The sequence below is a fragment of the Myotis daubentonii genome, chromosome X (assembly GCF_963259705.1).
Source record: "Myotis daubentonii chromosome X, mMyoDau2.1, whole genome shotgun sequence".
NCBI lineage: Eukaryota > Metazoa > Chordata > Mammalia > Chiroptera > Vespertilionidae > Myotis > Myotis daubentonii.
In genome coordinates, this window is record NC_081861.1 from 113,733,035 (window position 1) to 113,805,123 (window position 72,089).

At 41.3% G+C, this 72,089-nt stretch overlaps 1 protein-coding gene and 2 pseudogenes across 1 annotated transcript; 1 reads left to right on the top strand and 2 right to left on the bottom strand.

Moving 5' to 3' along the window:
* Window positions 1-26,931: 26,931 nt before the first annotated feature.
* LOC132225047 (non-histone chromosomal protein HMG-14-like) lies at window positions 26,932-27,228 on the bottom strand (annotated as a pseudogene).
* Window positions 27,229-28,225: 997 nt separating this feature from the next.
* Window positions 28,226-29,916, bottom strand: LOC132223648 (N-acylneuraminate cytidylyltransferase-like; annotated as a pseudogene).
* Window positions 29,917-52,064: 22,148 nt separating this feature from the next.
* Window positions 52,065-60,344, top strand: LOC132223649 (uncharacterized). The gene is given in 2 exon segments (XM_059678718.1): window positions 52,065-52,080; window positions 55,548-60,344. Coding segments are annotated over 2 exon segments (4,626 nt in total). The 3' UTR covers window positions 60,158-60,344.
* Window positions 60,345-72,089: the final 11,745 nt, after the last annotated feature.

Genomic DNA, 72,089 nt, shown 5'->3' on the forward strand with positions numbered 1-72,089 from the left:
ATCACCAGAATTACTCTTGGAATGCATGGGAAAGTGTTATGTGAAATTATACTGCAATGCTTAGGTACTATAACCTCGCAGAAACTCCACTTTTTAACATTCTCACTGAACAAGTGGATTTGACTGCTTGCTTCAACAAAAGGCAAACCTGTGAAACAGCTGCTGGTACAAAAGGACAGAGGTTTATTCAGGTGCCATGACCTGGGAGAATGTTGGATCCCCATCTCAAAGACCATTTCCCCTTCCTGTTCAAGCCAGCGGTTCTTATAGGGATATGGAGGTGAGGACATTTTTTCCATCCAATTATCTTGCTAGCTTTTGGCGTCTTGTACCCTGTCTATTCATCTTTCTAACTTTTGGCACACTCAATGTAAGAACCTCCCCCTGTGCCATCATGGCCAATGGGGAGACTCCCCTGCGCTCCCCAACTGTCTTCCTATCAGGGTCAGTGGGGAGGAGGAGGATGTAGGATCTGCCACTGTCAGGAAGTCCAAAGATACCATAGCCCCCAGCTCACCTCTCAGTGCTGGACACAGGCTACACATCTGGGGGAGACTGTAGGGCACGCCTGGATCCAGGTGTGCCTGCATCCTCTGTGCAGCCCCCCACTCAGCCTGGCCCTGTGACTCACTGTTTATGGTAAGAACCTGACCTTTTATCCTTTCTGTCTACCAACTCCCTTCCTTAAACATTCAGCCCTTAGGACAACAGGTTCAGGTCTGTATCAAACTGCCTTAAGAACAAAGCCTCAGGTCTGTTGACCACAGAAATAGAGTTTTGGTCAAGCTAAAGGTAACATCTTGACTTTAGTTGTGTTCAGCTCCAGGCCTATAAAAACTGAGTGACATATGGACCACACCCTCATGAAACCAGACAGAAAAAATGCCCTGGCTGATATCAGGACCTGATACAAGGATCAACTACATCCTATCCTGGCCCCAACCAATCAGTAAAGAGCACAACCAATCCCAACTCCTTTAGCCACTGTGATTAATGTCCCTCCCACCCACCCCTCCCCATATAACCCTTCCCCTGGATTCCATCAGAGCTCCAGGTCTTTGACTAGCTTACATGAGTCTCTGGGCTGAGTGCCATCTCCTCAATTAATAAGCTCCTGCTTGTCTTTGATTGGGCTGTGATGCTTTGATGAGTACAGACAAATGCACCAATTTAGTCCTGTGGCAGTACTTCATTGAATTTTGTCCTCAGAAGCCATTAGTTTTTACAACTCATCTGAATAATTTCTTATACTATCAAGTACTCTCTCTTATCAACAAATATGTATTAGACTCAGAATTTCTCTGTTGTATACGGTGCAAAATAAACAGAAGCTATATAGTTTTTTTACTTTTAGAACACTTAGTTCTTATTTGGGGAGATACACTGAATAGAAATAATTCTATTAGAAAACTATTAAGTATAAATCTGCACCACTCTAAGTTTAATAGTTTATAAAAGAGAATGATCATTAAAGGCTGACATTTATGGAAAAGTCTCCAGGGGAAGTTACGGCTCAGTTGGATTTGAAAAATGCCTAGAATTTAAGCATAAAAGAAGAGACTATTACCATACTCTTTAAGTTTTCATTTAAAAGAAAATGTCCTTTTCATCTTTAGAGAAAAATATTAAAATGTTAGTGAAGGGGAGCAGATTTTGCTACCCCCAAATATGCCTTTCATAACAAGGATTATCTTGAGCTGATATTTTTAAAAAATAGCAGACACAGAAGAAGCTCTGAAAACCTGGCAGAAGTTACCCTTTTGTAAATGTATAAAGGATATCTCCATTTGTCAGGGTGTCTCCCCATCTGTACCAGGAAGAGGAGGATGACTAAATCTTTAGAAACTCTTATCAATAGAGAAGACAATGACCTAAATTTGCATAGCAACCTTACCCTTGTTTACTGTACTTTGCTCTAACCCCCTAATCTCCCATAACAGGTCTCCCTTCATCCCCTCCTACCCACTCAACACCTTCTTTAGTCTTTAGCTGTATTTAAGGTGATGGCTTGGGCCATTTCTAAGATTTACCATCCTCAGTTTTCCTGGGTATTGGCCATATATACAGGAGGTATACATGTTATTGAACTTCTGATTTGTTTGTGTTTTTTTTTCTTGTTAATTTGTCTTTTAACAGGGTCTTCAACCAAGAACCTAGAATAGTAAAGGGAAAATTATATTTCTTCCTCTATGATAAAAACATGTTGATTGAAAGAATGTTTATATTGCACTTTCATGCTACAAAGCATCCATTATAATTGCAATTAAATAATAATTGTGGAGTTAATGCTGTATACTTTTTAAGTTTTTTTAGTTTCAGAGAGAATCATTGATCAGTTGCCTCTTGCACATCCCCTACTGAGTATTAAACTGGCAACCTGGGCATGTGCCCTGACTGGGAATCAAATCCTGACCTCCTGGTTCATAGGTCCATGCTCAATCACTGAGGCATGCTGGCCAGGCAATTCTGTATACTTTTATGCACTATCCCACTAGAATATAGAATCCATAGAATATGAATTGTATCTTTCTTCTTAACTGCATTTAGGTTAAATGCTTTTGAATACCACAAAAGTTCTATCACTTACTCTCAAGTAATGTACTACAATGCCTTTTATTATTACACTAGGGGCCCAGTGCAGGAAGATTCCTGCACTGGGGGTGGGTCCCTCAGCCCGACCTGCACCCTCTCCAATCTGGGAGCCCTCAGGGGAGCTCTCTCCAATCTAGGAGCTTCTGTCTGTCTTTGCAATCATATGAGCAAATTGTCTGAGACCCCCAATCCAGTTTGGTTTGTTGCTCACAGAATAATAGAGGCTTTTTTTCTTTCTTTTCTTCATTGGTGGAGATTTCCTGGAAGTTTTAGGATATCTTCCCTTTAATTTTTCCTAGACACTCTGATTTTACTTATGTCTCTCACCTTTGCTTTCCCTCCACCCCCCACCGCAACAGTAACTTGCTCCAGGTTCACTTTGCTCTAGTGCAGCTGTGGGCAAACTATGGCCCACGGACCAGATCCGGCCCGTTTGAAATGAATAAAACTAAAAAAAAAAAAAAAAAAAAAAAAAAAAAAAAAAAAAAGACCGTGCCCTTTTATGTAATGATGTTTACTTTGAATTTATATTAGTTCACACAAACACTCCATCCATGCTTTTGTTCCGGCTCTCCGGTGCAGTTTAAGAACCCATTGTGGCCCTCGAGTCAAAAAGTTTGCCCACCCCTGTCCTAGACACTAGAGCATAAATTTTCCAGGCCAGCCTATTTCAATTATGTTTTCCAATTTTGAGCCATTTCTTCTGCCTTTATGGATAAGACACTAGAGCAGGGGTGGGCAAACCTTTTGACTCGAGGGCCACAATGGGTTCTTAAACTGGACTGGAGGGCCAGAACAAAAGCATGGATGGAGTGTTTATGTGAACTAATATAAATTAAAAGTAAACATCTACACTAATAAAAGAGAAAAATGGTAATTGGCATACAGCGATACCCTTTTCATTGGCTAATCAGGGCTATATGCAAATTAACTACCAACTAAGATGGGCAGTTAACTGCCAACAAGATGGCGGTTAATTTGCATATGTAGGCATAATGCAGGGAGGCAAAAGGGAAAGCAGGAAGAAGCCCCCTGCCACTGACAGTGATCGGAAACCCAGGGGGGAGCTAAGAGCTGGGCAGCAGGGCAAAGGCGGCCCTGCGGCTGCCTTTGCCCTGCCCCCCAGCCATGATCAGAGAATCAGGTGCCTTTTCCGCCCTGCCCAGTGATAGCAGGAAGTAGGGGTGGAGCCAGTGATGGGAGCTGGGCACGGTCGAAGCTGGTAGTCCCGGGAGCTAGGGGTCCCTTGCCTGGGCCTAAAGCAGAGCCCGCGATCTCGGGGTCGCTGCAGCTGCGGGTCCCCGCTGCCTGGGCCGGACGCCTAGGCCAGAGGAGTTAGGCCTGGGCAGGGGCGGAGCCTGCAACCGCGGGGAGCTGGGGGTCCCCTGCCCAGGCCTGACACCTCTGCCGGAGGCCTCAGGCCTGGTCAAGGGGCCGATCCGGTGATTGGTGATTGGAGGGTGATGAGGGTCAACTCCTCTGGCCGAGGCATCAGGCCTGGGTGGGGGCCAGAGCCAGTGATTGGGGAGAGATGGGGGTCCCCTGTCCAAGCCTGACACCTCTGGCGGAGGTGTCAGGCCTGGGCAAGGGGCTGATCAGGCGATCGGAGGGTGATGGGGGTCTACGCCTCTGGCGGAGGCGTTAGGCCTGGGCAAGGGGCTGATCAGGCGATCGGAGGGTGATGGGGGTCTACGCCTCTGGCGGAGGCGTTAGGCCTGGGCAAGGGGCAGAGCCAGCAATCGGAGGGGTCTGGGGGTCCCCTGCCCAGGCCTGACGCCTGGGCCAGAGGCATCAGGCCTGGGCTGGGGGCAGAACCAGTGATGGGGGGAAATGAGGGTCCCCTGCACAGGCCTGACGCCTCTGGCCCAGGCGTCAGGCTGGGCAAGGGGCTGATCCTGCGATTGGAGTGTGATGGGGGTCAACGCCTGAGGGCTCCCAGTATGTGAGAGAGGGCAGGCTGGGCTGAGGGACACTCCCCCACACACACCCAGTGCACGAATTTCATGCACCGGGCCCCTAGTCATTACATCAAAGGGTACGGTCTTTTTTTCAATAGTTTTATTCATTTCAAATGGGCCGGTAGTTTGTCCATGGCTGGTCTAGGAGATCCATCTGCCACGAGAACTACAATTCCCAGATTTCTTGGTGCTCCCTGAGCTCTAGGTTTTCCCTTCCTGCTCTGTCTCCATCCCACGGCCTCCCACTCTGCCAAGTCGTCCAAGCCACCAGCTCTCCCTCTCTGCTCTCCGTCTGGCGGCTTGAGGGGGTGTGGTGAGTGACTGTGGAAGCCATGTCCCCCCAAGCCTCTGGCTCTCTTGCTCTGCTCTCCACTCGGCAGCTTGGGGGAGTGACCAAGGGAGCCACATTTCCCTAAGCTGCCAGCTCTCCCACTCTGCTCTCCACCCAGCATCTGTGTATGCAAATTAACCTGTCATCTTTGCTGGGTTAATTTGCATACTCACTCCTCATTGGCTGGTGAGTGTAGTGGAGGGATGGTCAATTTACATGTTTCTCTTTTATTATATAGGATGGTTGTATCTCTGCTCATCATAAATTTTGCTCAAAGGTAAATCCCAATGATGGCTATTATTTTGAGCATCTTTGTTAAAATACTCTTTGGAAAGAAAATTTTCACACTGACCATAAATATTACTATATTAAAAGCAATGGCTTTTTACTAGCTGTAAAATTGAAAGTTAATTTTATTTGCTTTTATTATTAAAATTATAATAACAATTTCATTTTAAAATAATATTATAATTGTTATTTATTATTTTGGGAGCATGCTTTATGAATTTATTACAAATTAATTGAACTTCAGTTCAAGGGTCATAGACTAGCAAAATTATCTTAGGGAAGAAGAAAATACTAAAAGAAATATAATTTCCTCCTGTTTTTCACCTGCTTCTTCCTACCCCATCCCACAATATTTGCTAATGGGCAACCAGTTCCTTGCTACTCTGAACATTGTTTAAAACTAGTTAAGTGGCTTAGCTTAAAACTTAAATTGATTTTATTATCTCAACTCTTAAGAGAGTTTGACATCATTTTTTCTTGGTGCCAGGTTAGTACTACTTTGAGGATTGTGTTTTTACTGCTGACAAACACACATAAACCTTCACATTTATTCCAAGAGATCATACTTTTTTAGAGCTCTATAAATTTTCCAGGCCAGCCTATTTCAATTATGTTTTCCAATTTTGAACCATTTCTTCTGCCTTTATGGATAAGTAATTTGACAGAGGACAAAACATATCTGATTGCTTAACAACATTTTCTCTTCCTTATTGTGTTACAAATGATAAGGAAGATTTCATGAGTGTGTTACATGATCTATATTATCACAGGAAATTGCAGGAAGCCTTACACAGTTGTTCATGGGCCCCATGATTCAAGAAGGTATTGCTCTCAGAAAGGACAAAGGAATTTTTTGTGGAATGTTCAGTACATTCCACAATAGCTAGATGAATCATTTCCTGTTTGCTCCCAAGACAACCATGACCCTTTATTTCTTGCAACATAATTACACCATGGTTTTAGAGTGTGCTTAAAAATGGACAAGAAATAATATTAAGCAATGATACCGAATTTTTGGACTGCAACCCGGATACTTTGTCCACCAGTATCGAAGAATGAATCCACGAGCAGAAAGTGGTATAGTAAAGATGGAGATTTATTGAAGAACAAGTACAGACTCCCAGTGGGGACCCCCACCATGATCCAAGACACCCTTCAGGGCAAACCAGCTGACCCCACCCATGCACCAGGCCTCTACCCTATATAGTAAAAGGGTAATATGCCTCCCGGCACCGGGATCAGCGTGACAGGGGGCAGCACCCAAACCCCCTGATCACCCTACGGCTCTGTGTGTGACAGGGGGCTGGGCCCCAACCTCCCTATCCACCCTGCTCTGTTCGTGACAGGGGAATGCGCCCCAACCCCCTGAGCAGCCCTGCTCTGTGCCTGATAGGGGGGAGCTCCCCAACACCCCCCCCCCCGCCACGGGCCCTGCTCTGTGTGTGACGGGGTAGAGGCATAACCTCCCCATCGGCCCTGCCCTGAGTGTGAGAGTGGCAGCGCCCCAACCCCCTGATTGGCCCTGCTCTGTGGGTGATAGAGGGTGGTGCCCCAACTCCCCTATCGCCCCTACTCTGTGCATGACAGGGGGCAGCACCCCAACCCCCTGATTGTCCCTGCACTGCGCATGACAGGGTATAGAGCCCCAATCCCCCTGATGGGCCCTGCTCTGTGAGTGACAGGGAGCAGTGCCCCAACCCCCTGATTGGCCCTGCTCTGTGCATGACAGGGGGCGGCGCCGCAACCTCCCCATCCACCCTGCCTTGAGTGTGACAGGGGATGGTACCCCAACCCCCCAATCGGCCCTACCCTGAGCGTGACTGAGGGTGGCATCACAACCTCCCAATCTCCCCAGTCTGTGCATGATGGGGCGGTGCCCCAACTCCCCAATCGGTCCTGCTCTGAGCCCGACCAGGGGCTGCACCTAGGGATTGGGCCTGCCCTCTGTCACCCGGGAGCAGGCCTAAGCCAGCAGGTCGTTATCTCCCAAGGGGTCCCACACTTCGAGAGGGCACAGGCCGGGCTGAGGGACCCCCCTCACCCCCCCGAGTGCACGAATTTTTGTGCACCGGGCATCATATATATATATATATATATATATATATATATATATATATATATATATATTTTAGAGGCCTGGTGCACGAAATTCATGCACTCGGAGGGGGAGCCCCCAGCCCAGCCTGTGCCCTCTTGGGGAGCAGCCTAAGCCATCAGTTGGACATCCTTAGCACTGCTGCTGCACTAGACAGTCATGAGACCAGCTCAGAGCTCCTGGCTGAGTGGCTCTCCCCCTGTGGGAGCACACTGACCACCAGGGGGCAGCTCCTGTGTCAAGTGCCTGTCCCTTGGTGGTCAGTGCACGTCATAGAGACCGGTAGTTCTGCAGTTCAGTCTATTTGAATATTAGCATTTTATTATATAGGATTAGCTTTAATGTGCACTCCTTTTCTCAAGGCTCCAGCTTTCACCAGGTTAGTACATTTTTTTTTTCTTCTTGCCTCTTCTGGTTCAGGGGCCATAATGGCTTTCTGTTGTCACTAGTTCCTTGTTAGATCACATAACTCTGCCCACATCTCTGTAAATAGACCCTTTAAAAATTGATTTTCCAGTTAAACACTTTTGCGTATACATCCTGTTTACTGCCATACCTTAATGATACAATAATATCTATCTTGATATTGATATATCTATGTTGATAACTGTATACATATTATATCTCTATCTCTGTATTGGTGTATCTATATCTCTGTTGTTTCTACCTCTATCTCTTTCTAAAATTTCAGTCTTCATGCTTTAAAAAGTACATGGAATTTTGTAGCACCTTTTCCTTAGTAATAGTTCAATAATATCAAATTATGTACGTAATAATTTCTCAACAATGCAAATCCAGATATAATATTCCTAGTTAATTAGGAAACTTTGTGAATCTGGAAAAAAAAAGCATGAAATAATTTTGTGTTTGCATGCTAGTGTGGGAGATAGCCTCTAAATTGGTCCCAAATAATCCCTGCCTCCCGGTATTTTCCCTCTGTGTAATCCTCTCCTCTGGAGACTGTGCTAGACTTTTTGAATCACTTCTAGTAAATGGAATATAGCAGAGTAATGAAGTGAGACTTAGGTACACAAATATGGTGAATTTTGTCTTGAGTGTATGCTCTTTCTCCTGAAATTTTTACCCTGGAGGAAGCCAGCTACCATTCTGTGAGGAAACACTAATTAGAAAGAATATATGCACCCCTATGTTCATAGGCAATTTACAACACCTAAGATTTGGAAATAGCCTAAGTGCCCATCAGCAGATGAGTGGATTGAAAAACTGTGGAACATTTGCACATGGAATACTACATAGTTATAAAAAAATAACTCGTACCATTTGCAACAGCAGAGATGGACCTGGAGAGCATTATGCTAAATGAAAGAAGCCAGTCAGAGAAAGGTAAGTATCACATGATCTCACTCATATGTGGAATCTTATAAACAACATAAGCTGATGAACAAAAATATATCCAGAGACATAGAAGCATTGAACAAACTGTCTAATCTCAGAGGGAAGTCAGGGAGGGTGGGTGGGTGGGAAGAGATCAACCAATGAACTTGTATGCATATATACATAACCCATGGACACAGAAAACAGGGTGGTGAAGGCCTGGGGTGGAGGTGGGAGTGGGCTGGAAGAGGTCAATGGGGCAAAAGGGGGGACAAATGTAATACTTTTAACAATAAAGATTAAATAAATAAATTAGTCGCCAATAAACTCTGCCTCCTGGTATTTACCCTTCTGTATAATCCTCTCCACTGGAGACTGTGCTAGACTTTTTGACGCACTTCTAATAAACTAAGGGCCCAGTGCATGAATTTGTGCAACTTGAAAGGAACTGTGGGCCACGAGGCTGTGGTGGGCACAAGGGTGGGTCTCGATCCATCCACTGCACCCTTCTCAGGCCCTCACACTGCCGTCCTGGTCCCCTGTCTGCCAGCAGCCCCACTCCCACCACTGCTGCTCCCACCCACTGATCCACTGATGGTGCAGAACAATTGGGGCTGGGGCTGGTGCTGGCAGCAGGTGTGAGCACCTGGTAGAACCATGGCAAATGGGAGCAAAGAATTTTTAGTAACCACTAGAGGCTCACTCCAATGACAGCGACCGGTGCCCTGCCTTGGTCTGGAGTCCCTACTCACCTGCTCCACCATCCTGCCATGGTCGATGCCTGCCATGTTCCGTGCTCTACTGCCTGCTGCTGTTGCCCACCATGCTCTGTGCTCACCTCCTAGTGGTCAACACACATCATAGCAACCGGTTGTTCGGTTGTTCCGCCATTCAGTCTATTTGCATGTTAGGGTTTTATATATATAGACAAGACGCCTGATGCATGAAATTCATGCAAGGGGCTCAGCCCCCGTAGCTGCAGCTTCATCCGGAAGGTCGTCTGGTCTAATTAACATATTACACTTTTATTATTATAGATGGTATTATAGCAGAGTGATGAAGTGAGCCTATCAGGTTACAAAAATGTGGTGACTTTTGTTTTAAGTGTATACTCTTTCTCTTACATTTTTCACCCTGGAGGAAACCAGGTACTATTCTGTGAGAAAATCCAATGGAGAGGCCTACCTAGTGTTGGGAGCCATTAGAGATATTGGCTTAGACAAAGCCATCTTAAGAATTATAAGTTTCTGGTTCCTCCAGAAACTCCTAATTACCAGAAACTACGTATGTCCTGAGGTTTGGTCAACAGCTAAAGATAACCATCCTATACCCTGAAGCAACTACCGCCACAACCTGAGCCTGCTACAACCCTGCTGATAAGCTAATAGGCTTCTCCACCCACCCCCCATCCCCAAAACAGTATATATCCTGCCATTGTGAGAATAAAGTTAGAGGCTTGATCAGGACTTGTCTTGCCTCCATTCTTTCGTGTCCCTTGTTTGTCTCATTCTCCTAGGGTGTCTCTTCGTTCCCCCCGTTGTTGTCCCGCGGGTCGGGACAACCTAGAGAGGGACCAAGGCCTATCAACATACACATGAGTGGGTTTGAATGTAAATCCCCACCCCCACCCAATTTAGCAATGCAGATGTGCAGCCCCTGCCAAAGAAACCAAAGCCTCATAAGGGAGCAACCAGCTAAATGTCTTCCATATTCCTGATCTTTAGAAACAGTGAGACTATAAATTTTGCTGTTTTCAGCTGCTAAATTTTGGAGTAATTTGTTATTATAGATAATAGATAACTAATATAGCTAGATTCTTTTTAAAGCATAAAATGACTTGAGAATTTTGCTTCTTAACAATAACAAGATATTTTGTTTACTTTAGTGCTCTTTTTCTTTCAAAACAGATTTCTTAACATTCATTTTAAAATATATTTGGGGCTACTTTTTAAACCAAATAAAGTCTTTTAATAAATTGAAACCCTAGAAATCAGAATTTAAATATGAATAGTTTAAGAATGGGAAAACTAGCATAGTTTTTAATAAAAATAAGAGTCTTAGAGAGAAAACATTAATTTAACTGAAAGCAGTATATATCTCTGGGGAAATAAGGAATGGTTTGTGTGTCATATAAGTACAAAGAATGGAATTTTATAAACTGACTTTCCACATAGATGCCAAGATATACCTTTTGTACTTATTTTTTCTAATACTTTGAGGGAAAAAATATATATGAAAGAATGAAGAGAACATTAAAAAAATGAGCGATACTAATGAGCTGACAAACATATATGGCTCCAAAAATAGCACAGTCTTTTTTGCTTCATTAGAAACAATGTGAGGAATCCAGCTTAATTCGGTGAGCTTGAAGCTCAAGTTCAAAGAATTGAAAATGTTTTTTTCAAATTTGAATAGTTTCCAAATAGTTCAAATAGCTTTTTTCATTACTAAAAAATTACATCCAATGGGGAAAAAAAATCTAAGTATGCAACTATAATGTTCTTATTTGTAAGAACTATGGACTTTTCTTTGATTGTTAATTTCCTCTCTCCTTGCCTCCTCTCTCTCCATCCTCTTTTTATTTATTATAACATTTTTATTTAAAAAATTTATTTTTTTTTGAGAGAGAGACAGAGAGAGAGAGAGAGAGAGAGAGAGAGAGAGAGAGAGAGAGAGAGATCGATTTGTTGTTTCACTTATTTATGCATCCATTGGTTGATTCTTGTATATATCCTGACCTGGGATCAAACCCAGAACCTTGGCCTATGGAGATAAGGCTCTAAACAACTAACTGAGCTAACTGGCCAGGGCCTTCTCTACCCTCTTTTTAGGAGAAAGGAGAACAGTGAATAAAACAGTAGTGGAAACAAAGAAGTGTCAGTTCCAGAATCATATTCTTTTAGAAGGCAAGATAGACCTTGGACATTTAGAAGTATGGACTGTAAGATAAATAAACATTATCTTGAGGAATTCTATTGGTTTATTCTTTCATGAATGGTTGAAATTGTAAACTGGTATACATTATAAACATAGTGGTAAAAATATAGCTTTAATGCTAAGGACTACTGTGAGAACAAGCAATACCCCCTCTGGACCCTTGGCTGGAATAAGACATATAATATGAAAAGAAAAGAAAAAGAGGGAAGAAAAAAGCTTTGGGCAAACTGAGTTGGTTAACTAGAGCAGGGGCCCTGGCCAGCATGGCTCAATGGTTGAGCCATTGACCTATGAACCAGGAAGTCATGGCTTGATTCTAGGTCAGGGCATATGCCTGAGTTGAGGGCTTGATACCCAGTGTGGGGTTTGCAGGAGGCAGCCAATCAATGACTCTCTCATCATTGATGTTTCTATTTATCTCTCCTTCTCCCTTCCTCACTGAAATTATTAAAAATATTTTTTTAAAAAGACTAGAGCAGGGGTTATAAAAATGAGAAGTCATTAGCATAACCTAGAGATCTTGGTAATGACTGGATTTTGAAAAGATTTGCCAATAATTAGTAAATTAATTTGGGGAGAATTAATATTTTGATAATATTGAGTCTTCTAATTTATGACCATCTTCATTGATTTAGATGTTATTTAATGCATCTCAGAAATATTCTATACTTTTTAATATTCAAACCTTATACCTCTTTTGATAAATTTACTTCTGAGATTTTTATCCTTTTTAATACTATTGTGAATAAAATTATTTCTTCATTTCATTCTCAGAATAACCATTCTTAATACATAGAAATGTTGATTTTCATAGTTAGATCTTGTATACAATGTGGGGAAAGAAAAATAATTGTACTCTACCCTTCTAGGTTGTTGGTTGAGATACTATCTCCTCTCCTCCACCCAGTAATAAAAACAGATTAACAGAAGAAAAACAAATAGTTTAATAACATGTATATCTCTTGTATGCCTGAAAGAGACCCAGAGAAATAGAGCAACAACTTAAAATGGTCCAAGTCATAACCTTAAATACTAAAGATAAAAGAAGATGTTGGGGGTAGGGGACAGTAATAGGAGGTTACCAGGCAAAGCACAATAAAGATTAAGGTTGTTATGCAGATTTAAGTCCTTACTTTCTCCCTTGATAAGAGTTTCTAGAGATTTAGAGTCATCCCCCTTTTCCTGGTACAGTGAGGGAGACACCCTCAAAGATGGAGATCATTGATTTAGATGTTATTTAATGCATCGCAGAAATATAAATAAAAATGTAAATGTCTCTTAGAAAAGGGTAACTTTAAGGTGTTCAGAGCTTTTTCTGTGTCTCCTCTATCTTAAAAAATAAACAACTCAAGATAATCCTTATGCCAGAGAGACATATTTTGGAGTAGAAAATTCGGTTCCCCTTCAAAGAGAAATAGCTTATGGTCTACCATCAATGTTTTCTTTTAGCTCCCCTACCCTGTAGTTCTGTATCATCATACTGGGGCCTCTGCAGGACCTCCTTAACATTTCCTGTGATCATATGTTTCAATATATTCTAACTGATGATGCTCAGGGTAGGCTGCCTCCAAATATGCCAAAGTGGTGTGGACGAAAAGGGGCCACATGCTAACCTGACCATTTCAGGGAAAGCCTGCATGGTGGCCTTGCAAACTCAGAGACCTAAAGTAACCACAAAGGATGGTCTGAAATTAAAACTTTTCAAATTAAAAAGTGTGGGGAAGCACAGGAGACTTAGTAGGAAAGTCTGTAAGAGGAATCTCCAAAAGGTTGAGGGCCTCTAGTGGGGCCTTGCCGAAGGCAGCAGACATTGCCTTGACCTTTCCAAACAAGTCTGTGCACTTGCAGACCCCCAGGTATTTACCAGAATCTTTATGCTTAATCTGTAGGTGTGCTTGCTTAAAAGACACTGCAGACACGTTTCCTCCCAAAATTACTTACCTTACTGATTGTATCTAAAAGATAAACTGTATCTCAAACTTTTGTTACAATAAAAGCTAAAGAGGCAGGAAATCAAGGCTATCTGGTTCCTTTAGCCAGGTAGTCCCTTAGCCCTCTCTTTCACAGCAAAAGTTGTGTAATCATTCATCTGTTGCTCATGGTCTGCTGGTCAGCCTTGGCAAAAAAAAAAAAAAAAAAAAGAAAATAGCAGTTTATGGTGGGTAGTCATTTCCAAGCCAGTATCTTCCCTGACGAAGGTAAATCTTACCTTAACTGAGACTATTGTCTTTTTGCATCTATGATAACATATCGTTGGAATGTAAAAGCAATTTTTTTTCCAGACTGCTCAAAGCACAGGCATCAATCTGCAGAGACCACAAATCCCCTCATTGTTATTGAGTTAATTGCTGACTGTTAACTATCCTGTACCCATCTAAGTAAAATAAGTATGTATTTATCATTTTACTTTTTATCCAATCCCAGAGGTTTCCTTGCTTTGCTTTCTTCCACCTCCCTAATCTATATCACCAATGGAGTTTTTGTAACCCACTTACATCTCCTCTGTTGATTGTAATGTATAAGACAAGGTGCAAAATTTCCATTCTCTGGAGTATTATCTCAATCTGTTGAGATTCTGCTTCCTGCCAGTTGTTTATAGTTTGACTCAAATAAACTCACAAAAATTATTTTTTTAAAATATATTTTATTTATTTTTTACAGAGAGGAAGGGGGAGGGACAGAGAGTTAGAAACATCGATGAGAGAGAAACATCGATCAGCTGTCTCCTGCACACCTCCTACTGGGGATGTGCCCGCAACCAAGGTACATGCCCTTGACCTGAATTGAACCTGGGACCCTTCAGTCCACAGGCCGACGCTCTATCCACTGAGTCAAACCAGTTAGGGCACAAAAATTCTTTATAGGTTTGAATGTTACTTACATTAACAGTGAAATAATGATTATTTTGGATTAAAGTTACTTGAGAAACAGCCAGTGCACAAAGGACATTTTGAGTCTTTTGTATCCCCATGAAATCAGAAAATAAATATCCAATGTGAAATGTACCTTCCTTATACCACGAGGTAGAGGGATATCCTTATCACCAGAGAGAGAGAATTCAGGGCTGAAAGGACTATATAAACAAACCTTGTTACTTCTTTACTAATTAAGTACCAGAGTCTGCATTTCTTTACCTTGTCTTCATGAATTTATGGTTTCTTTGCGTAAAAAAATGTAAAAGCTGCCTGCTTCAGTCATTTTTTAGGTCCCATTTCTATGAGACCTCCCTATGCATAAATTTTTTTTCTTGTTAATCTGTATTGTCTCAATTTAATTTTTAGACCAGCCAAAAGAACTAGAATAATAGGGGGAAATTTTTCCCTTCCCTTGTTAGGCACATTCATGTGCTCCATTATGCCCTACTTGGGGCTATCACCCCTTCTGGTGAGTGTTCTGTTATTCTCGTTATACGTCTCATGATTAATGGCCTTTGGCTTCCAGTAAACCACCTCATCCAGTTTCCAGTGGACCGCCTACACCTGGCCCCCACCTGCACCTGGTCCCAGCGGTTACTCTGACTGACCTTTATAAGAGGCATAAATATCCTTCTCCTCCTACTCTGCCCCACTGATGCCATTTTGGTTTCAGCTCTTCTTCTAGCAGATGTAACAATAAATTTATAATTCTTTACCCCTTTTGGCCTTGTGCGTTCCTCCTTCAGTAACCCTAACATCCCTGACATAACCAAAGAAACATTGGTTATGTCTTTCAGAATGTTGGTCATTGTTAGGGGCAGAAATATTAAACATGCTCTGTTAATCTTGATTGTTCTGTTCTGATTAGGGAAATCACGCTCTAACCTGACAGATGTGGAAGTTAACAGGGAAGGGGGTTCATTCTCCTTATCTGAGAACTGCCTATTATCATGGAAAGATTAACAACCCTGTTGCCAAAACAATGGAGTCTCTTGAGAAGCCCACCCCAGCCCACATTGCCTGTAACCTGTAACCATTATACCCATTATTGTTCCTTTTGCCCACTTCCTCATGTAATCTTTGTCCTCCTACCCAATATTAGCAGCTGGTTTATGGGGGGAAGGGGGGAGCACAGAGCAGATTTTCATGGATGACCATACTACCAGCATTATTGGAATAAACATTCACCTATGATTCAACCCTGTCTCTGCTTAATTGGCTCGAGTAGTAACAGGCAGCCAAGGAAGGGAGAGGGATAGAGAGTTAGAAACATTCTGTTCAGCCCAAGATGCCTCTATCCTCTCTGTACCTCCTCCCTTCCTGTCTACCTAATTAAGCTAGCTAGCCTTCATCACACTATTGTCTGTGTCCATGGGCTATGCATATATGTATATGTCTTCTTTGGTTAATCTTTTCTCATCTCCCTCACCCCCTCCCCTCTGAGATCTGCCAGTCTGTTCCATACATCCACGTCTTTGGACCTATTTTGTTCATCAGTTAATTTTGTTTATTAGATTCCACATGTAAGCAAGATGGTGTGAAATTTGACTTTCTCTGGCTTATTTTGATAAAGGTTAGCTAGTTAGCTTAATTAGGTAGACAGGAAGGGAGGAGGTACAGAGAGAATAGAGGCATCTTGGGCTGAACAATTAAAGCAGCCACAAGCCCTGACTGATTTGGCTCAGTGGATAGAGTGTGGACCTGCGGACTGAAGGGTCCCAGGTTCAATTCTGGTCAAGGGCATGTACCTTGGTTGCAGGCACATCCCCAGCAGGGGGTGTGCAGGAGGCAACTGGTTGATGTTTCTCTCTCATTGATGTTTCTAACTCTCTATCCCTCTCCCTTCCTCTCTGTAAAAAATCAATAAAATATTATTTTTTTTAAAAAAAGCAGCCACAAGTTAGATCGAAAGCAGCCCTGATCTGAGCAGCCGGGAGAGCCATAGGGGTAATAAAACATCTCTGGTAAGGATAAAAAGAGGTCATTTTACTCTTTGAGCAGAGAAGCTAGCAGTTTCAGTCTCAAGACTTGGAAGGAGGTGCTGCTCAGTGGTTGAGCATCAACGCATGAACCAGGAGGTCATGGTCGGGTCCCTGGGCAAGGCATATGCCTGGGTTGCAGGCTTGATCTCCAGTAAGGGGCATGCAGGAGGTAGTTGATTAATGATTCTCTCTCATCATTGATGTTTCTGTCTTTCTCTCCTTCTCTATTCCTCTCTCTGAAATCAATAAAAAATATTTTAAAAAAAGATTTGGTAAGATAAGGTTGCTAGGTACCATAAGGTAGAGCAAAAGTAACTCCAGCTTGGCTCAGTGGTTGAGCGTTGACCTATGAGCCAGGAGGTCCCAGTTCAATTTCTGGTCAGGGCATGTGCCTGGGTTTTGGGCTCAGTCCCCATTGTGGGGCGTGTGGGAGGCGGCTGGTCAATGGTTCTCTCTCATCATTGATGTTTCTATCTCTCTCTCCCTCACCCTTCCTCTTTGAAATATATATATATATATATATATATATATATATATATATATATATATATATATATATATATATAATATATATATATATATATATATATATATATATTTTTTTTTTTTTTTTAAAAAGCAACTTCAACTTGAACAGATAAGATGGATATGTGGAGGACAAAGAAAAAACACAGTAACAGGGAAAAGGGAAACATATTTTCACAAAGGATAGAGGAATGTTGCAAAATAAGGGAAAAGAAAGAGGGGGCACCATGTGGGCTTTGGCCTTTGAAACTGGTACTATGTAGTAAAGTGGCCAATCCTATTTAATAAAAGAGAAACATGGTAATTGGCCGTACATCTGCTACCCTTCCCATTGGCTAATCAGGACGATATGCAAATTAACTGCCAGCCAAGATGGCGGCCGGCAGCCAGGCAGCTTGAAGTTAACATGAGGCTTGCTTGCTTCAGAGATGGAGGACTCCAACGTTCCCCGCCTGCCGCTGCCGGCCTCTGAGCTTGCAGTTTGAAGCATTGCTACAAATATAGAAGCTAAACAAAACCCCAGAAACCTGCTTTCAGCCAGCTGGGATCTCAGAGCTGGAGTTGATACAGTGTTTCAATTATAGAACCCAAACAAACCAGATACCTGCTTTCAGCAGCAGAGGCCTCAGAGCTGGAGCCAGAGCTAAAGCTGGCCCAGAATGAAAAAAAAAAGGAGCAGTTGGGAGCTTCAGTCACCCGCCAGCCTCAAAACAGCCCTCAGCCCTTCACCCAGACTAGCCAGGCACCCCAGTGGGGACCCCCACCCTGAAGGGTGTGTGACCAGCTGCAAACAGCCATCATCCCCTCATCCAGGCTGGCCAGGCACCCCAGTGGGGACCCCCACCCTCATCCAGGACACCCTTCAGGGCAAACCAGCCGGCCCCCACCCATGCACCAGGCCTCTATCCTATATAGTAAAAGGGTAATATGCCTCCCAGCACCGGGATCAGCAGAGCCGTGAGGCCTCCCGGCACCGGGATCAGCATGACAGGGGGCAGCGCCCAAACACCCTGATCGCCCTGCGGCTCTGTGTGTGACAGGGGGCAGGGCCACAACCTCCCTATCTGCCCTGCTCTGTTTGGGACAGGGGAAGGCGCCCCAACCCCTTGATAAGCCCTGCTCTGTGCCTGATAGGGGGGAGCTCCCCAACCCCCTGATCGCCCTGTGGCTCTGTGTGTGACAGGGTGCGGTGACCCAATCCCCCCCGCCCCCCGACGGGTCCTGCTCTGTGCGTGACGAGGTAGAGCCATAACCTCCCCATTGGCCCTGCCGTGAGTGTGACAGTGATGGTGCCCTAACCCCATGATAGGCCCTGCTCTGTGGGTGATAGAGGGCAGCACCCCCCCCCACAGGCCCTGCTCTGTGTGTGACAGGGTAGAGCCATAACCTCCCCATCGGCCCTGCCCTGAGTGTGACAGGGTGCGGTGCCCCAACCCCCTGATCCGCCCTGATCTGTGTGTGACAGGGGGAGGTGCCCCAACTCCCCTATCGGCCCTACTCTGTGAGTGACATTGGGGAGCTCCTCAACCCCTTGATTGGCCCTGCTCTGTGTGTGACAGGGGAGAGCTCCCCAACCACCCTGATGGGCCCTGCTCTGTGAGTGACAGGGGGCAGCTCCCCAACCCCCTGATTGGCCTTGCTCTGTGGGTGACAGGTGGTGGCGCTGCAACCTCCCCATCGACCCTGCCTTGAGTGTGACAGGAGGCGGTGCCCCAATCCCCCAATTGGCCCTACCCTGAGCATGACTGAAGGTGGCATTGCAACCTCTCAATCTGCCCTGCTCTGTGTATGACAGGGGGCGGCGCCCCAACTCCCCAATATGCCCTGCTCTGAGCCCAACCAGGGGCTGCACCTAGGGATTGGGCCTGCCCTCTGCCACCTGGGAGCAGGCCTAAGCCAGCTGGTCATTATCTCCCGAGGGGTCCCAGACTGTGAGAAGGCATAGGCTGGGCTGAGGGACCCCCCTCCCCCCCGAGTGCACAAATGTTTGTGCCTGGGCCTCTAGTCCATTTATATAAAAACCCTAGGTGTTCGCCCATCACATCAATGGTTCGTCCAACCAGAAGTAAGTCAGTCCTCTAGGGGTCATCTTGGCAAAGGCTACACCCTCCCCAAGCTATTTCTGGCAAGGGCGAAGTTTCAGGGAGTAACCCACCTTCAGAGACTGGAGGCAATGAGTCCTGGGTCGTCTTGGCAATGGCTGCACCTTCCCTGAGCTGTTTCCGGCGAGGCCTGAGGGAAGAACCCACACTGGGATCACCAGGAGCACCCAGGGGCAGTCGGTCCTGGGCTGCTGAGGTGGAGGCCATGGTGTGGTAGAACTTTGGGTCTGGCCCAACAGGGAGCGTGGCTGGCCTTCAAACCAGACCCTGACAGTAAGGAGGAGGGAGCCCCCTTCCTCACAGAATCTGCTGTTGGATAGCTTGCTGTCAGTGGCCTGCCAGCCAGGAACCCCATTCACCTGCACCCCAGACCCTGACAGGAGGGAGGAAGGAGCCCCATTCCTCACGGAATCAACAGGTGGCCAGCTTGCTGTCAGGGGGTCTGCCAGCTAGAAATCCTATTCACCTACATATCTGTATAAAGTTTTAATAGATTATATTAGAGGTCGTGGTGGTACTGTTTTTACCCACAGCGTCTACAGGAATTGCTGCAAATTTACTTCCCGGTAGAAGGACCTTTCATTCCCAATATAAATTACCAATTCCATTAAATGAAACTTTAATTTCTAGATTTGATATAAACAGTGAAGTTGCTAAAACTATTAAAAAGGCCCAACTTCTCGTTATTAATGAATGCACCATGACATCCAGTCATGCTATACACGCCATAGACAGATTACTAAGAGAAATTATGAATTTGAGTGTTGCATTTGGTGGGAAAATTATCCTTCTCATAGGGTATTTTCGACAATGTCTCAGTATTGTACCACATGTTATGCAATCGGCCATAGTACAAATGAGTTTAAAGTACTGTAATATTTGGGGATGTTTCAGAAAGTTGTCTCTTACAACAAAGAAGATTCTTCTTATAGTGGATGGTTAGTAAAACTTGGAGATGGCAAACTTGATAGCAGTTTTCATTTAGGAATGGATATTATTGAAATCCCCTGTGAAATGATTTGTAATGGATCTATTATTGAAGCTACCTTTGGAAATACTATATCTATAGATAATATTAAAAATATATCTAAACATGTGATTCTTTGTCCAAAAAATGAGCATGTTCAAAAATTAAATGAAGACATTTTGGATATACTCGATGGAGATTTTCACACATATTTGAGTGATGATTCCATTGATTCAACAGATGATGCTGAAAAGGAAAATTTTGCCATCAAATTTCTTAACAGTATTACTCCTTCGGGAAAGCCGTGTCATAAATTAAAATTGAAAGTGGGTGCAATCATCATGCTATTGAGAAATCTTAATAGTAAATGGGGTCTTTGTAATGGTACTAGATTTATTATCAAAATATTACAATCTTAAATTATTGAAGCTGAAGTATTAACAGGATCTGCAGAGGGAGAGGTTGTTCTGATTCCAAGAATTGATTTGTCCCCTGACACTGGCCTCCCATTTAAATTAATGCGACAACAGTTTCCCATGATGCCAGAATTTGTGATGGCTATTAATAAATCACAAGGACAAACTCTAGACAGAGTAAGCATATTCCTACTTGAACCCGTTTTCGGACATGTTCAGTTATATGATGCTTTCTCTCCAGTTCGAAGTGCATGTGATGTTAAAGTTCTAAATACTTCATCACAAGGGAAATTAGTCAAGCAGTCTGAAAGTGTTTTCACTCTTAATGTAGTGTACAGGGAGATATTAGAATAAGTTTAATCACTTTATCAGTCATTGTTTATATCACTGTTGTTTTGATATCATGTTTTTGTTGTTTTTATATTATGCCTCTGTTGTTATATCATTTTGTTACTGTTTATTTATTAATAAATTTATATATTATTTTCATATACATTTTACTAATTTCCTTTCATCTCTCACACTTCTATTATAGAGAAAGGACAAATAGCAATATTAAAATATTTCTGCTAATTAATTTCCTTTTAATGTGCACAAATTTTGTGCATCGGGCCACTAGTGAGGAAATAACAGGGGTCCTAGATTAAGGGAAAGGGGTCTCCAGGATTTATAATGCCTCTAGACAAAGAGAGCATGGTCCACCCTCTTTAGTGGATTTCTCTGTCTCTCCTTAGCTAGGAATAGAAACTTTGAATTAGGAGTTTTAGAGACAGTATCTGCTTGTAATAAAGTTTCTGTACTTCTTACCTACCACCTTTTGTCTGTGGTGTCATTCTTTGAATCCATCTGGACAAGAACCCGGGAAAGAAATCACCCTTGCACCCTGCACACACACACACACACACACACACACACACACAAAACAAAACAAAACAACAACAAAAACAAACACAAATTAATTCACTCAGCATAATAATTTCCAAGTCCATCCATGCTGTCATAAAGGGTAAGAGATATTTCTTTTGTACAGCTGCATAGTATTTCATTTTGTAAATGTACCATAGCCTTTTTATCCACTCGTCGACTGACGGGCACTTGAGCTGTTTCCAAATCTTAGCTATTGTAAATAACACTGCTATGAACATAGGGGTGCATATAGTCTTTCTGATTGGTGTTTTGGAATTCTTAGTGTACATCCCCAGAAATGGGATTGCTGGGTCAAATGGCAGTTCTGCTTTACATTTTTTTGAGGAAACTTTGTATCTTTTTCTACAGTGGCTATACCAATCTGCATTCCCAGAGTACTATGATTCCTTTTACTCCATATCCTTGCCAACACTTGAGTTTTTTGATTTACTGATGGTAGCCATTCTGGCAGGTGATACCTCATTGTGGTTTTAATTTGTTTGTCTCTGATGATTAATAATATTGAGAATTTTTTCATATCTCTATTAGCCCTCTGTATGTTCTCTTTGGAGAAGTGTCTATTCAGCAGTCTAATTTGGCTCTAGTAGCCTCCAACATTGTTTCAGTCCTGACTTCTCACTCCTAGTCACATGGGGATATGGAAATTTTTTATTGTATTACTTATTTTTCATTTTGTTCTTTACATTTTCTTTTAGGAGAGATTTCAGATGTATATGTAGGATAATTTCTCCTACTTTATCATATACAACCTAAATTATTAAAGTATGTTATATTTATACACTTGTTCCCTGAACTACTCCCATTGGCAAGTTGGGAAATAAAGAACAGAGAGATTAAATTGTTTACTTCGCCATGCAGAAGGGAAAAAAAAATCATCTTGCTCACAGGTCATTCTTGGCCAGCCTACTAATTACTTTATTATCTTGGAACTTAATTCTTAAATAAATTATTTCCCCCAACCTGACAACAGCTAAAAGATGCTAGAGAGAATGAGCAAAAAAGAATTAGTTAATATAATTTTATATCAAAGTTTAAATCAGTTTCAAAAATCAGTTTTCATTTTCCAATCTTTTGTCCAGACAACACATATACAACTTAGATGCCAGATGCTTAGACTTAATGTATATCTACGGTTGTCACTTTTTTTAGATGTGACTTCACAATCATAAGAAATAGCCCAGAATGAGTAGCTAAAGTGTAACAGCTCTAAAGCAATCAATCGGCTTTAGCAGTTCAAGTATCTTCTTTCAGGTTAAATTGTATTGCAGTGCTTTAAAAAATGGTTGCCACAGTAACCTCAGTAATCTGCCTTTGAAGAATCACATGATTTTTTCAGACCCTTCTTCTGGTAAATTTATTGTTCCTGTAGAACTCAGAGAGTGGATAGAAGTTGGGGCTAAATGCTATGATTTTATATTCTTGTTGGTTCTAAGTGAGACTAAAGGAAATTATCTTCTATGTAGAGTTTGTTTTTTGGGAAAGGAGAAGGCAACCCTTATATTCACACAGCTGCAGGCTATTAAAATCGAAGAGAATGCAGTCAAAATAAATTTACATCAGAAGGCAACAACACTTTTAAGTTATTCTTTGGTTGTTCCTACTTATACAAATGTTGAAATATCAAGCATGAGCTAAACTTGTCAAACCAATGGTTAGTTTTCAAACAATATGTGAGTAATTGATTGACTGTATTCTATTCTTGATTCAAACTGACTTGTGTACATTAGCCTCAACTTTTGACAATAATGCATAGAAAACAGAGAGAATTCCCTATCATTCACAGTCCGTAGTTTTTAAATTAAAATTTAAAAACCTATAGAATTTTCCATAATTGCTTTTATCCAGATGTTGCTTCATAAATAAACCTATCTCTCTCACTCTTTCCAAGTTTTGTATAGATACTTTTTTGGTTCTTCAACATCTATACCTAAGCATAAAGCACCAACATGTTACAACAGGCACAGTGTTACTATGGAGTGTATGTATGCAGTATTCCTAGCAGTGGTTCTCAACCTTCTGGTCCTTTAAATACAGTTCCTCATGTTGTGACCCAACCATAAAATTATTTTCATTGCTACTTCATAACTGTAATGTTGCTACTGTTATGAATCATAATGTAAATATCTGATATGCAGGATGTCTAGGCAACGCCTGTGAAAGGGTCATTAGACTGCCAAAGGGGTCGCGACCCACAGGTTGAGAACCAGCGCCTAAATGGAAAATGTCACATTCAGGCAGTGTGATGTACAGGTGACATGTAGCATACTCTATTTTCCCTTAAAATAGCTCCTCCCCCTCACCAATTTCTCTGTCCATATGCAGCCATGATGAGAAACAAAAAAGACTACTTCACATTCCAGTTACAGTAATGTATATTTCCATTTTGACATGATGTCTTTTGAATGGCTGGAATAGGTGTCATTTCAAATAGGTTTTATTTTGTATAAACTATAAGTCCCAAACAAACTTTTGTACTTAAATTAAAACATGTTTTTTTATTGGCTTTCTGTAAAAAAAAAACACAACACCTTACTTGAATTTTTCTAGTGATATTTAACTAAATACATTTTCATAAGTTGACATATTTTTTAAATTTAATTTTTTTAATCCTCACCCAAAGATATTTTTCCATTGGGTGGAAAGAGAGAGTGGAAGAGAGAGGGAAAAACAGAGAGAAACATTGATGTGAGAGAAACACATCGATTGGTTGCCTCCTGCATGAGTCCTGACCAGAGCCCAGGCTGGGAGGAGACTGCAACCAAGTACATGCCCTTAACCAAAATTGAATCCGGGATCCTTTGGTCTGCAATCTGATGCTCTATCCACTGAGCCATACTGGCTAGGGCTGATATCATAGTTTTAGGTTAGAGTTTAATCTGAAAGCATGACCAATATCAAATTGAATGATATGCTCATTTACCCTGAGACCTTTGTTTTCAAATTCATTGGTAGGGGGAAGAGAAGGAAAGAGAGAGGGAGAGAGAGAGAGAGAGAGAGAGAGAGAGAGAGAGAAGAATATGCAGATAGACACGTCATATTAAAATCAGTTTAAAAAAACTGACACACTATTGATAAATTTTTATTTTATAAAGTCTCAATGCAGAAGTTTTTCAACTATTCACAAAACTGTATTTGTCCTCATCACTTGTTATTTTATTTCTACTGTGGAGAAATGTGATTATCAAGATTGGAATTTTATTTTTAATATTTTAATAAAACCTCACTGTATAACCTTTCTTTCTATCTTTCCTTCTCTTTGAATGGTGCATCCACCCTTTGTTTAGAACTAAACACTTTTATATTATTGCAAGCTTTGTGCATTCAAACGTTAATAAACTAACATTTGCAATGCTAAAATTTTCTATTCATGAGTAGAATGTGCAATCTATTCATGGTTAATTCTTACTTATATCACTAGAGGCCCAGTGCATGAAAATTCATACACTGGAGGGGTGTCCCTCAGCCTAGCCTGCCCCCTCTCACAGTCCGGGAGCCCTCAGGGTGGGAGGCAACCCAGAGATCAGGGGAAGGCGATGCTCCCATCACATCTCTGCTGCTGTGACTGCCGGCAGCACAAGCCTTGGCCGGCCCTGGTTACCTGAGCCTCGGGCGGCCCTGGGTGGCTGTGCAGTCAACATCCAAGGCTTGCCTATGCCTTGGGCTGGCCCTGGGCTCCTGGGGGGCTTAGGGTGAGTCTGGACGCACCACACATCTGCCACCCCCTCCCCCAGCAGGGCTGGAAGGACTGGGGGACTCCAGTGGGGCTGAGGGGACTGGGCAATGCCATCTTGTGGCTATGGGCACCGCCATATTTGTGATGGAGTGATGGTCAATTTGCATATTCCCTCTTTATTAGATAGGATACTCAGTTGTAAGCAATAAATGTTCCTTTTTAAACAGGAACCAAACAATGACATTGCTCCATATAGGATTTTATAATCAGTTATTTTGAATATGCAGTAATATTTCCTTCAAAATGACATTTCCTTTATGATCTTGGTGGGAGCAATAGTAAAATTACCTATTAAGGGATAACAGCACTCATTGAACAAATATTGACTCTGACCTAAATCAGATATGGGAAAATGAGGACAAGTACTACTACTTATGGGCTTTGTCTATTATAGTGAGAGTTCACTATATATTCTTAAGAATGTGGGACATAGGCTTAGACTCTAAGAAAGGTAAATTTATATTTAATAAAGTGCTTTATAGCAAGATTTCCTGTGTTGAAAAGTGCTTAGAAGAGAGTTCTGAAAATGCATATCTACAGTGAGCTTCAGAAAAGGACAGAACATGTGGATGTGTTATACTCTCAGAAGCTCTGCTTATCCATTATGTAGCAAGTTTCAGCAAGTGTCAATATTTAATAATTTAATAAGCTATAGTTGGTAAGGACTTATAAATTTTTTCTATCTTCTGACTTTATTTTATTTCACAATTGAGATTTTATTGGTTGTTTTGAGGATAAATAAGCAGACATTTCAATTTGTGCACATTTCTTAACACACATACCCAAAAATGTAAAGCCAGGTAGTTGCGATTCTTTTCTAAACAGTTATTCTGGCGAATTTCCAGCTGAAAATTTGGAGGCTAATTTTCCTTAATGAAGTATCAAGTACCAATATCGTCAAATGTTGACATGCTGTTACATCAAAGTCCCACTAATTCACAATTTAATATCAAATATACTACATAATCAATCTTTCATAGCATATTGACAAGGTTACTAGAAAAACTGGACTAGCACAACAAAGATGTTACAGCTGCACAAAATTCTGACAGGGAGAGCCAAAATCAAGAAGTTTTATTTAGGAAACAGAAAAAAAATGGGAACTGAAATATTTTAAACTGTTCAAGACATTAAATGCACGACTGACTCCAAATTGCTATTTAGTATGCTTTTGTATTATCCTATATAATAAACCCTAATATGCAAATCGACTGAATGATGCAACAATCTGCAGAACAACCGGTTGCTGTGATGCACACTGACCACCAACGGGCAGATGCTCAATGCAGGAGCTGCCCCCTGATGCTCAGTGCACTCCCACAGGGGGAGCACTGCTCAGCCAGAAGCCGGTCCCATACCTGGTGAGCACAGAGGTGGTGGCAGGAGCCTCTCCTGCTTCTGTGGCAGCACTAAGGAGCAGCAAGCAGATGGGCAGTAAGAAGCGAGGGCTCACAGACTGCGAGAGGATGCAGGCTGGGCTGAGGAGGACATGCCCCTCCCAGTGAACAAATTTTGTGCACTGGGCCTCTGGTAGGATATAAAAACTACCTCATCTGTGGAATGTTAAACTGACATCCAAGACAATCAACACCTACCATATTCACTATCCCACTATTTTCTGGTTGTACCAAAAACAACAAAAACCAACAAATGAACCTCTTTAAAAAAGCATTTACACTTTTAAAAAAGGGTATGAAGTGAAATTCCCTTCTCAAAAATGTTTCTAGAGCTACTAAAAAACTTGTATTAATTAATAGTCAATAAAAATATTCCTCTGGATTGTACAAAAAGGGAGATAAGGGCCATTGATAAGATACAGTATATGATATTAATCAGATTTGGCTTCTTTTTCTCCTGCTTCATCTGGGCTGGACTCCTCGTTTTTAGTTTCTCCATTTTCTGCAGGTAGATCTTTAGGTTCCTGGTTGCCCTCTTTGGCCTTTTTTTCCACTTGCTACCCTTTCCCTTTCATTTGCACATTTTTTCTGAACATCTATCCTTTCCTGCTGCCTTTTGGGGCTTCATTTGCACTTTTGCAGGAGCAGGTTTAGTTGACAACCTCCAGAATCTCCTTTGCCTCCTCCTTCGCTGCCTCCTTGGCAGAGCTGACCTTTCTCTTGGGCATCATAGCAGTGGGGTTGGCTCATGCCTGAGGGCCATCATCCACCCAGAGCCTTCTTGAACCTGGGCTTCCTGATATTCACTACAGTTTCTCACCTCCCTCTTCTGATTATTTTATTTTTAATACATTTTTATTGATTTTAGAGAGAGGGGAAGGGAGAGATAGAATCATGGATGTGAGAGTAAGATGGATCGGTTGCCTTCTGTATGCCCCCTACTGGAGATCTAGCCTGCAACCTGGGCATGTGCCCTAAGCAAAAATGGAACTCAGCGACCTTTTGGTTCATGGGACAATACTCAACCACTGAATAGCACAGGCCAGGCCTCCCTCTTTTGATTTTAAATATGCCTAGGTCTCTTTTCCCATCCGTTATATCACGAGAAACATTACATTCTCGGCCTCTCTACAAGAAAAAAGGGGTTTATAGTAAATGTTCTTTAGGTTGTTCAATTTTTACTTAATTTGCTAATTTGTTTCTTTTCCCTCCTCCCCCTTTTGCTCTTTTCCTCCCCCTCCCCTTCTTCTCAAAAGTATATGTATATCAAACTCTGGATTTTAATAGATTTTTTTAAAAAAATTCTTTATTGTTGAAAGTATTATATATGTCCTCTTTTTTTCCCCATTGACCTCTCCCAGCCTGCCTCTGGCCCCCAGCACAGGCCTTCACCCCTCTATTGTCTGTGTCCATGGGTTATGCTTATATGCATACACACAAGTCCTTTGGTTGATCTCTTACCCTGCCACAAACCTTCCCCCACTTTCCCTCTGAGGTTTGGCGATCTGTTTGATGCTTCTATGTCTCTGGATCTATTTTTGTTCATCAGTTTATGTTGTTCATTATATTTGACAAATTAGTGAGGTTATGTAATACTAACCTTTCTCCTACTGGCTTATTTTGCTTAGCATAATACTTTCCAGGTCTATCCATGCTGTTGCAAATGGTAAGAGTTCTTTCTTTTTTACAGCAGCAAAATATTCCATTATATAAATGTACCATATGTTTTTTTTCTGTGAAATGTATTTTTTAATTAATAGAAGAGCATGTCTTACCAGATACACTGCCCCAAAATAAATAAAATATCAGCATCATCAAAAGCACACAAACACACAGTTTTACAGGGTACAATACAAAGTCAATTTTGATCATGTTCTTACTTGCATTTACTAAAAATGTGAGGAAGACTGTAAATCAATCTCTAAATAATTATCTTGCATAAAATGAAAAGTACAGCACAATTATTTCACAGAAGGTTTTGGAAAGACAACGTGAGAAGACTTTGCTTTAAAAGATATGAAGATATATCACAAATCAAGTCACATTGTCTATAACATTAAAACATGGAATTGTACTTAATCAAAAATAAAAGTAAAATAGCTGAAGAAGGCTGTATACTTCCCCCCCACATTATACTAACTTTTATTTTTGGCAGGAATTAACAACCTTTTCCATTAGTGGGAAAATGTGCTCTGCAAACTCTCGGAGAGCACCACGGCCACCATTACACTTGCAAATATACCCGACAGCCTTCTGGGCCGTGGAACAGGCATCAGCAGGAACAGCACTTAGGCCCACTTTCTTCAGGCATTCCTCACCAGACACTTCATTTCCAAGATATGCCACTTCTTTCCAGCACAGGCCCATTTCTTTTCTCCATTCATCTACAAATGCTAGCTTGTCCTATACATTGACTTCCATTTTGCAATCCAGTTTTAAGGAAGAGTGTCTGCTTTGAACAGGCCCTTTCTGAGATTAATCTCACCTCAATACCACTTTTCTTTAATAAACTTATGCCAATAGCATCTTTTGCATCATAAGATATTTCTTTTTGGTCTCCTGATACATAAATGTGGCCATTGGTAAGACATCCATCAATACTGCAAACCAAAAGTTTTATCTCCTTAAACTTCTCTTTGCCAAAATAGCCATATCTTAATACTCGTTCTGCAATAGGCCAATCAATATCCACATCTATGTCCACACTGTGCTCAGGGCACATTTCATAGTAGGCAATTTTTCCACCCTGTAAGTAACCCATCTCTATTAAATGTCTCTTAGCAAAATAAAATGAGCCATTTTCATATAACTCTCCTTCCCAATCTTGTCGACGAGGTCGTTTAGCTGGATTCAAATTCAGAGGTTCCGTCACTTCATGAACTCCTTTCTGAATTTCACTTCATCGAAATTGATGGCACCTCACAACAGAGAAAACATAATCATATCTTTCTTTTCGAATCATTTCTGAAACTTTCTGAAGGTCAGTAGGATGTAAACATGGAGAAGTAGCTTGAATATTACCTACCATGTCAACCTCATTGTGATAACTAAGAATTTCTACGATGGCATCTAATGAGGTAGAGCTGACTTTTGAAACTTCAGAACTTCTTCGATGAGCTTGTGCACCAAATTGTTTGGCCACATTCTCAATTTCATCATGGTCCGTTGAAACCCACATACTTTGGAAGACTCCCGAGTCCAGAGCTGCAGGCAGGACCCCCGCCAGATGCTTAATGTTCTTCAAAGGGATGCCCTTGCTGCCGCCCAGGGCCAGAATTAAGGCCGCGAGGTGCGGGGTTTCTCCACACTCCAGCCCTGGCCGCCATGGGAGTTGAGCTGCAGCTTCTGCAGCCAACCCAGGACGGCTGCCCCCGCGGGTTGGAGACGGAGGTGGCGGCCCCCTTCTCCACTCCCATATGTTTTTAATCCACTCATCTGCTGGTGGGCACTTAGGCTGTTTCCAAATCTTAGCTATTATAAATTGTGCTGCTATGAACATAGGGGTGCATATATCCTTTCTGATTGGTGTTTCTGGTTTCTTGGGATATATTCCTATAGAAGTGGGATCACTGGGTCAAAGGGAATTCCATTTTCAGTTTTTTGAAGAAACTCCATACTGCTCCACAGTGGCTGCACCAGTCTGCATTCCCACCAGCAGTGCATGCAGGTTCCCTATTCTTCACATCCTTGCCAGCAGTTGTTTGATTTGTTGATGATAGCCATTCTGACAGGTGTGAAATGGTACCACATTGTCATTTTGATTTGCATCTCTCTGATGCTAAGTGACTTTGTGCATTTTTTTTTCATATGCCTCTTGGCCTTCTGTGTGTCTTGGATTTTAGTGGATATTTTTCTCTCTTGTGGATTAACAGTAAATGAAACTTGAGCTAAAAGAAACCAGCATAATTTTAGCATATACTTTAGTGATTTCCCCATATTATGCTTAGAAAAAAAGTCATGTATTTCATCCATCCATACAGATAGAGACAATGTGCCAACTACAAATAAATATATACATAAAGACTAATATACTAGTATAAATGTCAAGCAATTAAAAGCATTGACATTTTAAGTATGATTCTGGACATTTTATCAAAGCACAGAATATGGAACCAGACTGCCTGGGTTTGTTTATTAGCTCTGACTGTACTAGTTGTGTTGCTTTATGCAATGTATTTAACCTCTTTAAGCCTCAGATTTTCATCTATAAAGTGGGGATAACAATAGAATCTACTTTATAGAATCTTTGTGAGATTAAATAAATTAAGATACAGAAAAGTACCTGGATCAGGAGCTTTATATAAATGCTTCACATCATTACTAAGGAGGAAGAGAAGGTAACTGAAATACAAAAACCAGGTCACATAGAAAATTTGTTGAAAGAACAGATAATATCTAAATAAATAAAATAAAATACAGTGTGTCCCAAAAATATATATACAAACTCTAAATTTGATAGTTTAATTTTGAAAATGAAATGTATTTTAATAAACACTGCTTTTAAAATTATTCACATGTGTGCATACATTTTTTGGGATACCCTATGCATTATAACTGTATTTGTTGCTCCTGAAAATCATGTTAGAAACAAAAAGAAGTCACAAAGAGGTAATCTTTGTTTCAGCATAGTATATGTCATATGTTAAAGGATATTTCATATGTTAAAATATTGAAATAGAGTGCTCTGGATATAGTATGGCTGATGGCTGCCACCCCAACCTCTGTCTTTTGTCCATAACTTATTCTTTTTGTTTTAAATTTATGAACCTATTCTTTTTTTTTTAAATATATTTTATTGATTTTTTACAGAGAGGAAGGAAGAGAGATAGAGAGTTAGAAATATCGATGAGAGAGAAACATCGATCAGCTGCCTCCTGCACATCTCCTACCAGGGATGTGCCCGCAACCAAGGTACATGCCCTTGACCGGAATCGAACCTGGGACCTTTCAGTCCGCAGGCCAACGCTCTATCCACTGAGCCAAACCGGTTTCGGCTGAACCTATTCTTAAATGTAACATGGAAAATTCTTGTATTGGAAAGGGGGATTATGAGAGGACTAAGAAATAACTACCTGATTTGGGGTAAATTTCTGAGTTCAGTGTACAGTTAGTTATGGGAAGTGTGGACATAAAAGAAACCACTTACTAAAATTGACAAGCTCAGGGGAGGCCTGCATGGTGGGCCTTACAAACTCAAAAATGGAAAGTAAACACATAGGGTGACCTGAATATAAAAATTCCTAACTAAAAGCGAGTCATGGAGTGTAGTCATGTCCTAGGCCTGTAGCTTCCTGACATAGGTCAATCTTTATCCTAAGTGAGCCTGTCTGTCGCATCTAAGATAACATACCCTTGAAATGTCAGAGTAATCTCCCTTTTCTGGATCCCTTATGGTACACCCACTACACCAGAGCCCAAGACCACAGAACCGCTCATTGTTATATTGTTCCCAGAATGCCATCTCTATGGTTTTTAAATGTTCATTGTTAACTATCCTGCACCAACATCAAAGAAGGAGTTATCTATCTGTTTTATTCTTTATCCAATCTCAGAGATTTTCCCACTTTGCTTTCTCCTGACTCCCTAATCTACCACTGATGAATTTCATGTAACCCCCTTATATCTCCTTTGATTATAATGTATAAAATAAGCTCCAAAACTGCCATTCTACTGGGCACTTTCTCAATCTATTAAGATTTTGCTTCTTGGTAATTGTGGTCAACCTGGCTCAAATAACTAAAAAATTCTCTACAGGATTGGATGTTTCTTATGTCAACAGAAGTATAAGCTTCATTCTCTGTACTTTTGTGCTTTTGACAGTCGAGGCTGTTTGAAACTTTTTTAAACTCACAATACTGTGACATGTTATAGTATGCTTTTAAGGAAATCAAACTAGGGCTAGTAAAGATCCTATATTCTAAGTCCCCTGAGTGGCCTCTGCTGCCTAGACCCCTCACCTTCACTCCTGAGGCCCCTCAAATCTCTCTATACCAAGAAACTGCCAAGCAGATCACCTTGAAGATGCTGCTACAAAATGAAGTCTGTTCTTTATTTGTCTAATCTGATTATTCAGCCATTAAAGATATTGAAGATATTAAATAGCCTCCAGTTTCCCATAAGCTTCTTGTTTCTTCTTTGTGGCACTTACCAAAAGATAAGTATTTGTTCAGTGCCAAAAGGGCTTGATTCTATTCTGTTTGATTCATTACTGTAAAACCAGAACCAACAAGAAATTCCAACACAAAGAAGTATACTTAATAGGTGTTGAATTAATGAATGAGTGAATAAATTAATATATATCTTCTAAGTACAGATGACCACTTTTTGAATAATTTGCTATATGTCTAAAATCTAGCAGGAAATTATCAACAAATTTGAATACATAAAAAATGTTTAGTGTTGGGACACTAAATAAACACCATTACCAGCCTTAAGATATTAATATTTGCATTTTATTGGCATTAAAATTTATGTAATTTTCATCATAATAAATGAAAAAAATGTAAAACATATTTTAATGTCATCATAATGGATGAGACAATCTCTGCAAATTGGTAACGCACTATTTAAATTACTAATTAGATTTCAATAAGCATTTAATAGAATATCAATGATCTTAAGTCTGTGTAATAAGTGATTGGAAGCCTTATGAAATATGACATTTTAATATCAAAGAATCTGAATAACAAAAATAATTTAGGAAGTATAAGATTTTAAGGAATCTGCTAAAAAGACATTCAAACTTTAAGAACATTAAGCTCATGTTAAAAAGTGAAGTCTACTTATCTAACACATACATGGGTACTTGATTAATAATATATAATAATTTTATACATATATAAAATTACAGAAACCTAAGGAAAATTATAACTTCAGGGAGAGGGAGTAATAGAAGAAATAATTTGCTTTGGAAATATACTGGTGATAGAAATTCTAGAGGCTGTATGGGTTTGTGACTTTAGCATCAGACCTGAATTTAAATCTCAATTCTACTACTGGCAAGTTGGGAGACTTAGGAAAATTCTAAACACTTTCTAAACCTGTCTGCTTGCCTTTCTTTTTTTTATTTTTTTAAATATTTCTCTTTCTTTTATCATTTTTTCTTCCTCTTCCTTCTTCTGGATCTCTCTCTCTCTCTCTCTCTCTCTCTCTCTCTCTCTCTCTTTCTCTCTCTCTTTTATTGGCCCACACATAGATTTTGTCATTGAGAACCCTGAATGTCTTTATGTCTTTCTTTATAAATGCAGTGCATTTTAGCAGTATAAATACCAGATAATTTCAATGTTTAATCATGCATAAGACCTATTTCCCTATAGGGTGATATATGTTCCATGCAAAAGGCTGGTAAACATGAGGACAAATATAGTAAAGACTGACTTTATTGCACAGAGAAACATTTTATTCATCAACTCCCATTGATGTCTCTTGTGACTGTTTTTGAGATAATCTAGTGGAAAAATGTATTGATCAGATTCAACATTTCTTAATGTGTCCCACTCACTTCAACATCTTTCTAGATTGGTAGACATGTTTTGTTTTTCTCTGCCAGCCTCTCTTATTGCATATATCCTAGGAGTAGACTAAGCCTAAGGCTAAGTCTAATAACAAATTGATAAGACTTTTAAGTAAAATATATATGAAGACAGTTTATCCTAGTTCACTCTCTTTTTCAATAATTATATTTTTTTTATTGCTTAAAGTATTACAAAGGGTATTACATATGTGTCCTTTTTCCCCCCACCCTTGACAGTCCCCTCCCCTCCCCTATCCCCCAGTGTCTTATGTCCATTGGTTATGCTTATATGCATGCATACAAGTCCTTAGGTTGATCTCTTACCCCCCTACCTCCTGCCCCCCAACCCTCCCCAGCCTTCCCATTGCAGTTTGACAATCTGTTTGAGGCAGCTCTGCCTCTGTATCTATTATTGTTCAAAAGTTTATAATGGTCTCTATTGTCCATGAATGAGTGAGATCATGTGGTATTTTTCCTTTATTGACTGGCTTATTTCACTTAGCATAATGCTCTCCAGTTCCATCCATGACGTTGCAAATGGTAAGAGTTCCTTCCTTTTTAGAGCAGCATAGTATTCCATCGTGTAGATGTACCCCAGTTTTCTAATCCATTCATCTACTGATGGGCACTTCGGCTGTTTCCAGATCTTAGCTATGGTGAATTGTGCTGCTATGAACATAGGGGTGCATATATCCTTTCTGATTGGTGTTTCTGGTTTCTTGGGATATATTCCTAGAAGTGGGATCATGGGGTCAAATGGGAGTTCCATTTTCAGTTTTTTGAGGAAACTCCATACTGTCTTCCATAGTGGCTGCACCAGTCTGCATTCCCACCAGCAGTGCACAAGTGTTCCTTTTTCTCCACATCCTCTCCAGCACTTGTCGTTTGTTGATTTGTTGATGATAGCCAGTCTGACAGGTGTGAGATGGTACCTCATTGTTGTTTTAATTTGCATCTCTCAGATGATTAGTGACTTTGAGCATGTTTTCATATGTCTCTTGGCTTTCTGAATGTCCTCTTTTGAAAGGTGTCTATCTAGGTCCTTTGCCCATTTTTTGATTGGATTGTTTAACTTCCTTTTGTTAAGCTGTATGAGTTCCCTATAAATTTTGGAGATTAGGCCCTTATCAGATATGACATTGGCAAATATGTTTTCCCACGCAGTGGGTTTTCTCGTTGTTTTGTTGATGGTTTCTTTTGCTGTGCAGAAGCTTTTTATTTTGATGTAGTCCCATTTGTTCATTTTCTCTTTAGTTGCAAGTGCCCTAGGAGCTGTATCAGTGAAGAAATTGCTTCGGCATATGTCTGAGATTTTGTTGCCTTTGGATTCTTCTAGAACTTTTATGGTTTCTTGTCATACATTTGAGTCCTTTATTCGTTTTGAGTTTATTTTTGTGTATGGTGTAAGTTGGTGGTCTAGTTTCATTTTCTTGCATATTTCTGTCCAATTTTCCTAACACCATTTATTGAAGAGACTATCTTGGTTCCATTGTATGTTCTTGCCTCTTTGTCAAATATTAATTGAGCATATTGGTTCGGGCCGATTTCTGGGCTCTCTATTCTATTCCATTGATATATATGCCTTTTCTTGTGCCAGTACCAGGCAGTTTGAGAACAGTGGCTTTGTAATACATCTTGATATCTGGTATTGAGATCCCACCTACTTTGTTCTTTTTCAGGATCCCTGCAGCTATTCGGGGTCTTTTTTTATTCCAGATGAATTTTTGGAGAGTTTGTTCTAGATCTGTGAAGTATGCCGTTGGTATTTTAATGGGAAGTGCGTTGAATTTATAGATTGCTTTGGGTAGTATGGACATTTTAATGATGTTGATGCTACCAATCCATGAACATGGTATATTCTTCCATCTGTTTATGTCTTCCTCTATATCTTTTTTCAACGTCCTGTAGTTTTCTGAGTAGAGGTCTTTTACCTCTTTAGTTAAGTTTATTCCTAGGTAGCTTAATTTTTTTGGTGCAATGGTAAACGGGATTGTTTTTATAATCTCTCTTTCTGAAAGTTCACTATTGGTGTATAGAAATGCCTCAGATTTCTTGGGGTTAATTTTGTATCCTGCTACATTGCCAAATTCATGTATTAAGTCTAGTAGCTTTTTGATGGAGTCTCTAGGGTTTTGTATGTATAATATCATGTCGTCTGCAAATAAGGACAGTTTTACTTCCTCTTTTCCAATTTGGATGCCTTTTATTTCTTCTTCTTGCCTAATTGCAATGGCTAACACTTCCAGTACTATGTTGAACAGGAGTGGTGAGAGGGGGCATCCCTGTCTTGTTCCTGTTCTTAGGGGAAATGGTGTTAGTTTTTGTCCATTGAGTATGATGTTGGCTGTGGGCCTGTCATATAATAATTATAATTTTTTGTTGTTGTAAATACCATCAGGCAACACAACAGCATTCAATTATTTGTGTTTTAGACTTTATGTGAGAAAATATAAAATATTTATGTTTCATGCCTACCTATTGGATCTGCAATAGGTAATAATGGAACATCCAAAATTGACCTTTTATGGGCTGGCATTACAGTATTTGAAGGAAAAGCTGTGAAATAATGAACAAAAATACTGTAATTTTCAAGGTAATGTAAGAAAATATTCTGGGATTCAACAACAAAGATTTCCATATCCTTCATTTACAAGGTTATCATATTTTCTGTTGAAAATCTTCCCTGATAACAATCATGGTAGTACTCTTTGTATATGAGGAGAGTTTTAGTTCATAAAATGCATATTTTTCATTTTGTTATTCTAAACTTATGGCCAACCTACTTTCACCTCTGCTCAATTATCATCATCATTTTCAACTTTTGACTACTTCACTGTGTCTTTATCATTTTGAAGATGCAGGTTACTGCCAATGACCCACTGGTTTTTCCCACAAGCAGTAGAGTACAGAATAGAGAAGCAGGATAAGTACAAGGAGCCAGGGCTGAAGCCAAGGTAAAAATGATGAAAGATATATCTGCACTGAAGATTTTTAGTGAAGATTAAATTCAGTGGTATTTGTAAACCTCCTACAGATACTAAGTAAACATTACAGTAATCTTCTATACTAGTATGATAGTGAAATATCTATAATAATAAAAGCATAATGTGCTAATTAGACCAGATTTCCTTCCAGATGACCTTCCGGATGAAGCCATGGCTGCGAGGGAAGTCTTGTTCTTCAGTGCCAGAGGGAAGCCGGTGCCAGCAGCCAGGGGAAGGAATGCCTACCCTTGCATGAATTTTGTGCATCGGGCCTCTAGTATCTCAATAAATGACACCTAACCTTCTCTAACTTCAATTTTAGATCCTTAGATATAATCACATTATTTTTCTATATCTAACTCAGTAAATGGTTTCCCACTTCTTTTTTCAATCTTTTTTAAAATATATTTTTATTGATTTCAGAGAGTAAAGGAGAGGGCGACAAAGATAGAAACATTAATGATGAGAAAGAATCATCAATTGGCTGCCCCTGACATGCCCCCCACTGGGAATTGAGTCTACAACCCAGGCATGTGCCCTGACTGGTAAATGAACTGTGACTTCCTGGTTCATAGGTTGATATTCAATCACTGAGCCATGCTGACTGGGAGAGGATCCTTCATTTTTACTGCTGCATTGCCATTATATGCATGGCAAAGTTCAGGATCTGAAGGAGGGGCCAATGCACAAATGAAAATACTATATAAGAAATATGAATTTAGAAGGCATTGGGGGGCCAGGTGAAGACCTCTTTCGTGAAGAGGCACACCGAGTTCTGCCCTAGACCACTTTTATTTACTGGAATACACATTTGTCCTTTAGCAGATCAAAGGTAAAGTTTGGTAAACAATGTAAGGATTATCAAGTCAGGACATTGTCTCAAGCCATTGCACCCACAACAGGGCAGTTATGTGCTGATTTTCAGCCCTGCTGAATACCAAAGTCCATTGGCCTTCCAATGTTTCTTTTTGCACTTTTATGCTAACTGCTATTTGCTTTAGCCTCCTGCACTGCATAGTATTCCATAGTGTAAATGTACCACGGCTTTTTTACCCACTCATCTACTGATGGACACTTAGGCTGTTTTTAGATCTTAGATACTACAAATTGCACTGCTATGAACATAGGGGTGTATACATTCTTTCTGATTGGTATTTAAGGTTTCTTAGGATATATTCCTAAAAGTGGGATCACTGGGCCAAATGGAAGTTCCATATTTAATTGTTTGAGGAAACTCCATACTATTTTTCCACAGTGGCTACACCAGTCTTCGTTCCCACCAGCACTGTACTAGGGTTCCCTTTTCTCGACATCCTTTCCAACACTTGTCATTTGTTCATTTGTTGATGTTAGCCATTCTGACAGATGTCAGGTGATACCTCAATGTAATTTTAATTTGCATCTCTCTGATTATCAGTGACTTTAAGAATTTTTTTTATATTTCTCTTGGCCATCTGTATATCCATTTTGGAGAAGTGTCTGTTTCGGTCCATTGCCCATTTTATAATTGCATTATTTGTCATTATTTTGCTAGGTTGTATGAGTTCCTTATATATTTGGGATATTAACCCTATATCAGATGTATAATTGCCAAATACATTCTCTCCTACAGTGGATTCCCTTTTCATTTTGCTGATGGTTTCTTTTGCTGTGCAGAAGATTTTTATTTTGGTATAGTTCCATTTGTTTATTGTCTCCTTAGTTTCCTTTGTCTAGGAGATGTATCAGTATATATAATGTTATGAAAGTTGTTTGAGATATTGTTGCCTGTTTTTTTTCTAGGATTTTTATGGTTTCGCATCTTGGAGTTGTTGTTTTGTTTTTTTTCATTTTGAATTTATTCTTGTGTATGGTGGTCTAGTTTCATTTTTTTTTTTTTGCATGTATTTGTCCAATTTTCCCAACACCATTTATTGAAGAGACTGTCTTTAGTCCATCGTATGCTCTTGCCTCCTTTGTCAAATATGAATTGACAGTAATGGCTTGAGTCAATTTCTCGGTCCTCTGTTCTGTTACATTGATCTATATGCCTGTTCTTGTGCCAGTATCAAGCAGTTTTTTTTTTTTTAATGTGCTATGGTTTTAGCATTTTATATATTTTTTTATTTTGTTGTATTGCTTAAAGTATTACAAAGAGTATTACATATGTCTCCTCCCCCTCTCTTGACATTCCCCTGGCCTCCCCTACCCCAGTGTCTTGTGTCCATTGGTTATGCTTACATGCATACATACAAGTCCTTCGGTTGACCTCTTACCCTTCCCGACCCTCCCGCAACCCTCCCTGGACTTCCCACTGTAGTTTGGCAGTCTGTTCGATGATGCTCTGCCTCTGTATCTATTTTAGTTTGTCAGTTTATAATGGTCTTTATTATATATAAATGAGTGAGAACATGTGGTATTTTTTTTCCAATGATTGGCTTATTTCACTTAGCATACTGCTCTCCAGTTCCATCCATGAGGTTGCAAATGGTAAGAATTCCTTCTTTTTTTACAGCAGCATAATATTCTATTGTGTAGATGTACCACAGTTTTCTAATCCATTTATCTGCTGATGGTCACTTAGGCTGTTTCCAAATCTCAGCTATGGTAAATTGTGCTGCTATGAACATAGGGGTGCATATATCCTTTCTGATTCGTGCTTCTGGTTTCTTGGGATATATTCCTAGAAGTGGGATCACTGGGTCAAATAGGAGTTCCATTTTTAACTTTTGGAGGAAACTCCATCCTGTCTTCCATAATGGCTGCACCAGTCTGCATTCCCACCAGCAGTGCATGAGGGTTCCTTTTTCTCCGCATCCTCTCCAGCACTTGTCGTTTGTTGATTTGTTGATGATAGCCATTCTGACAGGTGTAAGATGGTACCTCATTGTTTGTTTTGATTTGCATCTCTCGGATGATTACTAACACTGAACATGTTTTCATATGTCTCTTGGCTTTCTGAATGTCCTCTTTTGAAAAGTGTCTATTTAGATCCTTTGTCCACTTTTTGATTGGATTGTTTATCTTCCTTTTGTTAAGTTGTATGAGTTCCCTATAAATGTTGGAGATTAAACCCTTATTGGTAATAACATTGGCAAATATGTACTCCCATGCAGTGGGCTTTCTTGTTGTTTTGTTGATGGTTTCTTTTGTTGTGCAGAAGCTTTTTATTTTGTTGTGGTCCCATTTGTTTATTTTCTCTTTAATTTCCAATGCCCTAGGAGTTGTATCGGTGAAGAAATTGTTTCAGCATATATCTGAGATTTTGTTGCCTTTGGATCCCTCTAGTATTTTTATGGTTTCCTGTCTTACATTTAAGTCCTTTATCCGTTTTGAGTTTATTTTTGTGTATGGTGTAAGTTGGTGGACTAGTTTCATTTTTTTTCCATGTATCTGTCCAATTTCCCCAGCACCATTTATTGAAGTGACTATCTTAGCTCCATTGTATGTTCTTGCCTCCTTTGTCAAATATTAATTGAGCATATTGGTTCAGGTCGATTTCTGGGTTCAATATTCTATTCCATTGATCTATCTGTCTGTACTTGTGCCAATACCAGGCAGTTTTGAGAACCGTGGTTTTGTAATACAGCTTGATATCTGGTATTGAGATCCCTCCTGCTTCGTTCTTCTTTCTCAGGATCCCTGCAGCTATTGAGGGTCTTTTTCTATTCCAGATGAATTTTTGGAGAGTTTGTGCTAGGTCTGTGAAATATGCCATTGATAATTTAATGGGGAGTGTGTTGAATTTATAGATTGCTTTGGGTAGTATGGACATTTTAATGATGTTGATTCTACCAATCCATGAACATGGTATGTTCTTCCATCTGTTTATGTCTTCCTCTATCTCTTTTTTCAACATCCTATACTTTTCTGAGTAGAGGTCTTTTACCTCTTTAGTTAAGTTTATTCCTAGGTATCTAAATTTTTTTGGTGTGATGATAAATGGGATTGCTTTTTTAGTCTCTCTTTCTGTAAGTTCACTATTGGTGTATAGAAATGCCATAGATTTCTTGGCGTTAATTTTGTACCCTGCTACATTGCCTAATTCATTTATTAATCCTAATAACTTTTGATGGAGTCTTTAGGGTTTTCTATGTATAGTATCATGTCATCTGCGAATAAAGACAATTTTACTTATTCTTTTCCAATTTGGATACCTTTTTTTTCTTCTTCCTGTCTGATTGCATTGGCTAGCACTTCCAGTACTATGTGGAACAGGAGTGGTGAAAGCAGGCGTTCCTGTTCTTAAAGGAAATGGTTTCAGTTTTTGCCCATTGAGTATGATGTTGGGTGTAGGTTCATATAAGACTTTTATTATGTTGAGGTATGATCCTTCTATTCCCACTTTGCTGAGAATTTTTATCAGAAAAGTGTTCGATTTTGTCAAATGCCTTTTCTGCATCAATTGATATGATCATGTGGTTTTTGTCTCTCAATTTGTTTATGTGATGTATCAAGTTTATTGATCTGTGGATATTGTACCAGCCTGGCATCCCTGGAATAAATCCCACCTGGTCATGGTGTATTATCTTTCTAATGTAATGCTGTATCCGGTGTGCTAGAATTCTGTTGAGGATTTTAGCATCTATGTTCATCAGGAATATTGGCCTATAATTCTCTTTCACTGTGTTGCCTTTATCTCATTTTGGGATTAGGGTAATGCTGGCTTCAAAAAAAGAGCTTAGAATTGTGCTTTCCTCTTGAATCTTTTGGAATAGTATGAGGATTGGTTTTAGTTCTTCTGTGACTATTCCGTAAAACTCCCCTGTGAAGCCATGTGGTCCAGGGCCTTTGTTTGCTGGAAGCATTTTGATTACTGTTTCAATTTCATCAGGTTTTCTGGCCTCTTCAGGTTTTCTGGTTCTTCCTGATTGAGTTTTGGAAGCTTGTATTTTTCTAGGAATGTGTCCATTTCATCAAGGTTGTCCAGTTTGTTGGAGTAGAGGTGTTCATAGTATTTTTTTTTATAATTTTTTGTATATCAGTGGGATCAGTTGTTACTTCACCTCTTTAATTTCTGATTTTGTTTATTTGGGTCCTCTCTCTTTGTTTCTTGGTGAGCCTGGCTAGAGGTTCATCAATCTTGTTTATCCTGTCAAAGAACAAGCTCTTGGTTTCATTCATCTTTTGTGTTTTTTTTTTTTTGTTTTTTGTTTTTTTGGAGTTTTTTTTGGACTCTATGTCATTTATTCCTGCTCTGATCTTTATTATCTCCTTCCTTCTGGATACTGTGGGCTTTTCTGGTTGCTCTCTTTCTAATTCTTTAAATTGCAGGGTTAGGTAATTTATTACCAATTTTTCTTGTTTTTTGAAGTAGGCCTGTAGAGCTATGAACTTCCCTCTCAGGACTGCTTTCATTGTATCCCATAGATTTTGGACTGTTGAATTTTCATTATCATTTGTTGCCAGGATGCTTTTTATTTCTTCTTTGATCTCTTTGGTAACCCAATCCTTGTTTAATAGCATGCTATTTAGCTTCCAAATGTTTGTTTTTTTCCATTGTTTTTATTGTAGTTGATTTCTAGTTTTATGCTACTGTGATCTGAGAAGATGCTTGTTAGATTTCTATCCTCTTAAATTTGAAGAGACTTTGCCTATGTCCTAATATGTGATCTATTTTTGAAAATGTCCTGTGTGCACTGGAGAAGAATTCTGATTTGGCGTGAAATAGTCTGAAGATGTCAATTAAGTCCATCTGATCTATTGAGTCATTTAGGATTGCTGTTTCCTTGCTGATTTTTTGTTTAGAGGATTTATCCAGTGGTGTTAGTGGGGTATTAAAGTCCCCTACTATGACTATATTGCTATCAATCTCTCCCTTGATATCTTCCAGAAATTCTTTTATGTATTTGGGTGCTCCTGTATTGGGTACATATAAGTTTACCAGAGTTATATTTTGATGCATTGCTCCCTATAGTATAATTTAGTGGCCTTCCTTATCTCTTGTTATGGCCTTTACTTTAAGGTCTATTTTGTCAGATATAAGTATTAAAACCCCAGCTTTATTCTCATTTCCATTTGCCAAAAAAATTTTTTTTTTCGTCCCTTCACTCTCAGTCTGTGTGAATCCTTTTTTTCTGATGTGGGTCTCTCGCAGATAGCAAATATATGGGTCATGTTTTCTTATCTATTCAGCTACCTTATGTCTTTTGGTTGGGGCATTTAATCCATTTACGTGTAATGTTATTATTGATAAGTACTTGTTTGTCAACATTTTTATTCTTAATATTTGTGTTTCTTCTTGCCTTTCTGTTTCTTCTTTTTACAGCAGTCCCTTTAGCATTTCTTACATTACTGGCTTGGTGGTAATAAACTCCCTTAGCCTTTTTTTGTCTGTGAAGCTCCTGATTCCACCTTCAATATTGAATAATAGCCTTGCTGGGTATGGTATTTTGGGATTCAGTCCTTTGGTTTGAATCACTTTGTATATTTCATTCCATTCCCTTCTGGCCTGGTGTGTTTCTGTTGATAAATCTGTTGATATTCTAATGGGAGATCCCTTGTATGTAACTTTCTGTCTCTCTCTGGAAGCTTTTAAGATCCGTGCTTTGTTGTTGATGTTTGCCAATTTAATTATGATGTGTCTTGGTGTTGGTCTTTTTGGATTCATCTTGTTTTGGACTCTATGTGCTTCTTGGATTTGTGTAGTATTTTTCTTGCCAATATTGGGGAAGTTTCCTGTCATTATTTCTCCGAACAGGTTTTCTATTCCTTGCTTCTCTTTCTCTCCTTCTGGTAGGGATGTTGTTTTGTTTGTGTTGTCCCAAAGCTCTCTTAAGCTCTCCTCTTGCTTTTTAAATTTTCTTTCCATTTGCTGCTGTGTTTGTGTGTTTTTTCCTACCTTGTCTTCTAGTTTGCTGATGCAGTCCTCAGACTCTTCTAGTCTACTGTTAAAGTCTTCCATTGTGTTCTTTATTGCAGCTATGTCATTCTTCATTTCCTCTTGGTTAATTTTCATATTGATGACATTCTCATTCAGCTCCTTATAATTCTCATTGAGTTGTGTGTATTTGTCATTGAGTTGCATGTATTTGTCATCCAGCCATTTGAGCATTCTTATAACCATTATTCTGAATTCTTTCTCTGAGAAATTACTTGCCTTGGTTTCATTTAACTCCCTCCCTGATGAACCCTCTTTTTCTTTTCTTTGGGGATTGCTTTTTTTGTCTCCCTATGTTTTGCTCTAACGTTTTAATTGTTTCTGTGTCCTATATCTGACTGCTTTGCTACCCAGGTTCTTTTGAGGATGGTGCTGCTGGTGTGATCTCTTGGGTTTCCTGAGCTTGGTAATCTAGCATAGCTCCCTACTTGAGCTATTTGGGTTTTCTTGATGTAGGCCTGCAAGTTGGAAAGGTGCAACTGCGGTGTTCAGATATCAGCAGCCAGGGAGGGGGATGTCCCAATTTTTGCTGCCTTGAGTCCTTGGTTGAAATCGCACATGCCCAGCAGGGGCTCATGGAGGTACCCAGGAGCTGTCTGTCAGGGTGATGGGGTTCAGGAGGCCTGCACACTGGAAATGCATGACTGCGGTGTCCAGAGTTCTATAACTGTAGGGTGGGAAGACTCAGTTTTTGCTGCTGTGCCTGTGGTTGGATACAGACACTCCTAGTGGCATCTTACAGTTGGCACCCACAGTGTGCTTGCCAGGGTGGTGCCCTGACACACTCTGAAGGGCCTTGCTTGAAGCCAAGCAATCGCGACGTCTGTGGGCAGGTACCCAGGACAAGGGTATTCAGAATTTCTACTGTTGGGGCAGTGCACCCTTGTTTGGATAAGAGCACGCCTGTGGAGCAGTGGTCTCAGGAGGCCTGCACACTGGAAAAGCATGACTGTAGTGTCCAGAGTTCTGCAGCTGTGGAGTGGAAAGACTAAGTTTTTGCTGCTGTGACTATGGATGGATACACAAGCTCCCATTGGCAGCTCAAAGGGGCACCTGTGATGCATTTGTGGCCGGAGCTCCAATGTACTCTGAGGGGCCCTGGCACTGAAGTTGTGTGACAGTGTCTGTGGGCAGTTATTAAGGAAGAGTCAATCCAGGATATCTGCTGCATGGCAGTGCACCCCATTTGCACAATATCGCACTCAGCGGGGGCTTGCAGTGGCTCCCAGGCGCTGCCTCTGGGGTGGTGGGCTCCAAAGGCTTGCACGCTGGAAAAACGTGAATGTGGTGTCCGGAGGTCTGCCTGCTGGAAATGCGCGTCTGTGGGTGTCTTCTGTGGTTTGTGGCGTGGAGCTCTGATGCACCCTGAGGGGCCTGGCGCTGAAGTTGTGTGACAGTGTCTATTGGCAGTTATTCAGGAAGAGTGAATTCAGAATTTTTACTGTGGACTAGTGCATCCCTGTTTTCACAATATCGCACAAAGCAGGGGCTTGCAGTAGCTCCCAGGGGCTGCCTATGGGGTGGTGGGGTCCAAAGGCTTGCACACTGGAAAAACGCGAATGTGGTGTCCGAAAGTCTGCCACTGGGGAGGGGGAAGCTGCACTTACTGCTGCAGGAGTGGTGCTCCTTTGGAGGTGGAGGTCCTAGGGTCTGTGAGTCTGCCAGTGTGGCTACAGGATTTTGGCTGGAGTGGCTGCTGGGTCACAAGCAGTGTCTTAGGGCTATCTGGGTGGTGGTGTTGATAAGTTCCTAGACGAGGCCACTCTCCCCTTCAAGATGGTGTGGGTTCCTTGCCCGAGTCCCCCAGCCCCGGGAGCGTCCGCAGCGATGGTAGGTGCTCCCTGTCCAGGAGAGTCTGGTCTGCCAGCCTCTGCTACTCCTGTCGGATTTAACTGTCCCTCACTCACTCACACACACACTACATGCATCCACACACTCTCTCTTCACCCTCTCACTCACTCACATCCTCTCCTTCACCTCCATCCTGCCAGCTGCCACCTTCCTGTCTCCTCTTACCTACCTAATTTAAATAGGTTCGCTCAGTAATTCCTTATTCTGACTGAATTAAATCTTTGGTGTTACCTATTTCTAATGTATCTTAGTTTTCTGTTCTGTCTTTTAAAAATATATCTCCCAGGTTCTGTCTACAAGAAAAATCTTGATCATAGATTATAGTTAATTTAAAAATTTAAAGAATATATTCCCTCTTCTTTTCCTCTGTAAAAAAGAAGATATATAGAAGTATAACTGCAATTGTTACTTGTTACTATTTCATCATTTGATCATCTTCGACATATTGTAATCTTTCTCACCTCATATAGTGAATTAATTAGTTTATAAAACATTATAAACTTGAAAAATTCAAGCTGGTTTAATGTAATTTTAATGGATGAAAAAGGATTTTATAATTTCGAGTACTAAGTGATCCTCTGTAGCGAGCATCTCCTGTGACATGTCTATTCCAATGTAATGGAGAACATCCATATTATATAATGAGCCAAAAGATGTTGTCTGTATTGTTTATTTCGTCTCCATAGGCTGAGATTCATTAGCTCAAAAGCCCAATGGAGCCTTACTCAATTATTTCCACATTACAATTATTATTTTTTAAAATTGAGATATAATTGACATATAATGGTGTATAAATTTAAGGTGTACAGCATGTTGGTTTGATACATTTATATATTGCAATCTAAACAAGCAGATTTTCAACCTTTTGGAGCCTGCAAGAAACCACACCCAACAACTGCCAGCCACAGGTAAGATAAGCCTTGTGGTTAAAAGATGAATTAGAGCTTTCTGACCCAGAGACTTTCTGCAGTAATGTTGAGTGACATCATTTAGATATTTAAGTACCATTTCTGAGTCCCCTCTCCCCTGCAAGTTCTTGTGCTCACTTCCCCCTTTGAGCAGGGACAGTGCCAGTAGCCTTTACCATTAAGAAGGTTCTCAACCTTCCTAATGCCACGACCCTTTAATACAGTTCCTCATGTTGTGGTGACCCCCAACCATAAAATTATTTTTGTTGCTACTTCATAACTGTAATTTTGCTACTGTTATGAATCATAATGTAAATATCTGATATGCAGGATGTATTTTCGTGACCAACAAGTTGAGAACCGCTGCCGGGTTTCTTGCTATGAGGAACTTCCTCTGAATGCAAACGTGTCCAAGCATTTTCCCCATAAAGTGTGTGTGTGCTACTGTCACCTTGTAGTCATACGTTTTTCCTTGATCAGCCCCAAAAGCTCTTGAATGCAAGAATACTTTTTTTGTTTTGTTTTTGTCAGTCCACATCTGAGGATATTTTCCCATTAATTTTTAGAGAGAGTGGAAAGAAGTGGGAGAGACACACAGAGAGAGAAGCATCAATGTGAGAGAGACACACCGGTTGGTTTTCTCTTGCATGCGCCCTGACCAGAGCCAGGAATCGAGCCTGCAACCAAGGTACATTCCCTTGATCAGAATCCGAATCCAGGACCCTTCAGTCTGGGGGCCAATGCACTATCCACTGAGCCAAGCTGACTAGGGTATTGGTTTTATGATAATATTCAATGCAGAGCATGGTTACTACAGAGACAATACTTTTTCTTTCCATTTTTTAGATGGGACAAGGTAAGTAGATTGTATTATATTTATTGTGATTTGAAAGAAGATTGAAAATAGTTAAGTATAAATTCTTTAATTTAATCAAATTTTCTCCTTTTCTCCCATCATTGTAATATGTCCTGCTTTCCTTATATTCTCTCACTTTATGAAATTTGTCTTCTGTGTGAATCTTCTGCCAAGAGCCATGGGGTATCCACAGATGAAAAATATACAATTCATGTTCTTAAATTTTCAGTATGTCATTTGAAAATATCATTTACATGAGATATATGAGTCATATTTTCATTTACATCATTTACAATAGATATAATGTTTCTAAATAAGTTATTTTATTTTATTTGAAACGCGGGTTTTACAAATGCTTGAAGTTTTTATTATTGCATAAATATCCACCAAGCACAGGAAAAATGCCCATATACTCATTATTTTTGTTAATCTTCACCTGAGGATATTTTTCCATTGATTTTTAGAGAGATTTAAGGGAGGGGGAGAGACAGAGAGAGAGAAACATCAATCTGAGATAGACACATCGTGGTTGCCTCCCACATGCACCCCAGCCGGGGCAAGGGATTGAGCCTGCAACTGAGGTACATGCTCTTGACTGGAATCTCATATACTCTATTTTTAAAGAAAAACAATTTTGGAAATTGAAGAGATGTTAAAAATTTGCATTATTTCAGAAGAAAAACAGGACAAAATGAAAAAAGTCCCACAAATAAAATATCTTAAACTATAAGTCAATTTTGGTTTAATTCTACAATTAGGTTAATTTACATTTTAATATGTTACAATATATACATATATATGTGCACACTGGCATTTGATTTTATAAGTTGAAAACTTCTGCTACCTCCTGAAATTTAGATTCATCTTTAGCAACACTTATTGAGTATCTCCCATGTGCCAAGCAGAATTCTAAAAAGCAGCTTAGGACAAGAATTGTTTCAAATATTCTCCAAAGAAAACAAGAGAGAGTGACATCAATATCATGGGAGCATAAGACTTCCTTTGTATTTGTCTTTCCTCAACAACAAAACTTCTGCATCCATCTACAGACAAAAGTGTCTTTGTGGGAGTTGTGAGGTCTAGCACCATATGCCAAGGAACCTGAGAGGAGGCTCACGCACTTGTGTTTTAGGTAATAGGCAGGCAGACTTCAGTCACAGTTGTGGAACCTGAAATGGCCCTTGAACTGGTTCCAGCCTCTCTTAGGCATCGTTGAGGAGCCCCTGAAATACACTTCAAGACAATCACCCATGCATAAGAGAACCTTAGTGGAAGTACAGGTTTCTACAGAAGAAGTCCCAGTTTGAATGCATTGGAGTGGGTACGAAGAACATCTTGCCTTCACCTGAAAGTGGCACAGCTTATGGCCACGAGAGATCTTCTCAGCCCGTGACTTCTACTGCAAGAGAAAGGAATAGTGTGAGAGTGAGCAGCTGGCTTCCCCAGTGGTATGGGATAATGACAAATGAGCTAATTTCTCTCTCACCTTAACCAGAGTACTAAATTGTGACTTGCATAAGTAGAACATGGAAAGAGTCTGGGAGGGCAACAGATAGGACTCTTGGAGGGCATTTAAGGTATGCATCACAAACTCTATAAAGGAGCCCACTAATATTCAGCTAGAAAGGTCTCACAGATCCCCTCCAGCTGGCCCACAGGTATCCCCCAGTACTCTGTGTGCCTCAACCACATACTACTCATCTTGTGACTTGCTCCCTATGCATGCTCCTCATGGTGGGTGACAAAAGCAAGCTTTGGCAGTTGGTATAGAACAGATGCAGAAAGCAGGCTCAAATCTGCAGGCTACAGAGAGACCATTAATATGAGCTTTAGTTCCACATTTCAGAACACAAAAGAAAGGCTATCAGAACTTGGCCTGGTGCCTTGAAGGATCCAAAGAAAACATATAAGCATAGAATTTTGCCACAAGACAGGAAGAGAAGCATGGAGTCTGTGTACCCATAGAAGTACCTATAAAGCCTCAGAATCTCTTGCAGGACTGACAGAAGTTATCTTTCTCCCAAAGACATGTAATAAAAACTTGAGGAGCTAATTGTTATTCATATACAGAGAACGTCAAGGATCATGAAAAATCAAGAAAACATGACATCATCAAAAAGTCACAATAATCTATCAGTAACTGAACTCAAAGACATGGACATCTGTGATTTAATCAATAAAGAATTCAAAACAGCTGTTTTAAGGAAACTTGATGAGCTTCAAGTAAACAGAAATGTAACTCAAGGAAATAAATCAACCAACAAAGTGAGAGGTAAAGCAAAGAGATAAAAATATTATAAAAGAACCAAACAAATTCTGGAACTGGAAAATACAATTAAAAATCTTAACAATGCTATAGAGAGCATCAACATTACAATGGCTGAAGCAGAAGAATGAATTTGTGATTTAGAAGACAGAAAATTTGAAATTACCTATTCAGAGAAGAACTGAAAAAAGATGTATGGGATATTATCAAAATTACCTGTTTATGAATTTTGGAGTTCCAAATAGAGAAGAAAGGGAGAAGGGGGGAAGAAAGCTTACTTAAAGAAATAATGGCTGAGAATTTCCAAATCTGGGAAGAGATTTTTATATCTATGTTCACAGGTCAACAACAACAACAAAAAACTTAAATAGGTATTCTCCAAGACACATTACATTAAAACTGGAAATAATCAAAGACAAAGAGAGAAACTTAAAAGAAGCAAGAGTAAAGAAACCTATAATTTACAAGGGAACTCCCATAAGGCTATTAGGAGATTTCTCAGCAGAAACCTTACTGGTAGGAGAGAGTAGGATGATATATTCAAAGTGCTGAAAGAAAAAAAAAAGCCAACCAAGAGTACTTTATTATCAAAACTGTCCTTCGGAAAGCTAAATAAATATGTTCCAAGACAAACAAAAGCTGAGGAATTTCACCACCACTAGACCAGCTTACTAGAAATGGTGAAAAGAGTTCCTAAAGTTTAAATGAATGGATGTTAATTAGTAACATGAAAGTATACAATTCACTGGTAAAGGTAAGAATTTAGTCAAATTCAGATTACTTTAGTACTGTAATATGGTAGAGCACTATCCACTTAACTCCAGTATAATGGATAAAGGACAGGAATAGTCAAAATAATTATAGCTGTTGATAAATATACAATGTAAAAAAGTAAATTATGACAATAAAATAACATAGAGATAGAAAAAAAGAATCCTAAAATTTGTATGCAACCATAAAAAATCCTGAATAGCCAAAGTAATCTTGAAAAATAACAACAAACTTGGAGACATGGATTGATAAAAAAAGATCTAACTATATGCTGTCTGTAAAGAAATTTACATTATCTTTAAGGACATACGTAGACTTATACCAAATACTATGCTGTTTTGATTATTATACCTCTGTAGTATAACTTGAAGTCAGGTAGTGTGATACCTCCAGCTTTGTTCTTTTTTCTTAGCATTGCTTTGGCTATTTGGGGTCTTTTGTGGTTCCATAAAGATATGGTGATTTTTTCTTCATAAAAGGTGGTTGGCATGTCTTTTCCATGTTATTCTGAGACATTGTTTAATAAGCTCAACCAAAGATTATATAAATTTCTAGAGGAATATACCTGTGTTTTACTTTGCTATTTACTACTTGATCAGAACCCAGACACTATTAAGTTACTTGTAAATTTCTATCTGATAGAAAAGATAGCTCTGTTGGTTATGATTTGATTTCCCCATAGAAAAATAATGTTTTTTTATTGTTAGACTTTGGATTAATTAGATGTATATCCTTCTGTGATGGCAAAGAGGATGACAGACATTCTGAACACAGACTAAATGGTCTTAATGTCATGAACCAGGAACTGTCTCTAGAAATAACTGATCCTATTTTTCAATTACTTTCAGAAATGGCAGAATAATAGTAAATCTGCCACAGCCAAAATTGTTTTTGGAAGATATTTTCCAGAGGTCATATTTTGAATACTAATGAAGCCAGGGCAGCAATTTGTATAGTTATTTCAATGTACATTTAGCAGTTGACTCAAACCTGTCAGACCACTGTGAAATGGTATTGTACAAAGTCAGAATTTTTCCCCCCATGGGAGCAACACTGAAATGTTCTTCAGGGTGGAATATACATGCACTTATGAATTTGCCACGTAAAATGTCTACATACCATATTCTGTAATATGGAACTCTGGCATCTTCATCAACCATTTGCTAAGGCAAGTAAACAAATTCAAGGCTGCTTGTAAGAAAAATGTCATCTCATTTGAGTGAGAATAAGGTCCTTTGCTATCTTAATTTAAAAACTCATATTTCCCCCATCCCTAACCTATAGTACTCATACTTTTCTTCTTAGCAATTATCAACATATAACATAATATGGTTTTGTTTGTTAATCTTCTCTTTCCTTACTAAAGTATAAACCTCATGAGTTCAGAGATTTTTTTGTCTGTACAGTATGTTAACTATGTAGCAGAGACAGCTAGTTACCTCCCCAATGTCTGCTCTCTCCTCTACTAACAGACAGTGCATTTCACTCCACATGGCAAGGTGTCCAACCCCAAACTCCATTTCCCAATGCCCTTGGGCCTATGAATAAATGACAAGATGGAGCAAAAATCAGGTAAGTCTCCTAGATATTTTCCATCCTTTCTCGTTTCCCAACATGGAACAAGGACATGAAGTTAGGGCTATAGTAAGAATCTTAGAACCAGAGGAAAACTTGAGAATCAAAATTGCTTACTAAGGATGACGATAATCTTGAAACTACTAAAGAAACTCTGTACATATGTAACTTATTTTAGGTGAGAAAAAAAATAACAAACCTCTATCTTATTAAAGCATTTATTGTACATCTTCTCATAAGGAATCTTTTCTAAAATTTTGTTTACAAAAATAGTTTTGACTAATTTAATTTTAACTTCTTTCAGGACTTAATACCAGTTCCTTTTTACCAGGCTTATATATTTGTGAGCTCTTTTCTCTGTCCTATGCAGTTCCAAATTTTTGATAAATCCCACATGTTATTATTCACATATTCATATCTCTGTTTGAGAACCCCCATCAGAAATGCAACCCCAACTGCTTTCTTCAAATTTGAGATTTTTCATTTAAATCACTCAAATAATACTATTTGAAAAATTCCCTACAATGAACATGTAACCTCCCCAACATTGAACCCACCTCTTCTAACATGTTTTTTCTTAGTGAAAAGCATTAATGTCCCATAAAGTGTACGCATCAAAAATCTTGTGTTCAGCACATTGTTAAGATGTCCACATTTGCCACCTCCATCACCACCACTCTAATTCACTATTTCCTGAAGTGTTCAAATAAAATAGCATCATAAATTGTTTCCCTATATTCATATTGTCCAAATTGTTCTCTTTTAATCTATTCCCTAAAGAATGTAAATTTTTAAAAATGTGAATCTGAACATACTACCCCGCCCCTCCACCCACCCCCAAACACACACACATCTTAAAGCAATCAATGGCTTCCCAAGCTTTTCAGATAAAGACCAAAAAAATGTTAACGTAGCCACGCATGCTCTCTGGCTTCTACCACTTCCCCTTTGTCATGTGACACAATGATCCTCTTTTCTCCTGTACAGTTACAGTGGTTTCTTTCAGTTCCATGACCATGTTGTGGTTACTCCCTTCCCAGGACCTTTGAATATACTTTTCCTTCATCCCAATGACTTTACTCCTACTCATTCTTTAGTTCTCAACTCAATGAGAACTTTCTCAGGTATCCTTGATCTCCTCTGTGGTCCTATATTTTAGGTATACACTCTCTAGCACTGCATAAGTACAAATATCACCTTGTAGTTAGTACTCTTGAAAGGCGCACCGCCCGCCTCTCCAGGTGGTGCGGGGGGAGGAGTCTGGCCGCTGGGATCCCTCCGCGCCCGCCGGAGGGCCTGGCCTCCCCAGAGCGGTCCGAGTCTCCGGACCGGCTGCATGGTGGCCGGCGACGGGCCGAGGGGTGGGGGCCTGGCGGCGACCGACCACGGGGGAGGTCATGGGAGCGGAAGGCCTCACCGCCTCGCTCTTTCCTCCCTTCCCCCGTGGTCGGCTCCCCGCTTGCCCGCACTGAGGCTGAGGGTCCGTGCGGCCCTCGGGGCCCGGTCGGTGGGACCGGGGCCTGCGTGGGCTGACCGCTGGGCCCCATGTGGGGGGCATTGGCTCCCCGGCCCACAGCGGGAGCCCAGCGCGGGCTGCCCCCCCCCCCCCCGGACCAGGCCCAGTGCAGCAGCGGCGGCAGTGGAGTGGGGCGCGTGCCCTGGCTCGGGGAGGCCGCCATGCTGCAGTGCACCGGCCCCATGGGCCGGGCCTGCTTCGAGCGGATGCCGCTCCTCCAGAGCTGGGCCGCTCCACCGGCCACACCCCGTTTGCTGGGCCTGTGCCGCCCAGACGCGCTGGAGTCCCAGTCTGCCCGCAGGCCAACTGCGGGTGCTGTGTGTGGGGGCCATCCTGCCTTGTGGCGAGTTCGAGCTGCAGCAGCAGGAGCCGGACAAGGACTGCGCCCTCCATCTTGCCTTGGGTTCTCCATCTTGGGACAGAACCATGTGCACCCTCCATCTTGCCTTGGGTCCTCCATTTTGGGATGGGGCCATGTGCTTCCTCACGGGAAGAAGCCGCTGCTAGCCACACCCAGGATTTCTCTGAATTAACCAATGGTGATCAAGGGAAGTGCACGCCATCACTATGACCACATCCTGTACCGACTCGCGCCTGGCCAATCGGCAGGGCCCACAGTGCCCTCTCCTGCCCTCACTCCACCCCCCTTTAAAACCCCCTGTCCCATCAGGCCTCGCTCTCTCGGCCACTGGACTTTCCGCTGTGTCGGTGGGTCTGGTGAACGGGGAGCGCAGGCCGGCTTGCATAATAAAGGACTCTTTGCTTTTGCATCGGACTGACTGGCTCCCTGGGGGTCTTGGGAACTTTGAAATCTGGGCACAACATTTTGGGGGCTCGTCCGGGATTCCCAGGACCATCGAGGGACCCACAATCCGAAGAGTCTGACTGACCGCGGCAGGGGTAGGTGTGTTGTTTGTTTTGTTTGTTGTGTGTTTTGTTCAGTGTGAGCTCGTTTCTGGAATCTGTAATTGCCTGAGAGGGTCTAGCGGACGCGCCCGGAAAAGACCACAGGCGGGGGGGAGTTGGAAGACGTTCCGCCCCCCCCAGGAGGGATGGATATGCCCCTCAGAGGGATGGATATGCCCCTCGCGGAAAGCAGGTCGCTCCTGCTAGCTAGTTTGGTATAAGGCCATTGTCTAGCGTTCGGGTTTGGCTTCCATGGAATTGGAAGCCTGTTTTGGTTCTGCTTCCATGGCGTTGGAAGACTGTATTTTCGGGCCCGTTTGTTTTTTGTGTTTGTGTCTTTTTGGTTTTATTTTGTGGACTCACTGGACGGACATTATGGGACAGACTCAAACTACCCCTTTAAGCATTATGGTCGATCATTTCAGAGAGGTAAGGGAAAGAGCCAGGGACCTCAGTGCAGAGGTTCGGAAAGACCGGTGGCAGACTTTTTGTTCCAGGGAGTGGCCAACTTTGGACGTTGGGTGGCCGCCGGAGGGGACTTTTGACCTCCCCACCATCCGCCGAGTCAGGGATGTCGTCTCCCAACTTAGGGGGGGACGTCCTGGTCAGCTTTCTTACATTGTTACTTGGCAGGACCTCGTGGAAGACCCTCCATCTTGGCTCAGGCCTTTCCTACCTCCACGTCCTCCCGGGCCGAAACCCATTCTTGCTTTGCAGAGAACGGAAAAGGAGGAGAAAAGGAAGACCTTCACCCAGCCTTCGGCCCCTCCCCTCCCTATCCTGCAGGGGGGGACTGAAGAAGAACTAATCTTTCCTCCCCCATATAGCCCATGGAGGGACGATCCTTCCACGCCGGGAGCGGCTGGGGGCGGAGTTCTGGGAGTGGCTGGGGGCAGGGTTCTGGGAGTGGCTGGGGGCGGGGTTCTGGGAGTGGCTGGGGGCGGGGTTCTGGGAGTGGCTGGGGGCGGGGTTCTGGGAGTGGCCTCGGTAGGAGGCCCGCCTCTCACCCGGCAAAGGGCTCAGCGGGAACTGTCTGCTGCAGCACCTGACTCCACTATCAAGACCCTGCCCTTACGGGCCGCTGGACCCCCGGATGCGGATGGCAACCAACCGTATCATTATTGGCCTTTTTCAACATCCGATCTCTATAACTGGAAGGCACAAAACCCCAAGTTTTCTGAGAAACCAGAGGGACTTATTGACTTGCTAGATTCTGTTCTTTTCACCCATCAGCCCACATGGGACGACTGTCAGCAGCTTTTACAGGTTCTGTTCACGACGGAAGAGAGAGAAAGGATCCTCAATGAGGCCTGGAAAGTGGTTCCAGGCGTGGACGGAAACCCAACTGCCAACCAGGTCCAGATAGATGTCTCTTTTCCCTTAACTAGGCCTGAATGGGATTTCAACACGGCAGAAGGTAAGGAGAGGCTTTCGGTCTATCGTCAGAACCTAATGAGAGGTCTCAGAATGGCTGCTAGAAAGCCAACTAATTTGGCCAAGGTGGGGAATGTTCAGCAGGAAAGGGATGAGTCTCCAGCTGCCTTTTTAGAACGGATCATGGAGGCTTACCGCACCTACACCCCCATGAATCCAGAAGCTCCTGAAAACAAGGCAGCTGTGATCATAAGCTTTGTAAACCAGTCGGCCGCAGATATTAAAAGGAAACTACAAAAAGTAGATAGGTTGGGAGAGAAGAGTTTACAGGATTTACTGGCAGTGGCAGAGAAGGTGTACAATAACCGAGAGTCTCCAGAAGACAAGCAAGCTCGCGTCGTGGCTGCCTCTAGCAGTAGGCAAGCTCGGGACCTGGCTAGGGTCCTGCTGGCTACGACCATGGACTTCCCCAAGGAGCGAGACCGTCACTTCCGACAGCTTGCAAGCAATAAAGGAAGAGGTAAGCAGACCACCCAAGAGGGGAGGCGGGGGCTACGGAAGAATCAATGTAAGTTTTGCATGGACATAGGGCACTGGGCTCGAGAGTGTCCGAAGAAGGCCGGTGAGAAGGGAGACAGGACTGACCGAGTCAAGGTCTTAGAGCTGGGTGAACTGAGTGATTAGGGGAGTCAGGGTTCGGACCCCCTCCCCGAGCCCAGGATAACTCTCAGAGTGGAGGGGACTCCTGTTAACTTCCTTGTTGACACCGGGGCACAACATTCGGTCCTCCATACCCCGCAAGGAAAACTGGCGAATAAAAAGTCCTGGGTGCAAGGAGCAACTGGTATGAGCCAGTATTCATGGACTACCCGAAGGACAGTAGATTTAGGAACAGGCCAGGTATCCCACTCTTTCATGGTAATACCGGAATGCCCTTACCCACTATTAGGACGGGACCTACTGACCAAAATTGGAGCTCAAATAACTTTCAGACAAGGGGGGCCTCAGGTCACCGATGAGGAGGGCCGCCCCATTCAGGTCCTGACCATGAGGCTAGAGGATGAATATCGCCTCTACCAGAAGACTTCCCTGGTGGAGGGCAGTATGGACAAATGGCTACAAGAATTCCCAACAGCATGGGCAGAGACAGGAGGGGTGGGGCTGGCCGCCCACAGGGCCCCAGTCCTAGTAGAACTAAAACCAGGAGAAGGTCCGGTAAGAATCAAGCAGTACCCCATGCCTCAGGAGGCACGGAAGGGGATTCAGCCTCATATCAGGAGACTGAAGAGCTTGGGGGTGTTAGTTCCCTGCCAGTCTGCATGGAACACTCCCCTACTGCCAGTTAAAAAGCCCCAGACAAACGACTACAGGCCAGTACAGGACCTCCGAGAAGTAAATAAAAGAGTTATGGACGTACACCCAACAGTCCCAAACCCGTACACTCTCTTGAGCTCCTTGGCACCCTCTAAAGTCTGGTACACGGTATTAGATCTGAAAGATGCCTTCTTCAGTCTACCCCTAGCACCTCAAAGTCAGTCCCTGTTCGCCTTTGAGTGGCATGACCCAGAGGAGGGCTTCAGTGGACAGCTGACTTGGACACGCCTACCCCAGGGGTTCAAAAACTCGCCCACCATCTTCGACGAGGCGCTGCACGAGGACCTGGGTGAGTACAGAAGGGAACACCCCAACCTCACCCTCCTCCAGTATGTAGATGACATCTTGATTGCTGCAGACACAGCCAAGGACTGTGAGCGGGGGACCCAAGATCTATTGGCCACCCTGGGGGCCTTAGGGTACCGGGCATCCGCGAGGAAGGCTCAGTTATGTCGAGAAAGGGTGAGTTACCTGGGATACATCCTGGAGGGCGGGCAGCGGCGGTTATCGGATGCCAGGAAAGAGACTGTTTTGAAAATCCCTACTCCCACCTCCCGAAGAGAAGTAAGGGAATTCCTAGGATCGGCCGGCTACTGCCGCCTCTGGATACCGGGTTTTGCCGAAATCGCCAGGCCCCTATATGAAGCTACCAAAGAGGGAAGGGCGTTTGACTGGACTGAGAAAGATGAAGCTGCCTTTAGGCAGTTAAAGAAGGCCCTTCTAGGTGCCCCAGCCCTGGGCCTGCCAGATATTACAAAGCCCTTTCACCTCTTTGTGGATGAACACAAAGGGATAGCAAAAGGGGTCTTGACTCAAGCTTTAGGCCCCTGGAGCCGCCCAGTGGCTTATTTGTCCAAGAAGTTAGATCCTGTAGCTGCCGGCTGGCCACCATGCCTGAGAATTATCACGGCAACAGCGCTCTTAGTCAAAGACGCTGACAAACTGACCCTGGGGCAGGAAATCTGGATTACAACCCCACATGCCATTGAGGGAGTCCTGAAGCAGCCTCCTGACAGATGGATGAGTAACGCACGTATAACCCATTACCAGAGCCTCCTACTCAACCCTCCAAGAGTACGGTTCCACCCCAGTGCGGCCCTCAATCCTGCTACTTTGCTGCCCGACCCTGACTTAGATGCCCCACTACACGACTGTGCGGGAATCCTAGAGCAGGTACATGGACTCCGGAAGGACTTGACCGACCAGCCCCTCCCTGATGCAGAGGCCACCTGGTTCACGGATGGGAGCAGCTTCGTGCGGGACGGGTGCAGGTACGCGGGTGCAGCGGTGGTCACTGAAACGGACACTGTGTGGGCGGAGGCCCTGCCCTCCGGGACGTCAGCCCAGCGAGCAGAACTCATCGCCCTTACTAAGGCACTGACGCTGGGGGCTGGAAAGCGGATTAACGTTTACACAGACAGCCGTTATGCATTTGCTACAGCTCATGTCCACGGAGCAATCTATCAGGAGAGAGGGCTGCTGACGGCAGAGGGACGGACAATAAAAAATAAGCAAGAGATTCTCGATCTGCTTGCAGCCTTATGGCTTCCTGCCAAGTTAGCCATAATCCACTGCCAAGGGCACCAGAAAGCCGATGACCCGGTAGCAAGAGGTAACCAAAAGGCTGACCAGGCTGCGAAGGCAGTAGCCCTTACCTCGGTCCCTACCATGGCCTTACAACTCCCAGACCCAGGGGACCCAGTCTTACCAGACCAGCCCAAGTACTCCCAGGAAGAATTGCAACGCATCAGAAAGCTCCCCAGAGCCCAAGAAATAAAGGGATGGTGGCATACACCAGAAGGGGAACTCATACTACCAGACCGGCTCGGGGACACGGTATTAGAACATATGCACCGGTCTACTCACCTGGGGACCCGGAAAATGAAGGACTTAATCCGACATGCTGGGATCAAGATTCACCAGCAGGATACCAAGATAGATCAGGTTGTATCTGCCTGCAAGACCTGTCAACTCACAAACACAAGAGCTGGATCAAATGAAAGAGGGACCAGGCTCAGAGGCACCAAACTGGGAGCACAATGGGAAGTCGACTTCACTGAAATTAAACCAGGGAAGTATGGTTATAAATATCTTTTAGTATTTGTAGATACCTTCTCTGGCTGGGTAGAGGCATACCCAACCAAGCATGAAACAGCTCAGACGGTGGCCAAGAAGCTGCTCGAAGACATCTTACCCAGGTATGGTTTTCCTGCTATGATAGGGTCCTACAACGGGCCAGCCTTTATTTCACAGGTAACACAGGCAGTAGCCAAAGTCATAGGGGCGGATTGGAAATTGCATTGTGCTTACAGGGCCCAGAGTTCAGGTCAGGTAGAAAGAATGAACAGAACTCTAAAAGAGACCCTTACCAAATTAACCATGGAGACTGGTGGGGACTGGGTAGTTCTCCTACCGTATGCCCTTTACCGGGTAAGGAATTCCCCATACACCCTGGGCTTTACTCCCTATGAAATCATGTTTGGCAGGCCACCCCCTATCATTCCTAACCTTAAAGCTGACCTTCTCGCTGAATTTGAAAATCAAGAACTATCTCTTTCTTTGAGAGGGCTTCAGAAGGCACATGAGGACATTTGGCCACGCCTCCGCGCCATCTACGAAGCCAGCCCAACCCCAACTCCTCATCAGCACAGACCAGGAGATTGGGTCTACATCAGAAGGCACTGCCGGGAGACCCTAGAACCACGTTGGAAAGGTCCCTACACTGTGGTGCTGACCACCCCCACCGCTCTCAAGGTAGATGGTGTCGCGACCTGGGTCCACCACACTCACGTGCGGTCAGCAGATCCATCCATGACCCGGAAAGACTTCATCACCAAATGGAGCATCGATCGAGATCAATGCAACCCGCTCAAGCTCAAGCTACGGCGTGCTCGACCTGCCTGATGCCGGTAACATGGCTTGCGGTCACTCCTGTCACCAGGAGCCCCCACAATACTGTGTAATACACTTAGATAATGCCTGCATCTTCATGGACAAGGCTCCAAAGAGACAAGGACAATTTATGGGGTCACATGTTTAGTAGCAGAAGATTTGGCTGCCTAAAGCAGCCATGATGTTTCATTGTATTGATATGTTATATTAACCTTTGATTCTTTTGCAGGTTTTGAATGTATGTTGGCTGTCCTGGAAGGGAGCTGTGTGGGGTGGCCCCCAAAAGTAAAGGGTGTCTAGCTGGCAAGGGGTCAGGTGCCCAACTGGGCAGGAAAGGGTGCCCATCAGGTTTTGGACTCTCTTGAGAGACAGCTAACAGTTGGCAGCCTGTAAACTGCCTTGCAGGCCTGAGTCACCATGCCCATGTCAGGGGTAGTAAAGCTAAAAAAAAAAAAAAAAAAAAAAAGAAGCCTGTTTAGAATAGAAGGTTAGGGGCATAGTTATGCATAGGTAGAAGGTTTTATGCCAACAGTTACTGTTTTGTTTTAAATCCATGAAAAGGAAGTAGCAAGGAAAGTCAGAAAATCTTAGAGTAGATCAGTATGTTCTTCTCCTTATGTAATTCCTCCAGAATCTGGCGATATGTGAAGGGATTTATTCCCTCCTGAGAAGGCACTTAAGCATTCTGTATTGCCAAAAGGATCCCAATTGTATACAGCTGTTGTCTGAGCTCTCCGTTCAAGCTAGGTTTATGAAAAGCTGGTACCGTGGATCTGTCTCTTGCCCAGTGGCGTAAGCTGGGGCCTCTCTGTAGAAGAAACCTGGATTCCCCAAGAGATGTGATCAATGCCGGGACCCCGCCAGCAGGCGAGGGGAACCCAAGGCAGTTGCTGGGCATGGAGGCCAGAGGGACATAGGCTATCAAGGAGACAGAACTGAACCTCACATCACCCTACTTGGCCCAGAGATAGCTGGTAGTCAACGACGGGTAAGATCCCACAGGGTGGGACGACCTAAGACAGGCACAGCTGGGGCCAGTAGGAGAAAACTTGGGGTGCAACAAAGGTGGGGCACAGATCCTCACCCCCCCAATGGTGCACGGGCTTGAACGCTCGCCCCTTCTGAGGAAGGTCTCCTGTCCCCGTGGCTGCTTCTTGCTTCCCATGCCCAGCCCAGACCAGGAACCAAATAACAGAAGAGACTTGGTCCAGCTGAAAATGGTGCCCAGAAAAATGGAGGCTTAGTTCAACAGACTCTAAATTTAAACCTAGCCTAACAAACAGGAATGCTTGAGCCTCTTCAAGGCAAATAATACTAAATATTGATTTGTTTTTTTTATGATAACCATGGAGGAATTCTAAGAAGAAAGATCCTATTTCAATAGAAGTTATTAAATCTAAAATGGTTTCTTTCACTTCCACCGGACCATTTGTTAGCCTTATAGGGATAGTTCAGTTGATAGTTTTGGTGGAATAGAATTGCAGCCCGTCTCATGATTGAGCCGGAAGTTCCAAGACAAGGGGGGAATGAAAGGCGCACCGCCCGCCTCTCCAGGCGGTGCGGGGGGGAGGAGTCTGGCCGCTGGGATCCCTCCACGCCCGCTGTAGGGCCTGGCCTCCCCGGAGCAGTCCGAGTCTCCGGACCGGCTGCGTGGTGGCCGGCGGCGGGCCGAGGGGTGGGGGCCTGGCGGCGACCGACCACGGGGGAGGTCATGGGAGCGGAAGGCCTCACCGCCTCGCTCTTTCCTCCCTTCCCCCGTGGTCGGCTCCCCGCTTGCCCGCGCTGAGGCCGAGGGTCCGTGCGGCCCTCGGGGCCCGGTCGGGGGGACCGGGGCCTGCGTGGGCCGACCGCTGGGCCCCATGTGGGGGGCATTGGCTCCCCGGCCCACAGCGGGAGCCCAGCGCGGGCTGCCCCCCCCCCCCCGGACCAGGCCCAGTGCAGCAGCGGCGGCAGTGGAGTGGGGCGCGTGCCCTGGCTCGGGGAGGCCGCCATGCTGCAGTGCACCGGCCCCATGGGCCGGGCCTGCTTCGAGCGGATGCCGCTCCTCCAGAGCTGGGCCGCTCCTCCAGAGCTGGGCCGCTCCACCGGCCACACCCCGTTTGCTGGGCCTGTGCCGCCCAGACGCGCTGGAGTCCCAGTCTGCCCGCAGGCCAACTGCGGGTGCTGTGTGTGGGGGCCATCCTGCCTTGTGGCGAGTTCGAGCTGCAGCAGCAGGAGCCGGACAAGGACTGCGCCCTCCATCTTGCCTTGGGTTCTCCATCTTGGGACAGAACCATGTGCACCCTCCATCTTGCCTTGGGTCCTCCATTTTGGGATGGGGCCATGTGCTTCCTCACGGGAAGAAGCCGCTGCTAGCCACACCCAGGATTTCTCTGAATTAACCAATGGTGATCAAGGGAAGTGCACGCCATCACTATGACCACATCCTGTACCGACTCGCGCCTGGCCAATCGGCAGGGCCCACAGTGCCCTCTCCTGCCCTCACTCCACCCCCCTTTAAAACCCCCTTTCCCATCAGGCCTCGCTCTCTCGGCCACTGGACTTTCCGCTGTGTCGGTGGGTCTGGTGAATGGGGAGCGCAGGCCGGCTTGCATAATAAAGGACTCTTTGCTTTTGCATCGGACTGACTGGCTCCCTGGGGGTCTTGGGAACTTTGAAATCTGGGCACAACACTCTGTTAAATTTGGCCCACCATTTTATCCTGAGTGCCTACCATTGTATATGGCTGTAATACCAGTAATTGTACTACAGATAGCTTGCATTAAATGTTTAATTAATACACTCAAAAGTAATTCATATTTTTGTTGGCTAGACTATATATCCAACAAGTGTTTCGTATAAGAGAACATGGGTGGTTCACTTTCTCTACCCTGCATACATGATTGACAAACCACCTGACATATAAATTTTACTTCCTTTCTCTCCAAAATATTGTGAATTTTATTCTACTTTCTTCTGTACTTATTATTGCAGAGGTTTCAAAGATCATTTTTTATTCCTTAGAGTAAACGAGTCATTTTCTGCCTCCCAGATTGTACAATAACTCATTTTTTCTTAAAATGCTTTATGAATTCACTAAGATAAGAGGGTGTATTTTTCTTAGTAAATACTTTGTCTTGTAAGTCAAACCTTTCTTCAATTGTATAATGTTTTCTTAAATTATATCTCGTATTGTTTTTCTTTCAGATCCTTTCATTTTTATCTCCTCCTTAGGAACATAAAATTTCTTATTCTATCTTCCCACGTCTTATCTTGGGGTTTGTAATTGTATTTTTCTGTTATTTTTGTATTCAGGGTAAATAGCGTAGATTTGTCCTCCATATGACAGATTCAATTTCTGCAACACCATCACTACACTTCATTATATCTAAAACGAATTTCAGTCTGCAATATCAAATCCTTTGACACATTTCCTTGCCTCACTGTATTCTCTACTCATTTCTTCCTGACACTAAAATCAACTCAATTTTCATTATGTTTTCTTGTGTTTTCACCATAGCTTTCAACGCTCAGATTGAGAACATAAGAGTATCAGGTTCCTAAAATGAATTTCAGTTCATGTGGTGCATCTTCCTTCAAAAGTTTGGGTTTTGCTTTCTTCTGTTATTGTTGCTTTTGAAACTTGCAACATCCATGAAATAAAAGATATAAAACTTATTCTGATGTCATGTTGGTATTAGGTCTAAATCAGTGAATTCTCCTTTCTCATAATAGCTATGCGATTGCTACTAGAATTATTTTCTTAATTTGAAAAATAAGGAAATAACTGATTAGCCCATACCATAACCGGTGCAAAATAGTTTTTGTTGTTGCCGTTTTGTAATTCCATGTGTTTTATGTAAACTTTCTGGTCTAAGTAAGGATGCCTGGGTACTCTTTTTTTTTTTTTTTTTTTTTACTTTCATTAGCAGAGATGGTATAAATAAAGAACTACATTTTCCAAGAAGGCACCATTTCCACATCTTTTTAAACTCAGAACAGGACTGATTGGAGAACAAGAGGTATGAATGGGACAGAATGGTGAGGACAAATGACACAGTCCGCTCTTTTTCTTTCAGGAAAAGAGTGAAACAATTTAACAGATAAATGAATAGAAGTTGGTATTGTCCCTTCTTCCCTCTATATCTCTGTTGTCCACACCATATTCTGCCTCATGGCCTCACTTACACTTTAATAGAATACTTCTTGGAGTTTTGTATATTAGAGATTCCTGATTTCTAATACTGTTACAAGTTTGAAACTTGTTGGGAGATTTATTATGTATTCCAATGGTTGAAGAACGAATTATTAATCATTGTCTACCACCATAACTTGGAGATCCCTAAATAATATATGCAATGTACATAAAGATAAAATTATTATAAGTTCCAAACACTAACTGGCAAAGACACTTTCAGTGCACAAATAAGTGGGATGTTTATACCATCCACCAGTATTTGAATTTTTTCCTTTTGTACTTTCAATTTAATTTTAAAGTCCTATAATATTTTTATGTTTATATTTACAATCCAGATATCAATTAGAATGTTAACATGTACTAGAGATGACAAAATATACATTCTTTGGCAATATCAGACCTTTTGTTTCATTTAATCAACTGTACAATGATTAATTTAGTTGACATTTGTGAGGAAATGAATATGTTTGATTAATCTGAATTCTTGATGGTGAAGTAATAATACTACCTAATAACTTGTTTTCATGCTGGCAATTTTTTAATTGAACTCACCACACAGAAGTCAAAGCCTCCTAGAAATTAGAATTCAACACTTGCATGTATTTAGTTATTCCTCTACACTAAGTGCCTTGGATTATCTTTTTCTCAATAGGAGAAAATGTTGCACTTCTCTTACCAACATAGTCATAGCACACATCCTAAAACTCCTATTACTACAAATTAACTTAAATGTATGTAACAATTTTGTGGAACTTATGTAATTATTCAAAATTCATGGTTATTCATGCATACAAAGTAGAATAAATATTTCTCTTTCAAAATTATTTTGTTTTCTGGAGGATCTTGGTAGAATAAGTATATGAACAATATAACAACCATTACAGAGTTTTTAAAAATAGATTTTTATGGGTTAGATACATATGATGTTTATTTATAATGTATACTTTATCTGAGTAAAGTATTTGAGAAGGCTTATAAAAATATACAAGAAGCCCAGTTGCTGTGGCTCAGTGGTTGAGCATCAACCTGTGAATGAGGAGGTCACGGTCTCCTATCAGGGCCATGCCCGGGTTGCAGGCTTGATCCCCAGTGTGGGGCATGCAGGAGGCAGCCGATCAGTGATTCTCTCTCACCATTGGTGTTTCTATCTCTCTTTCCCTCTCCCTTCCTCTCTGAGATCAATAAAAATATATTTAAAAAAAGAAAAAAAAATTACTAAAATGTAAAGAAAATACTTTACAAATTGTTCAATTTGTAAGAAGGCAAGATAATAATGCCCTGGAATAATAGTGTCTGTCACTTATTAAACATTATTTTATTTTATTTTTATTTCACAGACCTAGAACAAACTTTCCAAAATTTCACCTGGAATAAAAAAAAAAGACCCTGTATATCTGCAGCACTCCTGAGAAAGAAGAACAAAGTAGTGGGATCTCAATACCAGATATCAAGCTGTATTATAAAGCCACTGTTCTCAAAACTGCCTGGTACTGGCACAAGAACAGATATATAGATCAATGATATAGAATAGAGAACCCAGAAATCGACCTGAACCAATATGCTCAATAAATATTCGACAAAGGAAGCATGAATATACAATGGAGTAAAGAGAGTTTCTTCAATAAATGGTGTTGGTAAAATTGGACAGATACATGCAAAAAATGAAACTAGACCACCAACTTACACCATACACAAAAATAAACTCAAAATGGATAAAGGACTTAAACATAAGATGGGAAACCATAAAAATACTAGAGGAATTCACAGGCAGCAAAATCTCAGACATATGCTGAAACAATTTCTTCACTGATACTGTTCCTAGGGCAATGGAAACGAAAGAGAGAATAAACAAATGGGACTACATCAAAATAAAAAGATTCTGCACAGCAAAAGAAATCATCAACAAAACAACAAGAAAGCCCACTTCATAGGAGAACACATTTGCTAATGTTATCACTGATAAGAGTTTAATCTCCAACATTTACAGGGAACTCATGCAACTTAACAAAAGGAAGATAAACAACCCAATCCAAAAATGGGCAAGGGACCTAAATAGATACTTTTCGAAAGGAGACAGAAGGAAGGCCAAGAGACATATGAAAACATATTCAAAGTCACCAATCATCTGAGAAATACAAATCGAAACAACAATGTGGTATCATCTCACACCTGTCAGAATGGCTATCATCAACAAATCAACAAACGACAAGTGCTGGCAAGGAGGTGGAGAAAAAGGAACCCTTCTGCACTGCTGGTGGGAATGCAGACTGGTGCAGCCACTGTGGAGAACAGTATGGAGTTTCCCCAAAAAAACTAAAAATGGAACTCCCATTTGACCCAGTGATCCCACTTCTAGGAAAATATCCCAAGAAACCAGAAACACCAATCAGAAAGGATATATGCACCTCTATGTTCATAGCGGCACAATTCACCATAGCTAAGATTTGGAAACAGCCTAAGTGCCCATCAGCAGATGAGTGGATTAAAAATTGTGGTACATCTACACAATGGAATACTATGCTGCTGTAAAAAAGGAGTTCTTACCATTTGCAACAGCATGGATGGAACTGGAGAGCATTTATGCTAAGTGAAATAAGCTAGTCAGAGAAACATAAAGATCACATGATCTCACTCATTTATGGAATACAATGAACAACATAAACTGATGAACAAAAACAGATCCAGAGACTGAGAATCATCGATCAGAATGTCAAACCTTAGAGCAGTGGTTCTCAACATGTGGGTCGCAACCCCTTTGGCAGTCGAACGAACCTTTCACAGGGGTCACCTAAGACCATCCTTCATATCAGATATTTACATTATGATTCATAACAGTAGCAACATTAGTTATGAAGTAGCAATGAAAATAATTTTATGGTTGGGTCACAACATGAGGAACTGTATTTAAAGGGCCAGAAGGTTGAGAACCACTGCCTTAGAGGGACGATAGGGGAAGGTGGGGGTAAGGGGGAGAAATCAACCAGAGGACTTGTATGCATGCATATAAGCCTAACAAATGGACACAGACAACAGGGGGGTGAGGGCATGAGTGGAGAGGTAATGAGGGATAAGGACACATATGTAATACCTTAATCAATAAAGAAATTAAAAGTAAAAAAATAAACATTAAATTTTGCTAAAGCAAAATTAAAAACAAATAGTCATGTGAATCTCATAATGTAATAAAAGGAAACTTCAAAGGAGAGATGATTTGACCACTTTAATAGTTTCTTGCCAAAGCCGGTTTGGCTCAGTGGATGGAGCGTCGGCCTGCAGACTGAAGGGTCCCAGGTTTGATTCCGGTCAAGGGCATGTACCTGGGTTGCGGGCATATCCCCGGTAGGAGATGTGCAGGAGGCAGCTGATCGATGTTTCTCTCTCATTGATGTTTCTAACTCTCTATCTCTCTCCCTTCCTATCTGTAAAAAATCAATAAAATATATTTAAAAAAAAAGTTTCTTATATTACCATACAATTAAATGGACTTAGATAAGGCCCATTCATTTACTAGTATTCATTCACTTCATTCAGTTCATTTAATTTATATGTATTTAATAGTTACTATGCACCAGTCATATTTATTAACTAGTGAGTTTTAGCATGAAAATAATACCTAATTTTGCCCTTTAAGATAATTCAACCTGGAGCTTCTGGACCCATTATTTTAATAGCAAAGACTAACTAGTTAATGTCAAACTTAAGCCTTTCACCTAGGTTTTGGTATCCCTCACCCTGGTCAGCCTTCCCAAAATAATCTTTTCTTTCACTCTTACTTGTCCAATGCTCTATAACCTGCTGCCAATGAAACATCGTATATTGCTCTGGTCTGTTATCATTATTGAAGACAAGTAAACCTTATCATTGTCCTATATAATAAAAGGCTAATATGCAACTTGTCCCCTCCACTGGGAGTTCGACAGGGAGTTCAAGCTGGAGTTAGACCAGTTGCCCAACTGCCTGTGGCCCCTCCCCCCAGCCAGCCCTGCCTGATTGGCCCCAATCAGGGCAGGCCAGCCAGGCCGAGGGACCGACCCCACCCATGCACAAATTCGTGCACCAGGACTCTAGTCTGATTATATTTAGGGTGTCATTCAGAGATTTCATGTCCTTATACATGAGGAATGCAATATTTGTTGTATTCTTCATCTTGCAAAACCAGTTGAAATTTATTTTTTCCTATACACTAGGTTATTGGGTTACATCAGAGATCTGTTCATATGGTGCAACCTAAAGCGATTTTCGCCGTTAAGTCGGAACCGATCTACATAAGCATCTACATCACTCACATGGAGCACATACACAGCAGTAATGAAGTGAAACAGTAAAAAAATTTTGAAGAAAGATAACAATTCCTGACCTTTACTTGTGGTAATTAAATAATAAAAACATAAAACACATATGTACATACACTGAAATGACAGAACATTTTTTATAAATACTGTAAATGGGAGATGGTGATGTAATCATGAAACGACATACATTGAATCAGATGTAACCTGAGGACTGCCTGTACATGGTGAGAGACCACCAGTTATAATGAATTTGTTTCTGTAGAATCTTAATTTTCCTACACAATTTGGCTTATGTAACAAATATTGAGAAAGGTACAAATTTACTCTTCATAAAAAGATAATTACCTAATAGAAAAATAATATTATATAGACATTATACCCCCTTATTAAAATAATTAATTAATTAAGTGCAAATTACATGCTTTTGTTCATAGACTAAAATAATTACAGCACTATTTTCTCTGTTATGTGTATAGTGTCAAAACTTAGAAAATGAGAATCCTTTTTAAATTAGCTCATTTGTTCTCGAACTATCCAAGCCATCTTTGAAATTGTCTTAATTTTGGGGCAGCCATAATATGTTTCAGGTCATGGGATTAGTTATTATCCAAGAGTGCTAGTTCCTTTTTTCTCCCTTTTCTACAAAGAAAGAGAAAATACATTAGAAACTAAATTCTGGGCACCAAGTATTGCATATTTTTTTTTTCCCACATGAGTAAGTTTGGTAGATAGGATGAGATTAATTCTGGGTCAAATTCTAGCTAGAAATAAAAAAGATGCTCCTTTTAAAAGGGCCATAGTTCATAACATTTATGTTTAATGTTATTAATTTTTATTTTTTTATTTTTTTTGATGTGAAATTTAGTTTATTCTTTCAACAACGTGCACACTTAAATTATTAATCCTCCTCTAGAGTTTTAAACATGCCCTCTTTTCTTTTATAATTCTCATGTCTCCTTGACTTCCATTCTAGAGTCATTTCATTGTTTCTCATTATTGGTTACAGTAAGAGAAAGAAATGTTTTGTTTTGTTTTATGTGTCTATTCTTTCTATGTCATCTTACTGAGAAGTAGTGAAATAAAATATACAGAAATAAATTTTTGTTTTATTTTTATATTGTAGAAATGAAGTAAATTCTAGTTAATTAGAGATTGAAGTAATTATTTTTAAACTGTCAAAATATACAGTCATATTTATGTTTTGTAATATATACAAGTATGTTTTAAGTCAAAGAAAAAACTCATTCTATGCAGTTATTTTTAGCAAATATAATTATTAGTGGCACCATTTAGTGTGCTGTTATGAAGCATACCATCTATTATTTTGGAGGTCTCAATAATCCTTGTGCAAATATAAATGCAAGTACATAATTAGTTAACTTATTAATCATTTATTTAAAATATTTGTTGATTACGTACTCTGTGCCAAACATTCTTCTAGGTCTAGGGATACCACGATAAACAAGAGATTTATATGTCTCTCCTCCCATAAAGTTACAAAACAGTTGAAAAATCATCCAGTTAAAGAAAGGATTATAATGTAGCCTGATGAATGCAATGGTAGGAAAAATTAGAATTTTATGGGATCCTATGACCATGGAACAAAACCTATCCCAGTGATGGTCTTCCTGAGGATGCCATATTTAGGTTAAGAAATAGGGAGTGAATAGGACTTAGTCATACAAAAGGTGGAGGTTGGTTACATAGCAGAAGTTCTGACCTTGTGCAGTGAATGTCATCTATTTTTAAGAGTCAGACATTATCCAAAGGGAAAAAATAAGTTGTTGAAGGGACTTAGGTAGTGAATAATCAGATTTCTATTTTAAGAAATATTAGTTAAACTTTAATTTTGAGTTGTAGAGAGACAAGACTAGAGAAAACCAAGCAATTAGAATGTTGTTTCAGAACTGCAGTAAGGGAGGATAATGCCCTAGAACAGTGAGGGAAAAAGATGAAAGAAGGATAGAAAATAATCGATATCTAAACCTTCAAAAAAGCCTGTTGAATTTAACATCAAAATGTTTCCAGAATCTGACTATTGCTGACTATCTGCCTTGCCCCCATCCTGGTACAAGCTAACAACAAATCTTATCTCAATTATTGCAATAACCTCTTAATTAAAGTTATCTGATTTTGACAATAAAAGATTTGCCTGGCAACGCTGCTTCTTACTGTTTTCCCACCTTCTGTCTCTTCTCCCATGTCAGTCTCTTCTTAACATGGCAGTCCGAGTATCATTATGAAATTGTAAAGCAATTTTGAAAAGTTCTTAAAAATTCAACTGGACAAGATGTGTTATATTTTTTATACACTGCTGGGTAAAATTTGCTAGTATTTTGTCTAGGATCATTGCATTTATCTTAATAACTCCTTTGGTCTATCTTTCTCAGTCTATGGTCAGGTTTTACTATTAAGGTTATATTCTCTTAATTAAACGACTTACGGAGTAATCTACTTCATTTTGATTCTCTGCAAATTTATTTATAAGATTAGATTTATATTTTGTAATTAGGTAGAATTTGCCTGAAAACTACTTAGGCCTTGTTTTTGTTATCATTTTACATTTGAAAATAATGATTCAAATTTATTTTTATAAGACAATGTTTTTGAGTCAATTTTTGTAACATTATTTTCTAGGAAATTGACAATCTTATCTAAATTTTCAAGTTTATTGTCATAAAATTCTTCGTTGTATTCTCTTTGTACTTCTACTTATATTCTCTCTCATATTGTTTACATGTGTTGCTGTTATTGATTAATTTTGCCAGCACCAATGCAGTTTTATTTTTTAAAATAATCAACTTTTGTCTTGCTGATTCTCTCCATTGTTTATATTTGTTTTGAATTTCATAAATTTCTAATTTTATATTTATTATCTCCTAATTTCTATATTTTTTGATTTATTCTAGTTTTCATGTATTATTCTGTTTAGTCTGTTTAAAATTCTCATAATTTTTCTATTTGTCAAAATTTATTTAACTGTTTGTTAGATGTAGAAGTCAATTGATTCAGTTTATTTTATTTTATCTTGGCAAGAATTCTATATAATAAAAGTCTAATATGCAAATTGACCAAACGGTGGAATGATTGGTTGGCAGGGGGAGGTGGGGGGCGGGGTCAGCGAGTAGGCAGTGCCAGGTCAGCCAAGGCAGGTGCCAGTGGGCAGAGGGTGGGACGGTGATCAGGGGCAGCAGCGACTGCCAGTGGCGGAGGGGTGATCAGGGGTGGGCCTGGCCGCTCACTGGCCTGCACTGTCCCCTGATCAGCCTGCAGGTCTCCTCCCACAGAGGGAGGCCAGACTACAGCTTAGGCAGGAGTGGGCCTAAGCTGTCAGTTGGACATCTCCTAAGGGCTCTTGGTCTGCAAGAGGGTGCAGGCCGGGCTGAGGGACCCCTTGAGTGCACTAATTTTCGTGCAATGCGCCTCTAGTATTGCATAAGTAGTGCTGTGTAATTTCTATTGGTTATTTTACCAT